This window comes from Trichosurus vulpecula, chromosome 1 (assembly GCF_011100635.1).
Source record: "Trichosurus vulpecula isolate mTriVul1 chromosome 1, mTriVul1.pri, whole genome shotgun sequence".
Classification (NCBI taxonomy): Eukaryota; Metazoa; Chordata; class Mammalia; order Diprotodontia; family Phalangeridae; genus Trichosurus; species Trichosurus vulpecula.
Window position 1 is genome coordinate 83,840,940 of NC_050573.1, and position 72,089 is coordinate 83,913,028.

Below are 72,089 nucleotides of genomic sequence, written 5' to 3' on the forward strand. Positions count from 1 at the left end.
AGTGATGATGAAATCTTTTTCTTTTCAGATAGCTCATTCCATTTTTGGATGACTGTAATTGATAAAAGGGTTTTTCCTTATGTTAAACCAAAATCTACCTCTCTATAGTTTTATTCATCTTTCCTGGTTCTGCTTTCTGGGGCCAGATGAATCGAAACCCTCTTCTATATAATAGCCCTTCAGATACTTAGAGATAAATAGCATTGTCCTTCCTAAGTCTTCTGTTCTCCAGGCAAAGCATACCCCATTCCTAAGGTTGACGGTGCTCTTTTGTCCTCTCACCACCCTCTCTTTCCATGGACCTACTTGGGATTTTGTACTCTGACACAGTAACTCTTTAAAATTATATAGTTTACATTTTGGCCAAGACAACTTAGTAAGACATGCCACAAAGCTCTGGAAATTTCTCTGTATTTATTTTGTCATCTTGACTGAGAATGTTTTAAGTTTTGAACACCATTTGACTTAGTGCATCCTACCCACCTGATTTTGGGGACAGTTTAGGAATGGAAAATCATCCTACTGTCCCCTTTGCCTCTAAGTCATCCAAAGATCCTTCTGATTCCCTAGCTTGCTTCCTCTGTTAGACTTTGTAGTCTGGGGTCACTGTGAGTCAAAGATCATCTTTCTGCCACCAAGTCTTCTACATGCCAGCTACACAAAGACTCTTACCTACTGCCAAGTGTACTGTTTCACCTGGTGTATCATGGCAGTTCCTAGAATTAGTATAGACTGCTACTGTATGTTTCTGTTTTCTGGCTTGGCCCTATGGATTTGACATCCAGTTTGATGGACTACCTCTCTTATCCTTTCCATTTAGCTTAAGAATGCAATGGACTTTCTTGTAGACCTTTCCAATACTGAGCCTCAAGTTCAGCACTAAACAATAGGGTTTTTCCCATTGTTTATTAATCTCCACACTTATCAACTACCTTTTTCATATTTTGTGTAAGAAAGCAGGCTGGTAACTTTTTGATCCAGGTGGAGACCATATTTCCTGGATATGTTCTGCCTTTCTCCAAAGGTGGTACAGCCTCTGACTAAACAAAAACACTGTCTCCTTATAACACTTATTTCATCTATGTAGTGAGACTGAATGTATATAATGCACCTCCTCACCCTGAGAATCTTCACTAAGTGGAAAATTCCATTTTTCCTTCTCTGGTCTTGCTACTGACTTAACTGCTCGGTGACTTTAAGCCAATAACCATCCCTGGACTTTCACCTATAAAATGAAGGAATTGGACTAAGGAGCCTTAAATGACCAGACTATTAGATTACAGAATCTAGAGATACAAAGGACCCTTAGTTCAACTCTTTCACTTTATAAATGAGGACGCCTAGAACAGTGAGATGACTCACCTAAGGTCATGCCTGGTAGTTAGGAGCAGAAGTGAGATTTGAACACAGACCTCCTGGTTCCATATTCAACAATCCAATCCACTAAGTATTCATTAAGTAAGTATTGTGTACAAGACACTGTGCCAAGTGTTGTGATACAAAGACCAAATGAAAATTCATCCCTGAAAGGAGCTTATTTCCAAAGCACCACTCAGACTTCATACTATACTACACTTCCTGTGATTCTGTATTTCTCTTATATTTTCCTTGTAGTTGCCTATAAAGTCCCTAGACAATTCTCACCCTCTCCCTAACCCTCTTGTGCAATCACTTCCCCTCATTTACCTCCTCCTTGCCTCCTCTCCCCGTCACGTATGCACAGATGGAATTTATTTATCCAGGTCAGAATTGTGGGCTTTTCCCTTGGGCAGCAAGTATATGTTGTTTCAGGAGTTGATGACCTTTGAAGATGTAGCTGTGTATTTTACAAAGAAGGAATGGAAGCAGCTGACCCCTGATCAAAGACACCTCTATAGAGATGTGATGCTGGAGAATTATGGGAATATGGTCTCTCTGGGTAAGACTTGTTGTCCCCATCATGATAAATAGTAATCCTCTAGAGCAGGAACTTTTAACCTGGGATTTGTGAACTTTTTAAAAAATATTCTGACAACTATTAAATATAATTAGTTACCTTTACTAGCATTTTATGCTTTTAAAACATTCTGAGAATGGGTTCGTAGGCTCCACTGGACTGCCAGAGGGGTTCATGGCACAAAAAAGATTAAGAGCACATGCCCAGAAGCCTCTTGGCTTTGAATTCTATGACCTCTGGAAAGTTTGGCTTGGTTGTGACTTGAGAATAGAACCTTCCTCATCCATTTTGGGCCCAGAGATAGCCTGTTTTTGTTTTCTGTCTTTAAAAGACAAAGGAAGAAATAGCTTTCTTGGGCTTTTCCCAATACAACCACTTTTCCCGTTGTTAAACTCCTTGTTAGACATTATGCCTTAGACCTTATAGATTCTTCCTGTATTAGTATAACCGTGGCCCTTCTTTGACTCATAGCTTTCCAACCTCAAGCAGGAGGAAAACAAATAAACTCACTGTTCTTCTATGCCTAGATTGCTCCTTTCCTAATAGCATATTCTTATCCCAATCTCTGGGAACATGTTTACTTAAGAGACTCCTCCCACCTTCTCCCTTATTTCCCATAAATAAAGAGGCTGGAGACCTTGTTCCTTCTAAGCTAGAGGCCTGAAACTTACCACTTTGTGCTGCAAAACTGCAGAGTATGGCGCAACCAAATTCAGATGTAATTGGGAAATGTTTAACATAATAAATAAAAATATAATACAACATAGATTATGTGAATTTGTGGTTTTCTATGTCAATATTTGGCCAAGAGATCTGGTTCTATTTGCCTTTGACGCCACTAATGTGCCCCATGCAACCTCTGAGCATATCTTTTTTTTGTCCTCAGTGAATTATAATAATAACAGCTGATGTTTATATAGTACTTTGGTTTACAAACGGAATTTTACCTGAATTACCTTATTTAATCCTTCTAGCAACCTAGTGAGGTACAGATATTTCAGGTATCATTTTGTCCATTTTATAGATGAAAAAAATAGCCTCCAGAGGTTAAGTGATTTGCCCAAAGTCACACAGCTACTAATAGCAGAGCCAGGAGTCAGCTCCTAAATCTTGAACTCTTACTACTATACCGTATTGCCAGTTATTGACAATAGAGTATGAATATGTTGGGTTGGTTCTCTGGAGCATACTTGAATATAGTTAAACCTTTTTCATTATTGAATGAAAGGCTCCATCTCCTGAAATAGGAATTTCAGACTTAAGAGGTTGATATTTGGGGGAAGGTCTTGCTGTTTTACCCCTAAATCTCTATACCACTGGTAGTCATGCTTCAGTTTTTTGGCAGGTTTGGGTTGGGGGAAGAAGGGGAGGTTGGCGTTTTTTTGCCAGGGGATAGTAATAAATCACAGTCTGCTGTAACATATTTTAGTTATAAATAGATAAGTATTATAGCATGATACATAGTATATACATGAAGAATAAGAATGAAGAGTTTGACTCACATAGCTGCTGGGAGTCTAGCTCAGCTTCCTATCTCAGCTTCCAAAATGTTCCAGCCTAGGTGGGGCCCTTCTGGATTTGTGGCCAGATAAGAGTTTGCCAGGATTGGATCCTGGGGCCAGACCCTAACCCTAAATGCACCCTTGGAAAAGAAGAGATCTAGGACTACAGCTCCTAGATGAGTCAAAGTTCTATCCTAAGAAAACAAAGAAACAGGATGGGATCTAGGCCTCGGGAGAAATTAGAGGTTTCAGATAATTATTCTTTATCTTTTTGTGTCTATGTCCCATTTTCCTAATTAGGCTATAATTTTCTTGAGGGCAAGGACCATATCTTTCATATATTTGCATTAACTTATCACAATTTCTAAGAGTTGGAAGGAACCTCAGATTGTCTAATCCAGCCAGCCCTGAACAAGAGAGATAAAGACTGGACCTGTGATTTCATTGGTATGAGGAACTCCAAGGTGAGAAAACTCTTTTTAACAGAGCAAGTCAGTGCCTTCTCTGCAGCTTATAGTCTTGGAGAGTTGCCTAGATCACCAAGAAATTAAGTGACTTGCCCAGGGTCCCACAACCAGAGGTGACACTTGAACACAGATCTGGCTTCCAGTTCTCTATCTATGTCATGTACCACTCGACCAAATAAGAGTCTTCTCTCATACATTCTTCATCATGGTCATCGAGCTTCTGCTTCAAGACCTTTGGTGACATGAGACTCACTAACTCCTAAGATAGCTCTCATTCATTGTCATTTGAGTTGGATGATTACCCATGGTTTTTGTATCTTCAAAATCTTGGAGAGAACCTGGTTTAGTCTGAGCCCCAGGACTGCTTTGAATTCTTCAGCACAAAGCTACACATGCTATTTCTTTTTCCTACAAGTAGGAGTTCCAGTCCACAAACCTGATGTGATCTCTCAGCTGGAACACGGGGAAGAGCCATGGGTCCTGAATCTGCAGGAAGCCAGTGAAAGAGAGGAGACCATGAGATACCTCAGCATAGGTGAGGGAAGACAGTACTAAATAAGCAGTGGGAGAGGTCATTGGTTTTTTTTAATGTAAACTTTCTTCTGCATAGGATACACCATTTGAAGAAGGCTCCATAAGGAGAAGGGGACTGTGAATGGAAGTTTATTGAGAAGCAGGAAAGGCAGCAGAGAATATAAGTTATTCTGTGGGAAGGAACAATTGAAAAGATCCAGAATATCCTGGGGGAAGAATTTTTACCACACAATGATTTATAGAAACATAGGGTCTTAAATTTGAAAGGAATTTTAAAGGTCACATCATAAACCCTGTCCCTCTCTAGTTCAGCTAGATTCCTAGGTATTGAAGTCCTGCACCTATCATGAATCCTCTCTCTAACATGCCCAAATGATGATCTTAGTCTCTGCTTGAACAAACATCTCCAGATAACTCACTATTTATCTTCATGAGAAGAAGAACCAGCTTCAAGTATTTAAATGGTTGACATGTAGAAAAGAGGTTAGTTTGTTCAGCTTAGTCCTAGAGGGCAGAAGGAGGAATGAATAGAAGACACAGGGAAGTAGCTGTAAGCTAAATGTAAGGAAAAACTTCCTGACACAGCTACCTTAAACTGATATAAACTAGCTATGGAGTTGCCCTTTATTAGAGGTCTTCAAGTAAAGTCTAGGTGACTTTTTGAGGAATGTTGTAAAAAGCATTTCTGTTCAGGTAGTAGTAGTAAGGAAGGAAATAAACACTTATTAAGTACTTACTATTTACCAAGCACCGTGAATATAAATAAAAGCTAAAAGGAAAACAGTCCCTGTCCTCCAGGAGCTTACATTCTAATGGGAGAAGACCACACACAAAAGGGAACTAAAAAGCAAGATGAGAAGGGGAGGTACCCATAGAGGGATGATTTTGAAGTCTAGAGGAAGTTAAGAACAGGGCAAGAAGGGGAATGAAGGCTCACTGGCCACAGTCCCTCCACAAAATGGAGGTTCTTGGAGAAATTCACCAATGGAAGAAGGGGGATGGACCTCATAAAGGGATATAGCAGATTGAGTAGGCCTCAGGGGTGGTAGGCTATTACTGGGTGAAAAGGCCACAAACACGCAGGGAAGTTCCAGGTTGTTCCACCAGTAGAGGGAACATGGTATTGAAGTAAAGAAGAAGAAAGGCAGGAGCATGGTTAGGGAGGAATGACCTCTGCAATCCCTTCCGTTTCTCACATTGGTTCATTCTGTAATTTTCCAAGGCCATTTCTGACGTTTTTTGGACTACTTTAATCGTCAGGACATTCTTACTCATGTTAAGATAATATGTATGTGTGGGATGAAAGACCCTCACCAATTAAAAGTTAATAAGGAACAATCTCAGGGTGGGAATAGAAATACATTTTATTCACTTCTCAAGAATTGGGCGACCTCTGCTAGCACAGAGCAGAACCAGCAAAGGAAGCGCTTTACAAGGGGCAAAGCACCCATAATTATACCTAACACAAGAGAATTCCCACCCACCTCTGACCCTTCTCACCGTTGGCTGGGAGGCGGGCTTACAATCTGAGCACAAAAACTAGACAAAGAACCGGGAAATCGAGGCACAGAAACTCTAATTCCCATTCCCTTGGTTAATGATTACAACTGAAGTGACATCTATAAATCTAAAGAAGGAGAATAGGATAAGGGGAGAGGGAGACCCTCTCCATTCTCTTACAGTACTTTTACAGTAAAGGAAAGCGGGTCATAGTGACCCTATTCTTACTGAGCAAATCTTTAAACCAGAACCAGAAGAAAGAACAAAAAGATTTACGGTAAACTTTCCCAGAGGCTGAGCCATCAGACTCTCACAGCCTCAGAATTTTTTTCTTCATTTCCCTATTTCTTGATTTTTAAACATTTCTTAGTAAAGATATATATTTATACATATCTTCCCTGTGAAGTCTTCACATTTTATTTACCTCACACATCTGCATCTAAGACTCGATCATCTAGGACTTTCAAGATTGGCAGGGAGAGAGGAAGAGAGAGCATGTTGGCAGTGGTTGAACAGATCACTAGAGACAGGCAGTGTGCAAGATGTAAGACTTGCATTGAGCAGGAAGTAATATAATCTTTTATAGCTGAGTAAACCAGGGCAGAGGTTAAATTATCAATTACACTAATCACACAACTAGTGTGTGGGGTGAGACCACCCACCAGCAATTAATTAAAAGAGTCTGAGGTGTCAAGGTAGAAACAGAAAACTTCTTTATTACCATCTTGAGAAAGGGCAGTAGGGAGAGGTGGCACCCAGAGGGCAGAACTTAGCTTTGTACCCTAACACAAACCACTCCCCCACCCCACCACTGACCTTTTACTCTCATTGATGGAGTCCAGGCTTACAATTTTGGGAGAAATCTAACCCAGGTACAAGGGACAAGGAAACACTCATTGAGCCAATAACAATTCTTAAGAACGCTTTTATCCTTATTTGGCGAGGACACAGTTCAGGTGATTTTAGTAACTGGAAACTTAGGCCTAGCTGTCAGAAGCCCTGAACCATGCTGGAAGGTCCCCACCCCCATTCATTCCACTCAACTCACAGAAAGGCTGAGATCTAGATTCCATGAGGGCTTCACCATCCCACTCAATAGTAAGTCCCCTTGGCAGGATCTGAATCCAAGTGTTCTAACATCGAGTCCAGTGTTCCTTCCAGTTCACCATTATATCTTTTAGGTGATGAGTGCCACAGAGCCAGGCAGAGGAACCATCTCTTTTTCTCATCTCTTTAGGTTCATTTTCCTGTTTACCACACAGCCCACCTCAACAGTCAACTTTTCAGCCCCTTCTGACCCCACTTCTCACACTTCATACTAGCTCATCTCTTGTTAACCCAATTTGGTCTTCCACTATTGCTAGCTCATCCTCTCAGTTCCTAGTTCATCTCCACTTCCTCTGCTCAGCCTGTTCTCCTGGTCAAACTCCACCCTCCCTGTAGTTGGCTGCTGAAAAGCACAGTGTAGCAACACTGTTGTTGGCAGATGGAATCACTGGCTGGTACATGAGCTCCACTTTCTAGAAAGTTAGAAAACTGGCAGAACCAGTGAGCAAGTGAATCCCTCTCCTTTCCAATGCTGAACAGCTTGACAGGCCTTTTTATTTGAGACCAGCTTTTTAAATCAATCTCTCCACAGTTAGCTTTCTTACAGGGAGAGAAAAGAAACTTAGTTTTGCTGTAGCTAGAGAATAGCTAATTATAAAGTAGCACCTAAAGTGGCTTTCCTAGCTTGTGCCCATGTTAGCCTCTGGGTGGGCCACTTCATACTGTCTCTTCTCCTCCTTCCTTATCTAACCTGAGGTCCTGTGCCTTTCATCTGTTCTCTCAAGATTGAGAACTATCAAAACTATGTATTTCAATCAAATTGCTATGGGGGGATAGGGGGAAGGCTCATCACTAAAATGATTTTCCTTTTTCCTCAGCTTATAGGACAAGTGATCTTTGAATTTGCCTTTTATTTTTTCAGATTGTGAGAACCAGAGTGAGAACAAGCAGTCATATGAAGAAGGCATTTCAAAAGAAATAAAATCACATGGAGCAGCACTGGCAATACCCTCAGATAATGTAACTCAAGGATCTAGTTTTGGACAGGCTTATGAATCTGAGGGAATTCTAAAGAGAAATCAAGAAAACTCCACAGTGGTGATTTTAAAGAAGTACTGTTACCAAGAGAGAGGTTTCAATAAATTGACTGTGATCTCAAAGAAAAATGTGATAGGAGGGAATGCCCAAGAGCTGAATAAACATAGGAGAAATTTAAGTTTGAATTCAAACTCTGTTTCTCACCCAAGACATACTGTAAGAGAGCGGACCCATAAATGTGACACATGTGGCAAAAGTTTCCAATATAATTCAGATCTTAATCTACATCAGAGAATTCATACTGGAGAAAAACCCCACAGATGCTGTGAATGTGGGAAAAATTTTAGTCGGAGCTCACACCTTAGGGAACATCAAAGAATTCATACTGGAGAGAAACCCTATAAGTGTAACAAATGTTTGAAAGCTTTTAGTTGTAGCTCCCACCTTATTCGACATCAGTTAATTCACAATAGAGAAAAACCCTATAAGTGTGATGAATGTGGTAAAGCTTTCAGTCTGAATTCACGACTTAGTCTGCATCAGAGAACTCACACTGGAGAGAAACCATTTAAATGTAATGAATGTGGGAAAGGCTTCATTCAGAGCTCACAGCTTATTCAACATCAGAGAATTCATACTGGAGAGAAACCTTATGGATGTGATGAATGTGGAAGAGCTTTTAGTCAAAGCTCACACCTTATTCAGCATCAGAGAATTCATACAGGAGAGAAACCTTATGCATGTGAAGAATGTGGGAAGACCTTTAGTCAGAGCTCACAACTTAAACTGCATCAGAGAATTCATACTGGAGAAAAACCTCACAAATGTAATGAGTGTGGGAAATCTTTTAGTCAGACTTCATTACTTATTCGACATAAGAGAATTCACACTGGAGAAAAACCTTATGAATGCCATGAATGTGGGAAAGCCTTTCGCCAGAGTTCAACCCTTGTTCAACATCAGGTAATTCATACTGGAGTAAAACCCTATAAATGTAACACGTGTGGCAAAGCTTTTGGTCGAAGTGCATACCTTATTGAACATCAAAAAACTCATCCTGCAGAAAAATCTCATCAAGATGATGACTATAGGAATACCTTAGATAGTTCAAACCTTATTGATCAGAGATTTCAAACTGAAAAGTCCCCCAAAATTAGTGAATGTGGGAAAGCCCGTAGTGAGGGCTCATTACCTGTTCAACACCAGAGAGTTCATACTGGAGAGAAACCTTATAAATGTAATGAATGTGGAAAAACCTTCAGTTGGTATACATATTTTATGAAACACCAAAGAAATCATATTGGGGGAAAATCTCAATATAGCAAGCATGAGAATGCTTCAAATATTTCAAGCCTTACTGAACACCAAAGAATTAACACTATGGATAAACCCCATAGATGTAATGAATGTGGGAAAAGTTTTAGTCAAAGCTCATTACTTATTCGGCATCAGAGAATTCACACTGGAGAAAAGCCCTATGAATGTCATGAATGTGGGAAAGCCTTCAGTCAGAGATCAACTCTTGTGCAGCATCAGATAATTCATACTGGAATAAAACCCTACAAGTGTCTTGAGTGTGAGAAAGCCTTCAGTAGGAGGGCATACCTTATCGAACATCAAAAATCTCATATTGGGGGAAATTCACGTCAATATACTGATTATACTAATACCTTAACTAGTTCAAATCATAGTGAAGATCAAATAATTTACACTGAAGAGATACATAAATGCAGTGAATGTGGTAAAGGTTTCAGTGAGAACTCATTACTTAATCAGCATCAAAGTGTTCATACTGGAGTGAAACCGTACAAATGTGATGAATGCGGAAAAGCCTTTACTTGGAGTTCACATCTTATTTTACACCAGAGAATTCATACTGGAGAGAAGCCCTATGAATGTCATGAATGTGGAAAAGCCTTCAGTCAGAGCTCTTTTCTTATTAGACACCAAAGAATTCACACTGGAGTGAGACCATACAAATGTAATGAGTGTGGCAAAGCTTTCAGTCAGAGTTCAACGCTTTTTCAACATCAGATTATTCATACTGGAGTGAAACCCTACAAATGTAATGAATGTGGTAAAGCTTTCAGTAGAAGTGCATACCTTATTGAACATCAAAGATCTCATATTGAGCAGAAATCCCATCAATATAATAGTGGGAATGCCTTAGATAAGTTAAGATTTGCTGAAAACCATAAAATTCATACTGGAGAGAAATCTCATGAATGTCATGAATGTGGAAAAGCCTTTACTCACAACTCAAGCCTTATTCAACATCAGAGAGTTCATAGTGGACAGAGACCATATGAATGTAATGAATGTGGAAAAGCCTTCAGTCGGAGTTCAACCCTCATTCACCATCAGCTAATTCATACTGGGGAGAAATTCTATGAATGTAATGAGTGTGGTAAAGGTTTCAGTAATAGTTCAAATTTGAGAAGACATCAGAGAATTCACTCTAGGATAGGAAAAACACTTCAGCACTTTACAGCCAAATAGCATCTCAGTGATCAGTTTGAAGTATACAGAACCTAGTATTTGTGGCAATCTAGGTATTTTTAATAAATCTCCTAAGAGGTAACTGCATATATTTTCCATTTAACCAAGGTTCTAAAGTTTTGCATCAATTTCCCAGCATCCTGTCTCTATTCTAACCAAACTGTCCTGTTTCCTCTGGACAAGCAGGGTTTGATTATTCGCACATTCAAACCTTTTTTTAATCTCTCTTCTTGGAATATCCATTCACATGCATCACCTTCAAAATATGAGCTCTTTCAGAAAGCTGCTTTATATTAAATTCAAGTCATATTTTTTATAATGTACTGTGTCTCCTCAGTGTGTTTTCAAATTGTAGCTGTGTTTCATTTATATTTTTTAATTTTTTCAAGGCATGTAATGATCAGTTTTGTTTTCTCAACTGAACTTTCAGCTACTTAAATATAAGGACTGTGTTTTCCAATTCTTTGATATGCAACCAAAGTTAGGATTGTGCTCTGCATATAATGGGAAGAATTATAAAATTTTAGTGCCAGAAGGGACCTTGAAGATCTAGTCAAAATTTCAAATTACACAGGAGGAAACAAGCCCAGAGAGGTTAAGTGATTTACCACAGCTAGCAAGTGACAAAGCAAAGCAAGCTCTCAGATCTAGGGTTTTCTGACTCCCAATCAATAGAACTATAGACTCAGAACAGGAAGAAACATTAGAGATGACCTAATCCAATTTACAAATAAGGAAATTGAGGTCTGAAAAGTTAAAGTTACAGTTAAAGAACTGTCCCTGGTTATACAGTTTGAACATAGTAGAACTGAAATTAGAAACCATACCTCTCAAATACTAGTTCAGTGCTATGGAGACAGTATGGTGCAATGTAAAGAAAATTGGTTTGGGCATCAAGAGAGAACACTCATTTGAATCCTGCCTCTGCCACTCAATTGACTGTGTCCTTGAATAAGTAATTTAAAATTCTCTGAGCCTCAGTTCCTCATCTGTAAAAATGAGAAGATTGGTCTCCAGGGGTGGGGAACCAGCAGCCTTGAGGCCACATGTAGACTCAAGGCTGCAGGTTTCCCACCCGTGCTCTAGATGATCCCAAGAGTCAAGAATCAGTCTGATCTGGTACAATCTATAGTAAAATTGTCTGCCATGATCAGCAAATAAGAAATCTTGAATAAATGAAGGTTCCAAATAATTGCTAACATTTTAACCATTTTTAGTGGAAGTGTTTTCAAAGTACACTATTAAATCTATTTTACTGCCTTGGCAAACTATGTAAAACATAATTTAACCTTTTCTAAAATGAGTGTATTTTTATGAGCATAATTTTGAATGGTGTCAGTGTAGATTTTCCTGAATATGGTGTGAGACATAGGGCTAGGAGATACCCTGTAACTTGCTTTCTTGGAAAAGTCTCTTGTCAGCTTACATTTTTATCAATTTCCTCTCAGAGAAGTAAAATGTGTCACCTCTAAGTGCATGTCTTTTTCCCTAAAAATTACTAATAATTCTTGAGTCCAAGTCAGTCTTTTCAGCTTCCAGAAAAACCTATTGTTAGTTCCCTTTGACTTTTTAACTGCTTTTTAACTGATTTTCATATCACTAACATAATTTACTTCACTCTACCTCCCTGTCAATTTCAATTTTCTCTTGCATTAAATATTTTGATGGAGTGCCCAGGAAGAGAATACATTACTATTTTAAGAACACAATTTCCTCTGGAGATAGAGCCTTACTTCAAAGCTGACAAATTCCTCATTGTCTCTTAAGGCCCTTCTGCAAATATAATACTAGACCATAATTTTCTACAACATTCAAACATTTACTTTCTGTGTGAGGAGCAATTTTGTTTCTGTTTTACATCAACACAAGCAACTTCAACAAATTTCCTAGGACCTAGAACATACCTGCAGAGTACTAGGAAGATAAATATAGTCCTTTCCATCACTTAATTCAACAGTAAGTGCCTACTGCTATATGCAGAGAAGTCTGTTCTTGGGGACATAAAAAGTTTATGTAAGACAAGTTCTCATGAAGATCATGGTCTGGTAGACAGGTGATAAAGATAAGAAAAAGGTAATTATAAGAGTGCAAAGTACTATATAAGAGGAGAGACAATAGGAACCTAGGAAGGCTTTCTGGATGAGTGGCTATTTGAATTTAGCAAAGGATCATAGGAATCAAAAGGTGACAATAGTGAAGTAAGGGTTTTTTCCTTTTTCCCCCTCAGAAGTAGGGAGGGGAGGTAAAGAAAAATGTCAATTAAAAAAAAGTAAAATGAAAATTACATTTTTTAAAAATGATGAAGGATATTACAGGCATAGGAAACAGTGAGAACAGGAACCAAGGCAAGAAAATATAAGATGAAGTAGGAGGTAGAGAGTAGTTCAAGCTGGACAAAATACAAAGTACAGAAAGAGGCTTTAATAAGAGTGAAGGCTGAAAAATGTGGCCCAAGATTATGGAGGTCCTTGAATGCCAGGAAAAGGAGATTAAACTTTACTCAGTAGGCCTCTAAAGATTTTTAAGAATGGAAATTCATGCATAAGATTATTCTTAGTTGGTTGGTTGTTGTCCTTTATTCTCGAAGAGGACCAAAATGACATCACTATGTTGGGGTCAATGTACAATGTATCCAACTGTTACTGATCAGACCAATACAAGCTAGACTCTACCAGGGGGCAGGCACAAAAAGTCCATATGAACATTTGGAATGGAGAGATCTCTAAATTTACATATCTCATGGTTCTTTTGAGCTACTGCAATTCTGTTTTGTTCATAGAGAATAGCACTTTCTTTGATGCAGGCATGCCATGCTGGGCAGTACTGTGCCAGTGTCTCCCATGTCTCACAATCAATTCCAGAGTTCTTCAGAGAGACCTTGAGAGTGTCCTTGTATTGCTTCTTCTGACCACCATGTGAATACTGGCCTTATGTGAGTTCTCTGTAAAATAGTCTTTTAGGCAAACACACATTTGGCATTTAAATAACATGGCCAGCCCACTGGAGTTGCACTCTCCGCAGTAGAACTGGAAAGCTTGGCAGGTCAGCTCCACAAAGCACCTCAGTGTCTATTACCTTATTCTGCTAGGTGATCTTCAGAGTATTCCTAAAACAATTCAAATGCAAACAATTCCGTTTCCTGGCAAGGCACTGGTATACTGTCCAGGTTTCACAGATGTGCAACCATGAGGTCAGCACAAGACCTCTGTAGACCTTCAGTTTGGTAGGCAATCTAATATCTCTTCTCTCTCACACTGTCCTTCAGAGCTTCCCAAATGCTGAGTTAGCCCAGGTAGTGCATGTGTCAACCTCATCATCTATGTGGACATCCTTGGAAAGTATACTGCCATGATAAGTGAACTTATCCGCAGCATTCAAAATTTCTCCATTTATTGTAACCAATGGTTCCATATGGATAGTATGGTGTATCAGGAGGGCAGAGTTTATAATCTCAAAGAGGATCATAAACATGTCTGAAAGGTTCGGAACCGCCGGATATAAGAAACTCTCAAAGTAGAAGGCAGAAGAATCAAAACATTTATTTAGGCTCCACAGTAACCAACCCATGAACCAGAAGCCCCATTTTGATATGTTGATCAAAATCTTCCAGGCCCAATAAGTACGCCTTGCAAGAGTAACCAGGAGGCTACAGAGAAGCATGATTGCGTAAAGCAAAATCATGCTTCCCCCTCGATGGTAATAAGATTACCCACTGGCCTGAAGTCTTTGTTCAGCTTCCTCCCGTAGATCAGCTCTGCTACTGGCAGCTCCTGCCTCAGCTGTGCCTGTGGCTGAAACTGACGTAACTGTCGTAACTGCCTCTGTAACTGCCTCTGGCTCCAACTGTCGCTGTAACTGTCGCTGTAATGGCCTGAAGTCTTTGTTCAGCTTTCTCCCGTAGGTTAGCTCTGCTACTGGCAGCTCCTGCTTCAGCTGTGGCTGTAACTGTGGCTGTAACTGACGTAACTGTCGTAACTGCCTCTGTAACTGTCGTTGTAACTGTCGCTGGCTCCAACCGGAAAAGGAAGAGAGAATCTTCAAGCTGTCCTCTCCCCTCTTATAGGGTTTTTGACATCATCAAGCTCCGCCCAAATGACCAGGGCCGATTGGTTCCTGAGTTGGCCCCTCCCCCTAGCATAGCCGTTAACACCTCCCCTCAGCCAGCCCCATGACTCCTCACACAGGAAGTTGTCTGCTTCCCGGCATGCTCCCCGGGCCTCCTGCCCCAGAAGAGCAAGCCACAGTGTCCAGAGGCTCAATGAGGCAAGCTGAGTCATTCAAAGAAAACAAAGGCCATTCTGGTTACACTCCACCCCTTGTTATAGGATACATAATCTAATCAGCCATGTATCCTAGAACATACATTGTGATCCAATTACAAAGGAAACTAAAACATATCATTCATTATAAAGCAAAACATATCATTTGGTGACATTCCTAAATATTGGTTTACGATTCAAATGTGATCCACCCCTAGGTCCCAGCAAGATAATCTCTTCAATCAATCATCCCCAAAATAATTATTAATAATTCAAATGTCCACCCCTAAATCCTTGTATCCATTACATAGGATCAATAATATCATAACAATAAAACAACACAGCAAGGATAACACAAAATAAGTAAACAGAACACTATCATCATTTCCACCCCCCTTGAACGATTGGGGCTCAAAATCTTGGGGTGAGGGGTGAAGGTCTCATTTTCCATAGCTTCTTCATGCTGAAATTGGATGTAGAGATGGCCCTGCCCCCAAAAAGTCCCATTCCAGAGGTCATTTCTTTAACAAGCTGGCAGGAATTCCAAGAATGCTACATGCTTAGGCAGTCACCGGAAAGTGCAGGGTGCTTAAGCCTGAAGGAAACAAAACTAGCAACAAGGTTAGCCAAAACAAAGGACAAAAAGAATAGACAAGTATGGACTATAATTCTTCAAATAAAATCATCTCAAGTTTGGTTGAGATTTCAGTTATGCAAAGATCCAACATCAGAGCCAAACTCAGGTGGGAAATGTTTCTTTTCAAAAGGAACATAATGAGGAAGCCAAGAGGATCCCACCCTAGATATAGACTAAGATTGTCCTCCCAGCCTTTCCCCAAATGTACAAGTTTTCATCCGTTAATCACACAAGGTCACCTTCAGTCTGAGTGGCTTGTAGGCTTGCAGGAGCAGTTCTTATTTCCCTATCTCTCCTGTTATCAAGGCCTTTATCTCTGTACATTCTATATAATTCATTGGTTGGAATTCCATCTATCATTTCAAAACCTACCCCTGCTCTCAATAAAGCAGTAAACATTTCTTTCCTTGTTACTCTCCTTTGGCGCCAAGTTTGCTGGTTATTCACTCTTCTCTCTTGAGGAGATCTATCCCTTCCCCAGTCACCTAAGTCATATAACTGTAAAATCTTATTTATCACTGTTGTAAGACGGCTCCCTACTTCTCCAAGTAATAAATTCAAAATTAGTTGTTTATAAGCAGGGGGAGCTGTCCTAATTATTAAATTCCTATGAGGCAGTTCCATTGAATCATTGTAATATTTGTCTGCAGTTCCTGTCATAATGGCAGTCTTCATTACCTCCTCCTTTAGTCTCATGATACAATCTCTAAGTGAATACCAGGGTCTGTGCTCAGTGGGCCACATAGAATCAGTAGCATATCTCTTATTGCATCCCACAGCGGCTAATGCCAACAGAGTAGTCCTGCTATCACCATCTCCTTGCTGATGATGTTCCCTAAAAGCTTGTTGAACTAGAGGATCATGGCTGATACCTATGAATCTCATGCAGTCTGTCCCATCTACTGATATTCCACCGGCCCCTTGATCACTGAGTCTTACCATCCAAGATATCAATGGTTCTCCTATTCTTTGGCTGAATCTACTCAAAATATCTGTGACCTCTTGCGGTGAGAAATCTTCCTGAATTTCCCTTGTAACTGAATCTTCACCTCGGGTTTCTGTCTTCCTCCTTTGTATGGGTCGAGCACTTGTCTGATCATTTAACCATCTTCTATTCTCTGTGTAAGGCACATCCTGAACCCCAGTAGTGTTTTGTGCCTCAGCCCCTAACATTGTCTCATTCTCTCCCCACTCACTTCCTCTGCCACCATGGCTAGGACGAAGCAGGCAGTCAGGCTCTTTCTGGGCTGGGTTGAAATGCACTCTGGGCTTTTTTGGTCTCCTGTTGCTCTTAGCCACATTAATAGAAAAGTTCTCATTTGAGTCAGTTTGGTCTCCTGCTATCTGAGATTCCTCTTCTTCCTGTGGGGTAGGAGTGCCCCCATGTCTTTCACTTAATCTCAATCTTTCGTATACTAGCCGGTAGGCTGATAACACTATCCAGCTTTGCCTAGATAGTGATGCCCCTGACTGAATCCCAACTTCTCGTAAACACTTTTCCAAATCCCTAGGATCTCCTCTCCGTAGCCTTGGTTCCCAGTTTTCACAGGGTCCAGCTTTTTTAGCCAATTCTTTTGCTAGGGAGGAATAAAATGGATCCTCCCATCCTGGGATATTCATCTCTTCCTCTGAAATTGTTCTGCTTCTAAATAGAGATCTTATACCTAGCGATCCTGTTCGTGACGCCAAATGTATCAGGAGGGCAGAGTTTATAATCTCAAAGAGGATCATAAACATGTCTGAAAGGTTCGGAACCGCCGGATATAAGAAACTCTCAAAGTAGAAGGCAGAAGAATCAAAACATTTATTTAGGCTCCACAGTAACCAACCCATGAACCAGAAGCCCCATTTTGATATGTTGATCAAAATCTTCCAGGCCCAATAAGTACGCCTTGCAAGAGTAACCAGGAGGCTACAGAGAAGCATGATTGCGTAAAGCAAAATCATGCTTCCCCCTCGATGGTAATAAGATTACCCACTGGCCTGAAGTCTTTGTTCAGCTTCCTCCCGTAGATCAGCTCTGCTACTGGCAGCTCCTGCCTCAGCTGTGTCTGTGGCTGAAACTGACGTAACTGTCGTAACTGCCTCTGTAACTGCCTCTGGCTCCAACTGTCGCTGTAACTGTCGCTGTAATGGCCTGAAGTCTTTGTTCAGCTTTCTCCCGTAGGTTAGCTCTGCTACTGGCAGCTCCTGCTTCAGCTGTGGCTGTAACTGTGGCTGTAACTGACGTAACTGTCGTAACTGCCTCTGTAACTGTCGTTGTAACTGTCGCTGGCTCCAACCGGAAAAGGAAGAGAGAATCTTCAAGCTGTCCTCTCCCCTCTTATAGGGTTTTTGACATCATCAAGCTCCGCCCAAATGACCAGGGCCGATTGGTTCCTGAGTTGGCCCCTCCCCCTAGCATAGCCGTTAACACCTCCCCTCAGCCAGCCCCATGACTCCTCACACAGGAAGTTGTCTGCTTCCCGGCATGCTCCCCGGGCCTCCTGCCCCAGAAGAGCAAGCCACAGTGTCCAGAGGCTCAATGAGGCAAGCTGAGTCATTCAAAGAAAACAAAGGCCATTCTGGTTACATATGGTACCGGACAGCGAAGAACCTTTGTTTTCTTGGTGTTCTTTGTTAGACCAAAATTAGCACAAGCTGCAGAGGATTGATCCATAGTCTACTGCATCTCAACCTGAGAAGCTGCATTGACTGTATAATCATCTGTGCACACAAAGTCACACACACACACACAATATTCTAGCAGCACTACAAATGATAAATTGGAAGAACGAGAGAGAAACCTATTTGTTGAAGGAAACCTCATCTAGTCTACCTCTCCTCACTCACCTTACAGATGAAGAAATAGGCCTAAAAAGTTTAAGTATTTTACCTAACATCAAACAGATTATTTCAGAGGTAGATTTTGAAGCCAGGACCTATAGTTCCACAGCCAGTGTTCTTTCCACTTTGCCATAAGGCTACTGCAATAGTCCAAGTGGATGTTAACGAGTAGCCGTACTAAGGTATTAGTAGGGATAGAAGCGGCATTAAGTAAACTAAAACCAGAGAGTAGGCAGGTACAACACATAGATGGATATTTGAGGAGAAAGAGCTCACTTTCAGCTGGGGGAATAAAGGAAGTCTTAAAGGGAAGAATGGCATTTGAGCTGGGCCTTGAAGGAAGAGAATTTCAAAAGGCAGAGATGAGAGAAAAAAAATGTCCTGGGTGGTGCATAAAGAAAGGCAGAAGAGTGCAAGATGAAATCAGGGAACAAATATCTAGTAGTCCAGTTTTGCTAGAAAATAGAGCTGTGAAAGATAATTCTCTCTACTCTTTTTTCAGCACAAGCCTATCAGAAACAATTTGATTTATTAAATTAATTCTGATCTAAGCATTTTCTGATTAGAGGTTCTAAAACTGACAGTTTCTTCATATCATTAAAAAATGTAACATAAGCCATTTTGGAATGCATGCTAAGGATATAACAAGGTTTCAATACTTGGGCAACAAGGACTGAGGCTACTCTATGTGAATAGCCCATAGACTTCATACCATGACAAGATTAAGTCCATTAGATTTAGTCACTAAGCACATTTCTGAGTACCTACTATGTGCTCAATTTGGGGGGAAGAGAGGGTGTTGGGGAGGAATAGGGAATTAACAGAGAAAGTGAATTACAGGGCATAGAGGGAGGGAGAAAAAAATGAAAGTACATAGCAGACAAAAGAAAATTTAGAAGGAAATGTTGAGAATCAGGTTATGTTGCGGCAGGGTCATCTTGAAAGAATTCACATACTCAAACTGTCTCCAAGCCAAGTAAAGGCATTTGTTGTGGTTTTAAGGTTTTACACTGATAAGCAGGCTAAGTTCCTTAGAGGAGCTAGCAATTTCAGGAAGGTAAGATGGGCAATTGTACAGAGTATATGATGCTGATTACACAACAGAAAATATGAATAATATATGACTATTAAAAAGGCAGGAAAAGGTTTGTCAAGGGATTAGGCATTAGGGGAGGAGTCCTAGCCTCAGTGGAACCGTGCATGTGATTTCCCATAATGCATACAGAAAAACCCATGAGGGGCAGCATTTATGTATGATAACAATATTATAATAAGCCTTTCTACATCATAAGTTTACTTTAGGTTAGTTCTTGACTATTACTTTGCAGGTGCCATCTTAGGGAAAGCCCCTTCTATGATCTGGTGGTCAAGCCTCCTGGTGAACATCCTGATTGTGCTGCTTTCTGGTTGGCTAGCTATTATGGTCCTGTCCGAGGCTAAATGGCTGATGTGGTCAAGCAATGTCTGCTTTTCAGTGGGGCATGTGAGGAAGTTAGGGAATTGAGTCTGGAAGCTGGGGCTAGCTAGGAGTAGTGGTTATATTGAGTCAGTGGGCAGTGGCTGAAGCAGCATCTAGGATTCCATCAGAAGCACAGAAAAGCAGGGTAGCTTTGGAAACCATGTGTCTTATCATATAGTTTTTCAAAGTAAAATTGTAAAAGTAAACAGTGTGAAATGGAAATTCATGGTTTTTATTGAATCCTCTTATACTATTCTGTGTACATGGAAATGTTCTCTATCTTTGTCTTTTTCTATTGAAGTTCAAAATGAATTTAAAAAAACTTAATAATATAAAAAAGAGAGTAAATTGCAAAGAACAATAGACTTGAATTCAGAAGCCCAGGGTTTGAATGATGTCTCTATCATTTACTAGCTGTGTAATTTTGTTCAGATCACCATTTCTCAGTTCAGATCAAAAACTCCAGTTTGTTCAGTGGGAGCAATACCAGAGTTAGAGAATCAGATGAAATAGTGTATGTAAAGCATTTGTAAACCAAAAAGTGCTGTATAAATATCAGTGTAGGGTACTGCAAAAAAAAAAGTATTTTCTTTGCCCCATTTCTACTATGGAAGGAGCAGCTAAGTGGTGTAGTAAGGATAGAGCCCTAGATTTGAAGACCTTAATTCACTTATTAGCTATCTGACCCTAAGCAAGTCACTTAATATCTGTCAGGCTCAGTTTCCTTTTGTATAAAATGAAGCTAATAGCACCTACCTCATAATGAAGATCAAATAAGATAATATATGTAAAGCAGTTTGCAAACCTTAAAACATCTTATTAGTTAATATTAGAAAGTGGCAGCCAGGTGGCACAATGGATAGAGCACTGGGTCTGGAGTCAGGAAAACCTGAGTTTAAATCCTGCCTCAGACATTAACTGTGTGACCCTGGACAAGTCACTTAACCCTGCTTGCCTCAGTTCCTCATCTGTAAAATGACCCAGAGAAGAAAATGGCAAACCATTCTAATATCTTTGCCAAGAAAACCCTAAATGAGGTCACAGAATCAGAAATGACTAAATAATAACAAATTATTATAAAACAACCCTGTGAGGCAGGGACTATACATAACCCTGATTTTACAAATGACAGAATTGTGGCTTAGAACAGTTAAATCACTTGTCCATTATCATGTACAAGGTATTAGAGACAGGAGACTTCTGCATCGCATGAGAAAATAGATGGACAACTAGTCATTTTCTCTGATCTCCATGACTTCTCAAACCTCTCCAAAAGAGGAATTATGCACCAAAGATAAAGTAACTTCAGCAGTCTCCATGATTTGGGACACTCCGGATCCAAAAGAAGGTAAAACAACAACAAACTCATAAAGTGACTACTACACTGAGCTCCCTCAGCACCCCTCCCTCATATCCCCTTCTACAGTTATTAGCCAATCTACATGGGTTCACAACAAAACTATGCCCCATATACTCCAATTTCCCCTCCTTCTGTCCAGTGCAGTTGGTGATCCTGGCTCCAGACTGAGGAAGTTTCCTTGTTCCAGGACATATAGCCAGCCTGCCTTGGCAGGTCTTCAGACCACTGAAGCTTGCTGGGACCACACAGCCAGCAGTACAGCAAGCAGCATTCTATGCCTCAAAAAGGTCTCTGCAGGAGAGCCAGGAACATAGGGAATGAGACAGAACACATGTCTGGGCTGGAAATAGAACTCAACACCACATGTCACTCTACCTCCTCCTCCCAGAACCTTGGAGACCTAAACTACAAAAATCAACCCATAGCACCAGCATGACACCTCACTAAATTGCCACATGAGAACATAGAACCGAGGAACAGAGGTAGTGGGACAGGACATTGACATAAGACACAGTGTGTATGGGAAGGGCAGTGCCACACTCCACTAAGCCTGAGAGAACATTTTCAGCAGCCAGCTGGGGACAGCTCTATCTACCCAAAAGTCACTTGCAGGCTTGATGTAATGTAAATTACCCAGCATGGAAGAAGACTGAAATGCTTTGAGATTCCAGCCCCCAAGGAAATCACTATCAAAGAGGAATCAGAGTCAGAAAGTGAACAACGTGGAAAAGGGGGAACATGAAATTACAGAGATCTCAGGAAGAAGAAAACTCTAACATTAATAGCAGAAAGAAATACAGTTTCCAGATCTAGGAAAAAAGTTCAAACATAAATAAAAATAATGAGTAAAGAGCAAAAGAGAGAAAAATAGCTTGGGAAGCAAATGCACAGAAGTGAAGGACAATTTAGAAGAAGATAACCCCCCAAAATGTTCTAAATAGTTATCAATTAGAGAAATGTAAATTAAAACGACTTTGAGTTATTTTACATCTATCAGATTGGCTAAAATGATAGAACAGAGAAATGACAAATGTTGGAGGCGATGTGGAAAAAAGTTGGGATTTAAATACGTGGTGGAATTGTGAACTGATCCAACCACTTTGGAGAGTAGTGTGGAATTTTGCCCAATGAGTTACAAAACTGTGCATATCCTTTGACCCAGCAATACCAAGTCCCAAAGTGGTCAGGGAAAAAGGAAAAAGAACCTATATGTTCTAAAATATTTATAGCTGCTCTCTTTGTGGTGATAAAGAACTGGAAATTGAGGGGATGCCTGTCAGTCGGGGAATAGCTAAACAAGCTGTGGCACATGATTATGATGATATACTACTGTGCTGTAAGAAATGATTGAGCTGGTTGATTTTAGGAAAACATGGAAGGATTTAGACGAAGTGATGAAATGTGAAGTGAGCAGAACCAAGAGAACATTGTAACAGCAATATTATTCTGAGAATAACTGTGAACAACCAAATTATTCTGAGAACTACAAATACTCAAATTAACTATAAAGGACCTATGAAGGTACTAGCCACTTCCATAAAAAGAACTGATAAATAGAAGCATAGAATGGTTTTACATATATTTATAAACCTGTGTCAAATGGTGCCCTTCTCTAGTGTGAAGTAAGAAGGGAGGGAAGAAGGGAAGTAGGGAAGGAGGGAGACAGTTCAGAACTTAAAATGTAACAAAAAAAATTTTTTTAAAAGAGAGAAAAGGTTATGATCAGATAGGGGGATGTTTTATTTTCAGAGATAATAGGCCAGTAAATCTGAGGATAATGAGGGTACAAAATGAGCATCAGAGAAGGTTGAGAAAAATCTGACCAGTGATCAGTCTGAGATATGAAGCTTCAGGGGTAATGAGAAAGATTACATATAAAGCAGAAGATGTACATTAATTATATGTAAGGTATACTTTGTATGTAACCTTAATATTTGTTATGTATTACATGTAACCTATGTATTTGGCCTAACATTTTTAACTTTGCTATGTATTCTGTTTCTGATTGTGACTTACGTGTCTGGTCTACCTTATGCAATTTTGATGTATATACTATGTATCATATGTTTATGTATTCACTATGTAGTCTGGGGTAATTGCCTGTGACACTCAATATACCAATTAATTAATACTTATGATATATACTTATAGAGGTATTCATACACTTGGTAAGATTTGCAGGGACTGAATTTTTTTTAAACTGGGAAATAGAAGGAGAATACCTAAGGACTTCACTTCCCATAGTGCTTAGAGGCAAGGGTATTATGCAGAGGACTTTGTGTGATGTCACCAGAAAAGGACTTTGGTGGAGAGGCTCTACAAGGTGAAATGTTTGAAATGCAGTATTGCAAAAGCTTGAGGGAGTGGCAATATGCAGAGCTAAGATCAGGACAGAGTAATCATGTGGGGCAACAAACATGGGAATACCATGTTTGAACTTGCCATACAGTCTGTACCATGGTTATGACTACAGATTTGAGGCAAGAGATTTCAAATATCCTCCATCCTACTCCAAGGGACTCCTAAGAAAGAATCCAAGAATCAGGGAACATCACATCCCTTACTTGGACAGTTAATTGCAAAATGGTGGTGTCATCCAACGAAGTCGGAAAATTAGAGGGATTAAAACAGAATTAGACTGTAATTCCTCTTTGTGAATGGGTACAGACAGTATTTTTCCATTTTACCCCTTGTTATTTGTTGCTTTATGCTTTGTTTTGTTCTTGTACTTCTGTCTCTGGTATAGCTAGCAAGAGTAATATACTGGATGGGGGCTTGGACTGGGGAATTAAATAATTATCATCCCCCAAAACCAGCCACATTGAATCTAGAAGTAGTTAAGGAGAGAACTATGTTTCTGGAAACATACCTGGCATGTTTATGGATTAAAATTGTTTTGTTTTGTTTTTTAGAACTAGATCAAACTATTTCTACCTACCTTAGCATTAAGAGCTATTTTTTTTTTTTGGAGAGGGATGTGTGGGAATCAGTGTTACAAAGTCTAAGTTGTATAAACCAATAGTCTCATCCGTAAAGTCATTTATATTGGCATTATACATGCTGGTGGGATTCACTGAGGATTTCTCCTTTTTAAAATCTAAGATATAATTTCACAAGTTCCCCACTGTAAACTCCAGAAACATCGATTCAAATAAGCATAATAGGTATCAGAGCCATTACTTTTTTTTAAATTTGAGTTATTGCTGAAGGTATTTGGGGGAAGCAAACCATGACTTGGATGACTATGCATCATCCATTTGAGTATGCTCAATAGAGCTATTTAATTACTGAAAAATTAGTGAACATTAGCAAGACTTAAACCTCAAATATTACTGATCTTGGGGCTTCTCTGATGACTATGATCATGATGGTATTGTAAGGACTCCAGACCATGTTGTAGACTTGTTTGAGGTAATGTCAGATACTATCATATAGGAAAGAAAACAGTGGTTTTCTATATGTACTATAATAGGGCTGTCCAAAATACAGCCCACAGGCCGCATGCAATACACAAGTGTGATTTTATGCAGCCTGCCTATGGATTTTGATTTTCACAAGCGAAAAAATAAAATAATAATTTGCATGGAATGCGTATTAGATTTTTTAATTCTATCACTAATAAATAATCTCATGATGTTAATTTTCTTTTGTGTTTTTAAGCAGTATTATGGACGGAACATATTGCATGGAATTTTCAATTGATCTATGGGATGCGTTCCGTCTGTATGATGCAGACTAGTCAGTATGCACCTACCTGTATGCTGTTGTGTTTTGTTTTTTGTGTTTGCTTTGATGCTTTGTGCCATTGCCTGTTGTATTGATGACGAGCATTCCCCCACTTTCTATTAGTGTACTGTATTTTTCATCCTGGGTGCAGCCCTCGAATAATTATTTTATTTTAAAGCAGCCCTAAGATAACCTAAGGTTGGACAGCCCTGTACTATATGAACTATCTGAAACTATAAGCTATTAAAATATTCCCAAAAAATAACTGTTGAAGGGGTCACTTGGAAAGTAGTTATAATAAACCCCCACCAGGAGCTCATGAGCAAATGTAAATCCTTTCTGGTGAGAAAAAAATAAACAATGTAAAAGGCCCACCAAAGGGGAAAACACCATCTTCAACAGCCGGTGCCCCCAGGCCCACACCTTCCTCAGGACCCAGTAACATTAGTAGTGGCCATCAATGAGGTACCAACCTTCTTCAGAAGACAGTGACTCAGTAGCAGTGAGATCTGTAGTCATAAGGGGAAGGCTGTAAGCTACAAGTAGTATTACTAAGTTCCACCTGAGAAAATCCTAGTATTTTCAGGATATTTCTCCCAGTCCCCTACCCCTTCACACACATGTGCATGCGCGCACACACACACACACACACACGAATTTTCTGAGTCATGGGACTTGCCACAGAAATAATGCAATGGTGTTTCTAAGTGTAGGGGCTAGCGAAGGATCTGCTTTTGACCTTATATACTTTCTGAAAACAAGTGTCCAGAGGTCACAGTGCTTAAACTTATGCCAAGAGATTCCTTGGGGCCCTGCCACTTTTCAGTGCCTGGTAGAAAATGGTTGGTGACAGGAAGCACTTGGAGGTGTTGATGTAGATGATCTCATTATAGTTGAAAAGACATTGAAAGAGCAAAGATTACTAGTAATCTGGTCTAATGCTATCATGTGACAATTACCAGTTTGGCAGAGCAACTCATAAGTGTCTCAACAGGACATAAGTACTGATCTTGGGAAGACAGAAATGCTACTAGCCACATTTAAAGAATTTTCAAGCACTACTTACTACTTTTCTAGGATTTGGTGACTACTATCAGAAGTTGATAGAGAACTATGACATACATCATCAGCTTCTCAATAAGGTTACTTGATGGACATGTTTCAGAAGAACCAGAAAAGCAAAAATAGGTATTTGGCCTGAAATTTAAGTACCATTTAATGCTTATTGGGATAAGAAATGTGGGCAGGACTTCAAGGACTTGGTTGACCACTTCATACATATACTAGTGTTGATTTTTACAGATCCAACCCTTACCTCAACAGTAATCTCTTCTACAACAACCCTGCCAAGTGATCAGGACAATGATACCATGACTGTCATCCCATGCAGTCATCTTCTCTACCTTAACTGCAGCTCCACATACTCTTGCATTCATCTGCAGACCCTCTTCACCAGGTCTCAAAGCATTAGTTTTAAGTACTTCCTCTGACTTGTGACAATGCATTCCTTCCATCTACTGCTATACTCACTTATCTTCAGCCTTAGGTTTGAAGAAGAACCACACTTTCTTCTGACCAAGAACTCTCCTGCTTCCCATGTCCTAAGAGAAGGTGGCAAAGTGGGCTGGGCTAACTTCCATTTGCCCCAAATAAAAGTCCCCCAGTAGGCAAAACTGCTGTACCTTCCTGAACTCAAGCCTCAGGTGAGAAGAGGAGACATACCTTCCTCTGACACTCCTTTCCATCATCTACTACTCATATCTCCTTAGAGTAGGCTGGTGACTACTTACACTGCCAGTGCAAGACAGCTTCCACCTTCTGCTGCCATCCTCTTCTCCCACCTGGAATGTAGAGAGCATCTAGGTGGGAGGAGCAGCCTTCCCTTTGACCTCAGGCCTTCCATCTCCTGCTGTGCCTGTCCCTTGAGGGAATGGAAAGAGGAAAGTTGGTGGAAGGCATAATGTCCATTTCCTGCTGCACCGTCTCCTACCTAATCTCCAGTCTTCAAAGGGAAAAGGAGTAATGAAATAGGGCCTCCCATAGGACTGTATGCATTCCATTGCATGCTGTGCTGTTTTCCTGCCTGACCTCTAGCCTCCTCCATCAAGAGGAAAGGCACTTTTCACTCTAAGATGAACATTCTCACAACTGGTCATAACTGACACATCTCAGTGATTATGAACCCCTATAAGTTATCCAAACCCAAATCTTCATCCCCTACCTGATTCCTTATTCCATCCCCCTCAATTCTCTCACCCCAAAATCCTAACCAAACACCACCCACCCTTCCTCTGTGCCTTCTGGAATGCCTGTTCCATAAGTAACAAACTTACCTTCGTGTTAAATCTTTTCCTGTCCCTTTCCATCTCTTAGCAATCACTGAAACCCAGCTCCCCACAAATGTCACACAGCCTCCTTGACCACCCTTCCCAGTACTGGTTGCAGTCTCTTTCTCCTCAGCTGATTGGTCAATTTCCCCTTGATCCTCATCACCACTTCCCGGTTTTCTCCCTGCCACCTTCACTCAGTAACCTCTCCTCCTTTGAGGTCCACGTTATTCACATCTACCACTCAATAAAAATCCCAGTAGCTATTGTCGAGACTCCCCTTACTTCCTCAACAATTCCAGTACCTGCCTCACAATTTCTCCTCTCCAACTCCTACATTCCTGCTAGAGGACTTCCAACATACATATTGATTCTCCTTTAAATGCCTTAACTGCTCAGTTCCTCAACCTATTCGTTTACCATTATGTACTCCTCGACCCTACTTCAGCCACACATGTTCTTACCCTTGATCTTGCCATTACCCACAAATGTACCATACCACCTCCATGTTCAAGAATTCCAAAATCCCCTTATCTGATTCTAATCTATTGGCTTTCCACTTTGCCCTCCACTTTCTCTTATAACACCCTGCTCTTTACCCCCACCATGACCTCCAATATCTAGATTCCTCAGTTCTCTCCCAGGCAATCACCCCTGCATAGCAACTCTCTGTTCTTTTTCCCATGTTGACCCTTTGGTGAACCAGTTCAACTCTACACTGTCCTCTTCTCTCGAGCCCCTGATTCCCTTACATCACCTTGCCAAGCCTCAGCCTTGGATGACTCTCACCCATCCACTGCCTTCACTCCCACACACATGCTGCTGAAAGTAAGTGGAGAAAATCACACAGCCATTCTACAAATTTATGTTACACAATTTCAATTGAACTCTCACTACTGAATTTAATTACAACTGCTAAGCAACCCTGCACCTCTCTTATCAACTCTCTATCCTACTCTCCTCAGTGTTGTTCTAAACTTTTTCATCCCTCCTAAAACCTTCCATGGCTCCATCTCTCTCCACCCTCTCAGTTGCAAAGTTTGCCTCATATTTTGCAGAAAAAAAGCTGAAGCCACTCATGGTGAGCTCCCTCTGCCTCATCTCATTTTACTCAGATTCCTTCTGCTACTATGTTCTCCTTCACACCTGTCTCACACAGAGGTAGCCTTACTCATTATCAAGACTCACCCCTCTACCAAAAATTGCAAAAGCAATTCCATTCCATCCCCTCCAACACACTGTCTCCTCTGTCATCCCCATTCACTTATCTTCAGTCTCTCCCCATCTACTAGTTCCTTCTCTACTGCCTATAAATAGGCTCATGTCAGCCCTATCCTCAAAAAATATTCACTTGATCCTCCATCCCCACCAACTATTGTCCTATATCTTTTCTATCCTGTGAAGGGAATGTTAAGATGGAGAAAAGATGAGGAGCATTCTTGGGCTCCCTTGTGGACTTCAAACAGCTGAAGGTTATTTTAGACACACATTCTTACAGATGCAGAAGCTTGGCTATAGGCAACTATGCATGTCACATGAATAATCAACTGAAAACTACTTTTAAATCCTAATTCATTAATTTAAATCTATTGATTTTTAAATTGCTTAAAATTGTTTATAATTAAAATCAATTAATTCAAAAATCCATAGACATCCTAAGAAAAATATATAGGATGATCCATACCCACGGAATTCAAATGAACAAGATAAAAACAAGGCAACAGAAGGAAAAGTGAACTTTGATCTAGTTATTTCCAGATAATAAATGTATGCAATGTAACAAGTCAAGAAATGACACCAGGTATTACAAACTTAAACTATTTAAAATCAAGAGTTTTTTCCCTGCCAAAACTACAGGCAAAAGAAATGGATAATCCGATTCATTTCAGATCCCATGCTACTAGAAATTATACAGATAGTATATAGAACACGTGCTGACTTGGGAGTCAAGAGATCTGTGTTCAAATTCAGTCTCTATGATAAGCAATCATTTTAATCTCTGTGCCTTACTTTTCACATCAGTCAAAAAGGGATGATACTTATATTATCTACTTAGGTAGCTAGGTGGATAGAGTTCAGGAGTTAGGAAGATAAGTACACATCTGGCCTCAGCTACTTACTAGCTATGTGACAAGGCTCAGTATCCTCATTTGTAAAATAAGGATAACAATAGCATCTACTTCCCAGGGTTGTTGTGAAAACAAAATAAGATCTCTGTAAAGCAATTTGCAAACTTAAAACACTATATAAATGCTAGCTATAACTAACTAGGGTTCACAGTTGCTAAGAGTAAGGGGCTTTGTAAGTCTGAATGAACTATACACACTTATTTGTCTGGACCTGTAATATTACCAATGTGGGAAATTCTCAGGATGGACTCTCCTTCCTCCAACACAGATGAGCTACTCAACATTCCAGCCAAACTAGCCTACTTGCTTTTAGATGTGCACTTCTCATCTCTTTACACAGAGGCTGTCTCTCATAGCGACTACACTCCCTGGTCAACTCCACCTCCTGGACCTCCTAGCTCCATTCAATGCTTAAATTCCACCTCCTCAAAGAAATCTTTCGTAACTTCCCCAATTAATGCTTTCATTCCAAAATTAGCTTGTATATATTTTGTATTCATTTACATGTGTATGTTGTTTTGCCCAAATAGAATGTAAGCTCCTTGGGGCATCAAAAAAAAAAAATACAAAAGAGGAAGACCCACGTACTGCTCTTAGAAGAAAAGCTCCTCTCTATACCTGGATTGAAGTTCCTGGTTGACAAGTGAAGCCAGCATAACAAGTGCTCTCCCAGTGTTTCAGTCAACTTTTGCAACAATAGTCAGAGATGCTGCAAACATGGCCACCTTTGTTTCACTATTGAGAATGTGAGAAACAGCAGAAACAGACCCAAAGAATAAAAGTAACAAAACTTTATTTTTTGCTATCTTTCCAGGTGGCTCTTCAGGAATCAGCATTAAGAATGACATGAGTGTATTTTTTGTGGGGCACTAGGCCTTCCAATGGTGCAGCAAACTGTAGTTTTCCTTGCAATCAGCATACAGCAGACTCAAAAATTCTGTTGCCTGAGAAATACAGGATCTAACAAATGGTATAAAAAAAGAAATCTAATTCAGCAGAGCTCATAAAATCTGAAAATCCAGATTTTATCCACTTCCCTCCTCCTGCCAAGAGGAGAATCAGAAGACATGGGGCCACCCCAAGTTCTCTCCCACCTGCCCCTGGGGGATTAAAAAAAAAAGGCCCTGATTCAATCCAACATTTATTACATATAAATATCGCATACAGAAAACCCTGTGCTGAGCACCACGTAACAAGAGATACAAACACACCAAAGCAGTCCCCTAGAATAAGCCTCCCCATGACTTGGATTTAATATCAGGTGGTGTGAATTTGAACTCCTGATATTTGGAAGTGTGTGTGTCTATGAGTGTGTGTGTTTGTGTTCCTCCAGCATCTTGTCCAAAGTCCTTCATAGAAGGCTGTTATGTCCCTGCAGCCTGAGATTGGCCCTGGGTACAACAGTTTCCCTGGAATACAATGGCTTCCTTGACCCTGCAGCAGATTTTCTCGTCCTAATCCTCTACACTGACCTCACCAAGATTTTTCTCCTTAGTTTCTGCTTTTTGCTCCTTCATTCTTAAGTGGGGAACATAAAAGCAAGGATATCTCAATATGTGTTTGTTTATAGTGGATAGAGAAGCTTTAGAGAGTTATCACTGGGTAACCGAGTTGGTCCATCCTCACCCCATGCACTCTTCTCCCCATCTTCTAGTTACTAATACAGCTTGCCTTCCTGGGGATGCTGGTGAACTGTCTCTGTTCTTCTTTTCCCCCAGATTGGGAATTCCAAGCCATACCTGGTCAGCATGGTAGGGAAAAGAGCACTGACCCCAAAGTCAGAGGACCCAGACTCAAATTCCACCTCTGATGAAAATTACTACCTGTGTGATCTTGGGCAAGTTACTTGTTTCTCTGAGCCTCAGTTTCATCCCCTATAAGAGGGTTGAATGAAACTTAAGTCCTTTCTAGTTCTAACTCTATGATCCTATCAAGTTATTTTTCCCTTCCATCTCCAGTAATCTGGCAAGTGGGCTTTCCCCAGGAATGCTAGAAGGGGCTGAAGTCACTAACAAAACACATAACAAACCAATTACGAGGCAGCATGGTATAATGAATAGAATGCTGGAGTTGGAATCAGAAAAATCTGGGTTGATGTCATGACTATGACAGTTACTAACTCTGATCCTAGGCAAGTCATTTAGGTTGTAAATTCCTTGAAAGCAGACATTATCTTTTGCCTCTTTTTATATCCCTAGCACTTAACACAGTGCCTGGCATATAGTAAGTAAGCACTTAAAAAATGTTTATCAAATGAATGAAAACCTCTGTAAGCTCCAGCTTCTTCATCTACAAGATGAGGGTTGCATTAGATGGCCTTACAGGTCCCTTCCATCTCTACATCTATGATCCCATAAAAATATGAGCTCAACAACTCTTCCTTGTATCAATGGGCACCCTATGCATACTAAATAGCATTAAAAACAACAGGAATTATGCCAGAGCTAAGAAGAGAATACTGAAAGTAAATCTCCAATGAACATTAAGTATCTAATGAATACAAAACACACTATTAATATAAGTTTAAAGACCAATTGGGATTTTAAAAAATTTAGCATGCCTTAGAAGGCAAATAAAAAACAACAAACAGAATCATGGAATATCAAAACTGGAAAAAATTGAGGCCAATCCCCTCAATTTACCCAAAAAAATGAGGCCCCAGAGAAAAAATTATTTGCTTTATGTCAGTTAGTAGAATCAAGCCTCAGGCTAGAGTCCAGGTTTCCTGATTTTTAGCCCATATTCTTTCCATCATACCAGTGCATAAACTAAGTAGAAAATAACATACCACAACATTAATACAGAAATACAAAAGGGCACATTATGGTATTTATGATTATATTTGGAAGTGGGAAGCTTCCTGGAGAAGGGGATTTTTAACAACATCTTAAAAGTGGTGAAGGGCAATGACAAGAAAACATGAAGATAAGTAAAAAAGGCACAGAGGTAGGAATTAGCAGATCTTGTGCTAAGAAGCTGAAGTAGATTAGCTTGAATCAAGTGGACAAGGGGGGATGTTGATCTAGCTGGACCTGTACTTTGCATTCAAAGATTAACCCCCTTTTATCTTACTGCCCAAAAAGAAAAACCAAACCCTATGACTAAGTTGACTAGCCTTTACTATGGTAAATACCTATGTTGTGTCCTTTCTTTTCATTATATCCACTACTTTATGCTCTGGTATGAATTCTCTGGTGTTTTCTCAAGTTTGAGCTCCATCTGAAGGTTTTCCCACATTCATTACATCCATATATTTTCTCCCCAGTATGAATTATTTGATGTTGAATTAGAGTTGAGCTCCGACTAAAAGCTTTTCCACATTCATTGCATTCATATGGTCTCTGTCCTGTATGAACTCTCTGATGTTGAATAAGGCTTGAGCTATGAATGAAAGCCTTCCCGCAGACATCACACTCATGGGGTTTTTCTCCAGTATGAATTCTCTGATGTAAAATAAGATGAGAACTCTGACTAAAGACTTTTCCACATTCAAGACACCCATAGGGTTTCTCTCCAGTATGAATTCTCTGATGTAGAATAAGATGTGAGCTCCAACTGAAGGTTTTCCCACATTCATTACATTCATGAAGCTTCTCTCCACCATGAACTTGATGACGTTTTAAAAAGCCTGAACTGTCTAAGACATTATCATATTCATTATATTGACGAGCTGTCTTCCCAGTGTGAATTCTCAGGTGTTCATTTAAATGTGAACTACGGTTAAATGCTTTCCCACATTTATTGCATCGATAGGGTTTCACTCCAGTATGAATTAATTGATGTTGAAAAAAGTTTGAACTCTGACTGAAGGATTTCTCACATATGTTACATTTATAGGGTTTCTCTCCAGTATGAATTCTTTGATGTTCCCTAAGGTGTGAGCTTCTACTGAAGGCTTTCCCACATACATGACATTTATGAGGTTTCTCACCAGTATGAGTTCTCTGGTGTAGAATAAGGTGTGAACTCTGACTGAAAGCTTTCCCACATTCATTACATTTGTAGGGCTTCTCCCCTGTGTGAACTCTTTGATGTTTAATAAGGGTTGAGCTCCTACTGAAGGCTTTGCCACATTCTCTACATTTATGGGGTTTCTCTCCAGTATGGATTCGTTGATGTAATGTAAGCTGTGAGCTCTGAGTAAAAGCTTTGCCACACTCTTTACATTCATAGGGTTTTTCTCCAGTGTGAATTCTTTGATGTAACATAAGTTGTGAACGCCGACGGAAATCTTTCCCACATTCATTACATTTGTAAGGTTTCTCTCCTGTATGAATTTTTTGATGTTCAATAAGGTGAGAGTTGAGCCCAAAAGCTTTTCCACATTCACTGCATTCAAAAGGCTTCTCTCCAGTATGAATTCTCTGATGGAGAATAAGGTCTGAATTGTATTTGAAGATTTTGCTGCAAGTATCACATTTATGGGACCTTTCTTCTGTAAGCTCTCTCTGCTGTGCAAAAACACTGGAGTTCAGCCTGAAGTTTGTCCTAAATTCATTATATTCTTGTGCCCTCTTTCTTGTGAGTTTTTTTTGGTGAGGGGTGGTCACTTTCCTGAAATCTTTCTCCTGGAAAGGACATTTTCTTAAGCTATCCCCTGAAGAACTTTCCTTCTGTCTCTCCAAACTATCTTCAGAGTCACAGGTTTCTCCAAATGAAAGACCTTGGGAACTTTCCAATGCCTTCCCCTCTGATTCTATTTCTTTGGAAATTTCCTGATTATGAGTGGGTAGCCTTTTCTCAGTCCTGATCTTAGAACCTGAAAAAAAAATAAACAGAAAATGTAAATTTCTCCTATTGTCTGTATAGATATGAAGAAGTACTTGGCACATAGTAGGTTCTTAAGAATCTGTTCCTAAAATAATGAAGAAATAAGATCATAAAATTGAAACTAAAATCTAAGATAACTTTTGAAAACATAAGTTTCTGATAGCTTATAAACAAGGGAGCAAAATGGGAAATTGATATAACGCAGGGAATCTTAACCTGTGGTCCAGATTCCCATACTCCACCCCCTGGAATCCACGGGTAAAATTCAGGAAATCCATAAACTTGCATAGGAAAAAAATTTACATCTTTATTTAAACAAAATTAGCTTCTTTTGATAATCCAATGTACTTTATTATATGCATTTTAAATATTATTCTGAGACAAGTCCATAGCCTTCATTTGACCACTGAAGTTCTCCGTAACACATAAAAGCTTAAGAACCCTAAATACAGTGTAAAGAATACTGAATTTAGAGGCAGAAAGCATTGGTTCAAATTCTGGTGATGCTATTTATTGGCTACATAAACTTTAGTAAGTCACATACTACTCTGTATCTCAGGTTCCTCACCTGAAGTCATTTGTAAGACAAGGGAATCTAACTAGATGATCTCAAAGGTCTCTTCCAGCTTGAGAATTTATACTCTGACCATTTTGATTTCATATGATAGAAGTTCCTTATTTAATGTAACTGTTTAAAAAGTTTTCTTTTTCTAAATACCATTAAGGTCTAGGTCTATATGCAGTAGCTGCCATTTTCCATTTTAAAGCATGTCTTTTAGTAGAAAATAGACTGAATTTGAAAATGGACTTTATGTTCAAGTCTTGGTCCTTCTGCTCACTATGTGACCCTGAGTAAGCGCACTTCTATGGCCCATAGTTTGCTTGCTTATAAAATGAAGGGCTTTGAACTAGATGACCTTTAAGGTTCCTTCCAGTTTTCAATCATACATAAGATATTATAAAAGTGGCCAACAGAGAAGGCAGTTACTAGGAGAGCTAGAAGAGAAAGGAAGTTGTTTTAATTACTAGCATAGGTTGGGTGGGAATGAACAGAAGCTCAAAGGATGTGGAGTTTAGAAGAAAAGAGCTTTCAGAATATATGGAAATGGAGGCAATATTCTACTGTCACTTAAGAGCTTTAGGCTTGTAAGCCTAAGTTTCTCTGGATCAGGTGACTGGCATCAGGTGATCAATGATATATGGCCTTAATACATATGCCAAATTGCTGAGTTTTTTCTCAACAGTGGATGACTGAGACTAAGAACATTTAGTACAGGATTCTGTCAACTGCTTTTTCTATAAAAATATATTTTAAGATATACAAAAGTTTTTGTTGTTGCTCAGTCATTTTTCAGTTGTGTCTTACTCTTTGTGACCCCATTTGGGATTTTCTTGGCAAAGATACTGGAGCAGTTTGCCATTTCCTTCTCCAGCTCTTTTTACAGATGAGGAAACTGAGGCAAACAGGGTTAAGTGACTTGTCCAGGGTTACATAGCTAGTATGTGTCTGAGGTCAGATTTGAACTCAAGAAATGGAGTCTTTCTGATTCTAGGCCTGCCACTCTATCCACTGCACCACCTAGCTGCCCTTACAAAAGCAGCATTAACTATAACTGCAAAGCATAAATAAACATGTAATACAAATCAAACTTAAAAGGATTATCAATACCTCAATACAACTTGAGGACACTTCTTAAATTTAAGTTTAATTTTTAATAATCACTAGCATCTAAATTTGACCTTCCTTCTGTGTCAGCAGATTCTTAATTGTCTCTGGCTTTGAGGTTAAACTCCTCTAAGGTGTTTTTTTCTTGCTGCTAGGCTTAACTGCTATGCATAACTCTATCCTGGCTTGCCCTAGGACTTAACAATCCCAGGACCCTGAAGCTTGAGGAAAACACTCTTTACTTTAAGCTGTATCCAGCTCATAAATGTTATCTATTAAAGAGAAAATAGAGAGAATGTTACCATTTCCCCCCCATCTGCACACTATATCAGGAAAAGGATTTTTTAAAGTTATCTTCCCTGCTCTAGCTAACTTACTGTTAGCTTTAAAAAAAAAAGGCATTTTACATAGAAAACAGATTTATTGACACCTGAATTCTCTGTCAGCAATGTCACTTCCCTTCTCAAAAACCTTCAGTATCGTTCTAGTGCCTATGGGATAAAATACAAACTTCTCAACCTAGCATTTAAGGCTCTCCACAATCTGGCTACATTCCTAGACTTATTTCAATCTACTCCCCCTAAGAGACTCTAGATTCCAACTAACTGGAGGGGCAACCAAGTGATACCATTCCATCCCATCTTATCCAGCAGACTACTCCCTTTATCACCCCATTCAGCTGTCTTCAACCTTTTCTTGTCTACTGGCTACTTCCGTAATGCCTGTAAACATGCCCATATCTCCTCTATCCTTGAAAAACTCTTAGGGGGTCAGAGCCACAATGGTGGAGGAAAGGCAGTGACTCCTCTGAATTCTCCCAAATTCCCCTCCAAGCAACTTTAAATAATGCCTCAAAACAAATTCCAGAGCAGCAGAACCCAGGAAAGGATGGAGTGAAACAGTTTTCCAGCCCAAGACAAAGTACAAGGTTAGCAGAAAAGGTCTGGCAGAAAAGGTCTATCACACCAGGGTGAGAGTGTAGCACAGGCAGTGCAGGCCATACCCTAGCAAACCAGCAGCAGGTCTTGGGGGGGCAGGGAGGGGGTGTGACCAAACCAACAGTGGCAGCTTATGGAGCACTCATTCTAAAAAATGTTAATGGGGTCAGACAACTGGTCAGAAGAAGATTACAAGGGTTCCTCTGCTGGCATTGCGGGCAGGACTCTGCTGCATTGCCCCCATACATGGATCTGGGTCACAGTCCCAGGATGAGAAGGAGCACTAGCATATCACAGCTTGTGGCTGCTGGGGAGTGGAGACCCTGGACACAGCTCCAGTAGTAAACACACCTCTCTTTGGATTATACCATCTTAGAAGAAGCAAAAACTTACAGACATTCAGAACTAGCTCTGCACAAAAAATCTGAAGCTTGGAACAGGTCCCTCTCCATCCCAAGAGCAGAGCCCAACTTTAATATAAAGTTAAAAGTCAAGAAGCAGGCTGGAAAAATGAGCAAACAACAAAAAAAATTCCAGACCACAGAAAGTTACTATAGTAACCAGGAAGACTGAAACTCAGAACAAGGCAACAAAGTCAGAACTGCTGCATCTAAAGCCTCAAAAAAAAAAAAAAGTGAATTGGTCTGAGGCCCAAAAAGAATTCTTGGAAAAAATTCAAAAAGGATTTTAAAACTGAAATAAGAGAAGTAGAGGGAAAATTGGGAAAAGAAATGACAGTGACAGGGAAAAAAAATCAAGAAAAAAAAGAGTCAACAGCTTGGTAAATGAGGCGCGCACTTGTGCCCGCACACATACACATACATACACACACATACACACACACAACCAAATAAGTAATGAAGAAAATAACACCTTAAAAAATAGAACAGGCCAAATCAGGGGTGGGGAACCTGCAGCCTCCAGGCCACATGTGGCCCTCTAGGTCCTTAAGTGTGGCCCTCTGACTGAATCCAAACTTCACAGAACAAATTCCCTTAATAAAAGGATTTGTTCTTGGACAGTCAAAAGGTCACACCCGAGGACCTAGAAGGCCACATGTGGCCTCGAGGCCACAGGTTCCCCACCCCTGGGCCAAATGGTAAAAGAAACACAAAAACCCACTGAAGAGAAGAACTCTTTAAAAAGAAGAATTGGCAAAATGGAAAAAAAGATGTACAAAAATTCACTGAAAAGAACTCCTTAAAAGGCCGAATTGGCCAAATGGAAAGAGAGATAAACAAAAATTCACGGGAGAAAAGAACTCCTTAAAAAGTAGAATTGTCCAAATGAGAAAGAAGGTACAAAAGCTCACTGAAAAAAAATAATTTTTAAAAAAAAGAAAGAAAAGAATTCCTTAAAAATTAGAATTAAACAAGTAGAAACTAGTGATTCCATAAGACATCAAGAAACAATCAAATAAAACCAAAAGAATGAAAAAACAGAAGAAAACATGAAATATTTCATTGTAAAAATAACTGACCTAGAATGGAGATCAAGGAGAGATAAATTAAGAATAATTGGACTACCTGAAAGTCATGATAAAAAAAAAAAGGAGCCTAGACATCATCCAAAAAATTATCAAGGAAAATCACCCTGATATTCTAGAACCAGAGGGTAATATAGAAATCAAAAGAATGCACTCATCACCTCCTGAAAAAGATTCTAAAATGAAAACTCCCAGGAATATTACAGTCAAATTACAGAGTTCCCAGGTCAAGAAGAAAATATTACAAGCAGCCAGAAAGAAACAATTCAAATATCATTCACGAAGGCACAGTCAGAATAACACAAGATTTAGCAGTTTCTACATTAAAGGATAAAAGGACTAGAATATGATGTTCCAGAGGGCAAAAGAGCTAGGATTTCAACTAAGAATCACTTGCCCAGCAAAACTGAGTATAATACTTCAGAGGAAAAAATGTATATTCAATGAAATAGAGGACTTTCAAGCATCCCTGATGAAAAGGCCACAGCTGAATAGAAAATCTGGCCTTCCAAGATTTGAGAGAAGCATAAAAAGGTAAACAGAAAAGATAAATTGTAAAGTATTTAATAAGGTTAAACTGTTTACATTCCTTGAGGGAAGATGATACTTGTAACTCCTAAGACCTTTCTCATTATTAGCACAGGGACCAGGAGTACACATAGACAGAGGACATGGGTGTGAGTAGATTATGATGGAATGATATATAAAAAAATAAAATTAAAGGGTGAGAAAGAGGAATGTACTAGGAGAAGGGGAAAGGAAGAGATAGAACAGGTGCTAAGTTATCTCACATAAAAGAAGAGCAGAAAAAGCTTTTGCAGTGGAGGGGATGGTGGACATGAGGGTGGGAGCAGATGAACCTTACTCTCATCAGAAGTCTCAAAGAAGGAGTAATATACACATATAGCTTGGCCTAGAAATCTATCTTACTCTACAGGAAAGTAGGAGGGGAAGAGGATTAGAGAAGTGTGGGGCTGACAGAAAGGAGGGGGAATCAGGTGAGGCAGTAGTCAGAAGCGAAACACTTTTGAGGATGGACAGGGTGAAAGGAGAGGCAGTATGATAAGGAGGCAGAAACAACATTGCGGAGGAAAATAGTAATCATAACTATGAAAAAATTTTTATAGGAAGTTCTCTGATAAAGGCCTCATTTCTCAAATATATAGAGAACTGAGTCAAATTTATAAAAATAAATGCCATTCCCCAACTGAAAAATGGTCAAAGGATATGAGCAATGTGGTACTATGCCCAAAGAACGATAAAACCATGCATACCCATTGACCAAGCAATACCACTACTAGGCCTGTATCCCAAAAAGATAAAAAACGAAAATGAAAAAGACCTATATGTCCAAAACTTTTATAAATGCTCACGCATTCCATTCTCTATTCCTGGAATACCTGCATTCTGTAGCTCCACCTCTCAGAATTCTTATCTTCCCTTTTAAGACTGTTGCTGGGGGGCGAACCAAGATGGCAGCTGGAAAGCAGGGACTTGCTTAAGCTCCCCCCCAAATCCCTCCAAACACCTCACAAAATAGCAGAGGGAAACAGATCTCCAGCCCAGCAGAGCCTGGATGGTCGCTGGGAAGGGTCTATCATATGGTGCTGAGAGCAGAGGGTAGCCCAGAGTGGGCCCCGCCGGGACAGACCAGACCCTGAGTCAGCCAGCCAGAACAGGCCTTGGAGCCAAGAAATAGTGAGCTGTGGCAGTTACCAGACCTGTCAACCCACAAACGCCAAAGAGCAGGTTAGGGGGAAACTGCAGGATCCAGTCCAGAGTGATCTGGCCACCAGCTCTGGGGGTGGAGGAGGTCGTGCAGCGGTGGCGGTAGCAGGAAGATCCTGAGGCTGCCTCCAGAGCGCCAGTGTAAGCGGCTTCCCAAGTCCCTGGTTCACATGGTAGAAGGAATCTAGCAGCAGATCAGAGTGGGAATGCAAGGAGCACTCTGTTGGCACAAAAGCAGATTCTCTTGCTGTGCCCTGCTTGGATCTGAATCGTGGTCCAGGTTGGCAGTTCTTGGGGGAGGAGCAGTGCTGCTGTGACAGAGCCTGGGGTGACAGTGGAGTAGAAGTGGAGCAGTACTTGGACCCTAAAGCTTGGGACAAAGTACTCTCTACTCTACAAGCAGTCATATCCTGACAAAAAGCTCAAGGGTCAAGTAGTTGGCTGGGAACATGAACAGGCAGCAGAAACGAACTCAGGCTCAAACTCAAACTCTAGATTCCTTTCTGGTGACAAAAAAGATCAAATCATACAGCCAGAAGAAGTCAACAAAGTCAAAGAGCCTACAACAAAAGCCTCTAAGAAAGATCAGAATTAGGCTCAGGCCATGGAAGAGCTCAAAAAGCATTTGGAAAAGCAAGTCAGAGAAGTAGAGGAAAAATTGGGAAGAGAAATGAGAGTGATGCAACAAAACCATTAAAAACAAGTCAAAAACTTGCTAAAGGAGACACCCAAAAAAATACTGAAGAAAATAACACTTTAAAAAATAGACTAACCCAAATGGCAAAAGAGCTCCAAAAAGCCAATGAGAAGAATGCTTTGAAAGGCAGAATTAGCCAAATGGAAAAGGAGGTCCAAAAGACCACTAAAGAAAATACTACCTTAAAAATTAGATTGGAGCAAGTGGAAGCTAGTGACTTTATGAGAAACCAAGATATTATAAAACAGAACCAAAGGAATGAAAAAGTGGAAGACAATGTGAAATATCTCACTGGAAAAAACACTGACCTGGAGAACAGATCCAGGGAGATGATTTAAAAATTACTGGACAACCTGAAAGTCACGATCAAAAAAAGAGCCTAGATATCATCTTTCAAGAAATTATCAAGGAAAACTGCCCTGATATTCTAGAACCAGAGAGTTAAATAGAAATTGAAAGAATCCACCAATCTCCTCTTGAAAAAGATCCCCAAAATAAAACTCCTAGGAATATTGTCGCCAAATTCCAGAGCTCCCAGATCAAGGAGAAAATATCACAAGCAGTCAGAAAGAAACAATTTGAGTATTGTGGAAACACAATCAGAATAACACAAGATCTGGCAGCTTCTACACTAAGGGATTGAAGGGCTTGGAATATGATATTCCAGAGGTCAAAGGAGCTAGGATTAAAACCAAAAATCACCTACCCAGCAAAACTGAGTATAATGCTCCAGGGCAAAATGTGGATATGCAATAAAATAGAGGACTTTCAAGCTTTCTCAGTGAAAAGACCAGAGCTGAATAGAAAATTTGACTTTTAAACACAAGAATCAAGAGAAGCATGATAAACTAGAAAGGGAATTCATAAGGGACTTACTAAAGTTGAACTGTTTTGTTTACATTCTTACATGGAAAGATGATGTGTGTAATCCAGGAGACCTTTCTCAGTATTAGGGGAGTTGAAGGGAATATAGACAGAGGGCACAGGATGAGTTCAATATGAAGGGATGATATCTAAAAAATGAAATAAATTCAAGGGGTGAGAGAGGAATATATTGAGAGCGGGAGAAAGGGAGAGATGGAATGGGGTAATTTATCTCACATAAAAGTGGCAAGAAAAAGCAGTTCTGCTGGGAGGGAAGAGGGGGAAGGTGAGGGGGAATGAGCAAATCCTACTCTTATCTGATTCAACTTGAGGAGGGAATAACATACACACTCAACTGGGTATCTTACCCCACAGGAAAGGGGAAGGGGATAAAAAAGGGGGGATGATAGAAGGCAGGGCAGATAGGAGGAGGTGGTAATCAAAAGCAAACACATTTGAAAAGGGACAGAGTCAAGGGAGAAAACTGAATAAAGGGGGACAGGATAGGATGGAAGGAAATATAGTTTGCCTTTCACAACAAGAGCATTATGGAAGTGTTTTGCATAATGATACATGTGTGATCTATGTTGAATTGCTTGCCTTCCTAGGGAGGGTGGGTGGGAATGGAAGTGGGGAGAGAATTTGGAACTCAAAGTTTTAAAACCAGATGCTTAAAAAATTTTTTTTTTAATTTTTTTTTGTGCATGCAGCTGGGAAAAAAGATATATAGGGAATGGGGCATAAAAATCTATCCTGCCCTACAAGAAAGTAAAGGGAAAGGGGATGGGGAGGGGGGAATGGGGCAAAAGAGGGGAGGGCTGGCAGGGGAACGAGGCAATCAGAATATATGCCATCTTGGAATGGGAGGTAGAGTAGAAATGGGGAGAAAATTTCTAACTCAAAATCTTGTGGAAATCAATGTTGAAAACTAAAATATTAGTCTCTCCCACTTCAGTCTTCCTTATACTATACATATTTATATACATTTTGTATCTGTCCCTCAGCAGAATGTAAGCATGTTGAAGGCAGTGACCAATTCATCAGGCACAATGCCTGACATGTAAAAAATGCTTAATGAATTTGTCAAGATACTGTTAGGATACTGTTCTCCAGAGCTAAGGCCCAGCAAGCAAGTTATGCTCTGAGCTTGGCATAACAACCCTTTGAGTTCACCTTCTGGATGAATTTTGGGACAATTAAATCACAGAACTGATTATCCCTGAGCTTGGGCAAGCACCAACAGGCCCAGATACGAAGCCCTGCTATGAGCAACTTTTCGTCACTAGACAACCCTGCCTCACTATTGCTAGTATGCCCCACTACTGTTGCTACACTATACCGTCAAGGTGCAGCCCCACTGCCTCGGGTCCTCCACTGAGGGGTGGCGCACCCTGGCACATGTGTCTAGTTTCCCTCCTTGCTTGCAAGCCATTTCCCTCACTATAGAAAATAAACTTCTGTCTTAGTCTCTGCACAGTTGTTCTTGCCTGCTGTCTGTCTGGCTCCAGCCTTTGAAGGTAAAAGGCTCAGTCCAGTTGACAAATCTCTGTTGAACTAAACTGAACCTAATTCTGCTTCTGTTATAGCCTGTCTCTTTTTTTAAAGGGACTAACACTTTTTTCTCTTTTCTGAACATTTTAAGCAGATACTTATAACAGCTGTTCAGTCCGACTCTTCATAACCACATTTGGGGTTTTCCTGGCAGAGACACTGGCATGATTTGCCATTTCCTTATCCAGCTCATTTCACAGATGAGGAAACTGAGGCAGTGTTAAGAGACTTGCCCAGGGTCACACAGCTAATAAGCGTCTGAGGCCACATTTGAACTCAAGTCTTCCTGACTCTAGGCCTGGCTCTTTATCCACTGCACCACCTAGCTACCCCTAGTTAGAACAGCATACTTCTATAAACAAAATCCTATATGGTTTTCTTCAGAAGTAGCATGGAGAAGGAGGGGAGTCCTCTTGATTCTTCCTCTGTAACATCTCTGAAATCCACCCAATACCATCTGCTTCACTTCCAATACCATCACACTCATCAGGAATACTGCAAAAGCTTCCTAAAATACATCCCCATTTCTAGGCTCTTCTCCTCCAATCCATCCTATCCACAGCTGCTGGACCAGGCTTCCTAAAGCACAGTTCCGTTAAAGTACTTTGATACCTGAGTACAAAAAGACTTTCCCAGCAGAGGTCGAGCTTAAGCTGGTCTTGCCAAACTATAAAAGATTCAAGCTAAAGCCTGTCAATGACCTTAGACGAACACTATTAAATATAAGGGGGCTCAGCTCCAGATGTTGAGCTGATGTGGTTAGCCAGAGCTACTAATCAATATTACCTACTAAACTGTGGAGGAGTTGTGATCTGCATTGGTGGAAGCATTCAGAGCAATGAAGTCACTGATTTTTTTTTAAATGTTTTCTTTTTATTTAATATAGTTACTTTTCAGCATTGATTTTCACAAGAGTTTGAATTACAAATTTTCTCCCCATTTCTACCCTCCCCCCCACTCCAAGATGGCATATATTCTGGTTGCCCTGTTCCCCTGTCAGCCCTCCCTTCTGTCACCCCACTCCCCTCCCATCCCCTTTTCCCTTCCTTTCTTGTAGGGCAAGATAAATTTCTATGTCCCATTGCCTGTGTATCTTATTTTCTAGTTGCATGCAAAAACTTTTTTTTTGTTTTTGAACATCTGTTTTTAAAACTTTGACTTCCAAATTCTCTCCCCTCTTCCCTTCCCACCCACCCTCCCTAAGAAGTCAAGCAATTCAACATAGGCCACATGCGTATCATTATGTATAACTCTTCCACAACACTCATGTTGTAAAAGACTAACTATACTTTGCTCCTTCCTAACCCATCCCCCTTTATTGAATTTTCTCCCTTGACCCTGTCCCTTTTCAAAAGTATTTTTTGATTACCTCCACTCCTATCTGCCCTCCCTTCTATCATCCCCCCCATTTTTTATCTTCTTCCTCCTTCTTTCCTGTGGGATAAGATACCCAATTGAGTATGTATGGTATTCCCTCCCCAGGTCAAATCTGATGAGAGCAAGATTCACTCATTCCCCCTCACCTGCCTTCTCTTCTCTTCCTACAGAACTGCTTTTTCTTGCCACTTTTATGCAAGATAATTTACCCCATTCTATCTCTTCTTATATCCCTCTCTCAATATATTCCTCTCTCATCCCTTAATTTGATTTTCTTTTAGATATCTTCCCTTCATCTTCAACTCACCCTGTGCCCTCCCTCTCTCTCTCTCTCTATATATATACATATATACATACATACACACATATAAACATATACATACACACACACACACACATATATATATATGCATATTTCCTTCAGCTACTCTAATACTGAGGTCTCATGAATCACACATCATCTTTCCATGTAGGGATGTGAACAAAACAGTTCAACTTTAGTAAGTCCCTTGCAATTTCTTTTTCTTGTTCTTTTTCTTGATTACCTTTTCATGGTTCTCTCGATTCTTGTGTTTGAAAGTCAAATTTTCTATTCAGCTCTGGTCTTTTCACTGAGTGTTTTAACAATCTGGCTAGAAGCTTCTGTGGGGGTATAAGATCCACCCACAGCCAGCACCCAGAAAGCTGCCAACAGCACAGGTTCTTCTGATCTGCTTAATTAAGGAAAGCAAGGTGAAGGGGTTGCCAAGCTTACTTTTAATTCAGCATTCAAATATCATTCAGTTAGTTCAGGGGAAAAAGGCAGCACCCTAAACTTCAAAACAAAATGCAAACAAATTACAAACATCAACAGACTCTGTCTGATTCAAATCCCAACACAGTTACCAGAGTTCAACAAAGTTTTAGCATCCGGGTTTACAAGCTGGAGGGCTCCTTAGCTAGAGCTGCCCAGAGTCTCCTCAACAAACACCATCTCCAGAGCCCCGCACAAATGGCTCTGTCCTCCCTTCTTATATGGCTTCAGACATCATCAAACATCATCTGAATCACCAGAGCTCAGGCTCTGGTGACTGGTTCTTGAGTTGGCCCCTCCCCTTAGAACCCTGGGAGGTTCACATCCACACGGATTATGTTAACACCTAATGGGGTTTGGGCCTGGGGCTTAGCACTTAGTAAAGCTCACTTAGATAAACTGAGTCACTCAAAGGAAACAAAGGCCATTCTAGTTACACTGAGAAAACTTGAAAATCCTCTATTTTATTGAAAATCCATAGTTTGCCTTGGAGCATGATACTCAGTTTTGCTGGGTAGGCGATTCTAGCTCCATTGACCTCCGGAATATTGTATTCCAAGCCCTTCGATCTCTTAATGTAGAAGCTGCTAGATCTTGGATTATTCTGATTGGGTTTCCACAATACTCAAATTGTTTCTTTCTGGCTGCTTGCAGTATTTTCTCCTTGACCTGGGAGTTCTGGAATTTGGCAACAATATTCCTAGGAGATTTCTTTTTGGGATCTATTTGAGGAGGCAATCGGTGGATTCTTTCAATTTCTATTTTGCCCTGTGGCTCTAGAATATCAGGGCAGTTCTCCTTGATAATTTCTTGAAAGATGATATCTAGGCTTTTTTTTTGTCATGGCTTTCAGGTAGTCCAGTAATTTTTAAATTATCTCTCCTGGGTCTATTTTCCAGGTCAGTGGTTTTTCCAATGAGATATTTCACACTGTCTTCCACTTTTTCATTCCTTTGGCTCTGTTTTATAAAATCTTGATTTCTCATAAAGTCACTAGCTTCCACTTGCTCCAATCTCATTTTTAAGGTAGTATTTTCTTCAGTGGTCTTTTGGACCTCCTTTTCCATCTGGCTAATATTGCCTTTCAAAGCATTCTTCTCCTCATTGGCTTTTTGGAGCTCTTTTGCCATTTGAGTTAGTCTGTTTTTTAAAAAAGTGTTGTTTTCTTCAGTATATTTTTCAGTATTTTTTTGGGTCTCCTTTAGCACATCATTGACTTGTTTTTCATGGTTTTCTTGCATCCTTCTCATTTCTCTTCCCAATTTTTCCTCTACTTCTCTAACTTGCTTTTCCAAATCCTTTTTGAGTTCTTCCACAGCCTGAAACCAGTTCATGTATTTTCTTGGAGGCTTTTGGTGTAGGCTCTTTGACTTTGTTGACTTCTTCTGGCTGTAAGTTTTGGTCTTCTTTGTCACCAAAGAAAGATTCCAAAGTCTGAGACTGAATCTGGGTGCGTTTTCGCTGCCTGGACATTTTCCCAACCAACTTACTTGACCCTTGAGTTTTTCAGCAGGGTACGACTGCTTGTAGAATGAAGAGACCTATGTTCCAAGCTTGGGGGGATGCACCAGCTCTGCCACACCAGCACTCCTCCTTCCCCAAGAACCCCCAACCCGGACTGGACTTAGATCTTCAGCAGGCTCTGCACTCCTGCTCTGATCAGCCACTTAATTCCTCCCACCAGGTGGGCCTGGGGCCAGAAGCAACTGCAGCTGTAGTTCTGTAGCTGCCCCACCTCCGCTGCCGTGGGGCAATGGCCAAACCACCAACGCCTTTTTTCACTCTGTCCCCAACAGCTTTTCCCACTATCCTTCTCTGCGGTTTTTGGTGTCTGTGGGTTGAAAAGTCTGGTAACTGCTGCAGCTCACTGATTCAGGGCGCTAGGGCACGCTCCGCCCGGCTCCTGGTCTGGGTGGTCTGTGCCGCCCACGCTGGCCTCTGCTCCACTCCCCTCCGCTCCCAGCTCCATGCGCGAAAGACCTCACCCAGCAATCATCCAGGCTGTCCTGGGCTGGAGCCCTGCTTCCCTCCGCTATTTTGTGGGTTCTGCAGTTCTAGAATTGGTTCAGAGCCATTTTTTATAGGTCTTTCGAGGGACGTGGCGGGGAGCTCATGCTAGTCCCTGCTTTCCAGCTGCCATCTTGGCTCCACTCCCCCAGGAAGTCACTGATCTTTTGAAGTACTGTTGCTTGGTGATTTCATCAGTTTACATGGAATCAACCTTCATCTCTGTGCAGATGATTCTCAAATCCACGTAGCCAGCCCTAACCTCTTTGCTGATCTCCAAGTCTCAAATCTCTCACAACCTACATCTTGGTGAATTCAACATGTCCAAAACTGAACTCATTTGCTGTCCTGCCCAAATCTCCCTACTTTTAAACTTCCCTAATACCGTTAAGGACACTACCATCCTCTCAGTCTCCCAGGATAGCAAATCAACTCCCCACTCTCACCACCCCTCGTCACCCAATCTGTTTCTACCTTCATTATACTTCTAGTACACACTCCTATCACTTTTCTGATACTGCAACCACCCAGGTGCCTGCCCTCATTACCTCACACTTAAACTTTTACAATTGCCAGCAGGGTGTTGTAGTGAATAGAGAACACTGAACCTGAAGTGAGGAAGATGTGTGTTCAAATCCAGCTTCAGACACTTACTAGCTGTGTGACCCTGGGCAAGTCACTTAACCTTTATCTTCCTTAGCCCCTTATTTCTAAAATAGAGTTAATAACCAACCTTGAAGGGATGTTTTGTGAGGCTCAAACGAGATAATACTTTTAAAGGATTTTGAAACTCTTAAAGCACTATATAAATGCTAACTATTCGAGCCTTCCGGTTGTTCTCCCTGCCTCAAATCTCTTCCCACTCAGCTGCTAAAATGCTCTTCCTAAAGTAAAGGTCTAACTGTGGCAATTCCCTATTCGATAAACTCTAATGGCTCCCTATCACCTCCAGGATCAAATATAAGCTCTTTTGCTTTGAACCCAAAGGTCCTGAAGTATTAATAGTAAGAATACATCTTGCTTCCTACTTCTACTTCCAGGCTCTCCCTTTACCTTGATTATTTTGAAATCCTATCAATCAAACTTTTGCACCCACTCTAAATCATAGTAAGCTGCAGTATATTGCATATACTTCATTTCTCAAGGAGTTCAACACCTGACCCCATCTTCCTCTCCTCTCCATCTCCTGCCCTAATATGAGGGAACTTCAATTTCACTCTGAAGCTGCTTCGAGCTCCCTAGCCTCTTAGTTCTTCAGCCTCCTCGGATTCTATGGCCTGCTGTTTCACTCCATCTCAACTACATGTTGGGGTAGTCACACACTGAATCATACCAATTCCACTTCCTCAATTAGAAACTCCGACATTACTCTCTTTGACCATAACTTCTTTTACTTCATCTCTCCCTATGCTTCACCCCTCCTGAACCTATTCCCCCATTCATACTTTCCCCAGGCAGATACTCCTGCTCTAACTTTATTTTCCTCCCTTTCCAACTTCAACCCTATTGTTAGACATTTCAGCACTACACTGTCCTGTTTTCAAATCCCTCAACCTCTTGTCCTATCACCTATCTTCTCTTGCCAGATTTCAGTCCTACATTACTCCCTCCACCTGCCTTTTCCAATCCACTCATGGACTGCTGAACAGAGCTAAAGGAAGCTCACTGATGGTACTGGAGGTATATGCCAACTGGAGGTACATTATCAATTCATACTATCCAAGCTCAACTGGGCCCCTGTCATAGCAAGGCAGTCCTTTTATTCCTCCCTAATTTTATTCCCTACTGCCCACAGAAGCTGTTCCAAGCTTTCTTCACTCCTCATGCTTCCCACATCTCTGCCTCTCCCCGCTTCTCTCAGCTGAGTACACTAGCTCTTTCCTTACTAAAAAAATTGAGGGTGTTCTACATAAGCTTCCTCTTCTCCCATTCTCATCTCAAAAGCCCCCTGACTTCATCCCCTACTCTCTCCTTTCCACCAGGTTCTGACAAAGATAAGGGTCTTCGCCTTGGCAAGGTCAACCCCTCTACAAGTGCCTTTATCCCAGTACCTTCTGTCTTCTTGAGGAGACTGCAACCTCAATCACTCCCTCTCTCTGGAATCTTCAACCCCTCTCCATTGACTGGTTCCTTCCCTATTTCCTTTAAGGAGCCTAAGTGCCCCCTTATTATTAAAAAAATTGTCACTTAACACTACCATTCCCTCAAGCTATCATCTTTTTCTCAATCCAATTCCTTGAAAAAGATATACAGATATATCTATACTTGCTCCATTTCCTTTCTGGCTTCTGACCTCATCACTTAACCAAAACTGCTCCAAAGTTGCAAAAATCTCTTTAATTGACAAATCTGATGTTTTTTTCTTAATCCTAAACCTTCTCAACCTTTCTGCAGCATTTAACACAGTTGATCAACCTCTCCTCCAGGACCTCTCTCCTTTCTGGATCTTAGTAACATGACTCTTGACTGATTCTCCTATTGATCTGACCAGTCCTTCTCCATCTCCTTTGCTGGCTCATCATTCAGATCTGTGGAAATTCCCCAAAGATCTGTCCCTAGACCCTCATCTTTTCTCTCTAGGATAAACTACGAACTCCTGTCTGCCTTTTAAAGTACTTCACATCCTGGCCCCAACCTATCTTTCCAGCCTTACTGGACATCACTCCCCCTCACAAGTTATGATACTGCCAAACTAGTCTTCTCTCTGTTCCTTATAGGGCACACTCCACATCCTTTCTCCAAGTCTTTGCATTAGCTGCCCAAAAGCCTGGAAAGCATTCCCACCTCACCTAATCCCTCCCTTCCTTCAAGATGCAGACCAAACACCGACCTCTAGAGGAAGTCTTTCCTTATCCCTTCAAATACCAGCACCTTCTTTCCCAAACGTCCTTAGACTTAACCACTCCGTATTTAATCACACTTATTCTCTTCCTATTTGTTGTGTGTGTGCTTCTCTTCTTACTCAATAAAATATCAGCCCCCTGTAGGAAGTGATGGTTTGATTCTTTGCACTTGTGCCCCAGCACCCAGCATAATGCCTCAAACAGAGCAGGCACTTAAAGGATATTTGTGATTTGTTGACTGATTGTGGGCAAGTCATTTCCCTACTCTGAGTTTCGGCTTTCTCATCTATAACATGGGGAAAGTAATACTTGTACAACCCAATCTCACAGGGCTATTATAAGGAAAGCCCTTTGTAAACCTGCCCACACTATATAAATATGACTCTCCTCTCCCCATCTGTGCCTGACAACAACTTACTTATCCTCCGAGGCCCAGGTAAAATGTCGCCTCCTCCATGAAGCTGTCCAGATAGCCCCAGTAAGAAGCCATCTTTCCCTTATTTAATTTCATAGCACTCTCTGATGCACCTGGACAATTCTAATTTCTGTTGTAATGATTGGTCCCTTTGCCTTGTCTCCCTCGCTACGTTGCAAACTCTTTAAAGGAAGGAACCATCTTACTTACCTTTTTGTTTGCTTCCAGGGCCCAGCATAAAAATCTTCAGTAGCTTCCCGCTGCCTACAAAAAAGTTCAAATGTCTTTGTCCAGTATTCAAGGTCCCCCACAAGCCAAAGCCACCCTCTCTCCCTAGTTTCTTCAACAAACCCTCATATGACATGAGCACAGGTAATGTGTAAAATGGAATTGGAATAAAAAAAACCTGGGCTTAGATCTGGTTCTGCTACTTATTAGCTTTATGGCCTTGGAAACTGGCCTCAGTTTCCTTGAGCTTGAAATAAATAATCACTAAGGTCTAAATCCTACAATCTATTTCAGCTAAGATCCAAGGACTCATTCAGAGCTCAAAATTTTGGTCTATTGTTCATAAGATCAGATATTACATAGTCCTTTCCCCTTCTTCCTCCCTCTCCCTACTTCCCCAACATGAATCTTTAGCCTAGATTTTGTACAGCTACTCCTCTGGACCCAAGTGAAGGACTGCATAATGGAATGGGAAGACTATAATGTAAACACTAGCTCTGTAGTGAGAGGACCTTGGTTCCAATACTGGTTCTTCTACTTCCCAGCTGCATGAGCTTACTGCAAGTTACTTCATCCATATACCCCAATTTTCTCATCATAAAATAAGGATTCAGACTAGATGACCCCCAAGGTCTTTTCAGCTCAGCCAAGTCCTTCAGAAGCCTCACAGCTATTAATAAAGTACGTGAAGCCAAGAGCCCCAGGAGAGCAGATTCCAGAGAGTTCTTACCCAGGGAGACCATGTTCCCATAATTCTCCAGCATCATGTCCCTGTAGAACAGGACGTCAGGTTACTCCAACCTGAACCATACAGCCACAGCGTTGGACATCGATGACTCCTAACACATGTTCGAGGGGGATACAGAAGGAAGAGAAGAAGAGAAAACAAAGGGAAGGGGATGGAAATATAAAGGACTCTGAACATTTATGTCCTTGCAGAGACAAGGGAACTGGCTAAGGTCAGTATTCTGTACCTTGGATCTGATTCCCAGTTATCCTGCCATAGAGATGAGAGCCATTGGGACCCCAGCAAAACCTATCAAAGAATCAATAATGGAAGCACAATTAGAAGCCAGGTCCTAACTCCTAGTCCCAGGATTTTTCCCTAATTCCTTACTAATTTTATTTATTTAATTTTATTTGAAATAGAACCAAATTCTAACAAACCTAGGAAACTGAGGTCAGAGGTGATCCAAAAGACCTAAATTCTAGGGGTTTAGAGTGGTACAACAGAAAACACCCAGAATCAGGACACCTACATTCTATTCTCAGCTCGGCCAATGACTTGAGGTGTGACCCTGGGCATGCCACTTCCCTTTGATGTCTTTCCGTTTCCAAAAAGTAGGCTGAAATCCCTACCTACTTTTCAGCATTGTGAAGAAAGCATTAAAGAAAGATGTTATATTATCATTATTATATATCTGACATTCATTCAACAAACATTTGAGTACCTGGTATGTGTAAGGGGTGGTAGAAAGAATACCAGACAAGGACTACATATATACTGGAGAACCTTGGTGACTGTGGACAAGTCACTCATCTCTATGGGCTGCCACTTCTAAAAGGAGAGGGGAGAATGATCTCTAAGATCCCTTTCAGTTCTAAATCCAGCAATGAATTTTTGCTTTGTCTACAACTAGGATATCAGTGATACAAACCATGTGTAACTTATGGTTTTAGTGATTTGCTTGGGCACTGAGGCACCAGGTTCATTAAATTCCTTACCGGAATCATTTTATTTGACCTTCACAACCCTGGAGGTAAGCATCATCTTCATTTTACAGATGAGGAAAATGAGCTCTTTAAGACTGCCTCCAACCTCCCTTGCCAGACTCCTTTCATATTCCTCCTCTACCTGTATTCCAACCACACTGGTGTCTATGTACTATTCCCTAACTCAACAGTCTATCTCCTACTTCTGCACAAGCTGTCCCCAGCCCCATTGCTGGAATGTTTCTCTCACCTGTGTCTCTTAAAATCCCTAATTAGGTTCCCTCAGGCTCAAATTAGATGTCACCTCCAAGTGGAATCTTTTCCTGATTCTGGTCGTTGTTAGTATTCTATCTCTTCTCAAATTATCTATTATTTATCTGTTTACATATTTCCTCTTCCCCAATACAGGGTGTTCCTAAAATCTGGACACATTAGGCAAAAATGCCTATTTTTCAAGAAATGAAATAAATGAAATTTTCAACATTTTATTTAATTGGAATATTAACAAATGGCATCTTCAATATGATTTCCATCATTTGTGATGCAAAGGTTGATGCACTTTGCAAGATTCACGTGAACTGGATGCAATAACTCCACATTTCCTATGCGCCCAGACTTAAGGGACACCCTGTAGAATGCAAGCTCCTTAAGGTTTGTGATTTTTAAAATTCTGTTTCTGTAAAATCTCGTACATAATCTTGTACAAATAAACTCTAAATGCTTGTTAAGTTGAATTTAAATGACTGCCCATGGTCATACAGCAAATTAAATGTTGGGAGGCAAAATTACAATTCAAATCCCTCCCCACTCCAAGTCCTAAAAACTTTCCCCACCTTGGGACTGCAAACTTCCAGACGGCAGGATTTATCTTGCATACCAAGCAAATCACCGGGCCTAGTTAGTGGGAATAAATGAATGAAACTTGCGGCCTCTTTCACATGAGTATCACCCCCAGGCGGCCCGCTTGGGTGCCTAAAGGCCCTCAGACCTCAAAAGCCCCCCTAAAGTAACAAGCGCACGAGGCTGGTCTGCCACAGAAAGGTAATCTAAACTACGGATCCTCCCGCGTCCCCTCGACAACACTGTCAGTGCCGTCTTCAACGGGAGACCTCCAGGGATGCAAACTCAGTACAGCGCCGTAAAGGATTATCTCCCTGGACTTGGGAAGGACCTGAGTTTGAATGGTGCCTCAGAGGTGCGGTAGATGCGTGACCCCGGGAAAATCACTGAAACCTCTCTGAAGTTGGGTCTCCTCATGCTCAGTAACAGCGCCGACGTCACGGGCACGTGGGAAGCATTCCGCAAACCGTAAAGCGCTAAACCAGCGCTAATTGCAATTATCATCATTACTACACCGCCACCGCCGGAGCCCATCCCCCTCTGGGCCAGCTCTCACCGCGGGGATGATCTCGAGGACTGGCTCGTGCTGCGCGGTTCTAGCCCTTCTCTGTATCCCCGGGGCCCAGTGAGGGCGTGGCACACAGTAGGCTCTCCATAAATGCTTGGAACCTGAGGTCGGGCCGCACCTACCTAACCTGCCCACATCTCCGGCCCCCCGCCCAGGATGTGGCCGCACGCAGAGCTCGGGATTCCCGCTGTGGACTCCGGGGGCGGGGAGGGGCGGGGCTCGAGAGCTAGGCCTCCACGGTCCCGGGCGGGGCCCGCAGGAGATGGGGGGGCGGAGGGGCGGAGGCCGCGGACACACCCTCCAATCCCGACCGCACTCACCTGCCACCGACGGGTCTTCCAGAGACGCCGCCGGCAGCGGCCAAAACCAACGACGACCGGAAGCGACCCGGGAAGCCACGGGCCGGCCGAGCACGAGTCGGGCACTACCGGGCTTCCTGGGAAGCTCTAGGCTTCTGGGAGGACTGCCCATCTCGGTGGTTAAGCGCGTCCGGGGAGATAGCCCCGCCCCCCAAGGGGCGAGTGGGTGGGGAAAGAGGAGTCGAGGGCGCGCCCCTCCCGCCACCCACGGAAACTCTAACCTTGGATTTATTTCGACAGACGTTAAGTGATTATTAGTATCACGATGTTGTTCAGTCGTGTCCCACTCTTCGTGACCCCATTGGGGGTTTTCTTGGCAGAGATACTGGAGCGATTTGCCATTTCCTTATCCAGCTCATTTTACAGATGGAGAAACCATGGCAAACATGGTTATGTGACTTGCCCAGGGTCACACAGCTAGTAAGTGTCTGAGGACGAATTTGAACTCAGGTCTTCCTGACTGATCTTCCTGAGTTCAAGTCTGGCCTCAGACACTTACTAGTTGTGTGACCCTGGGCAAGTCACTTTATCCTGTTTACCTCGGTTTCCTCATCTGTAAAATGAGCTAGAGAAGGAAAGGGCAAATCGCTCCAGTATCTCTGCCAAGAAAACCCCAACCGGGTCATGAAGAGTTCCTACAGGATGGAAATGACTAACCAACATTAACAACCTTGGACTTAAAATCCTATGTTCTCTCCACTATACCGTACTGCCTTACAAAGTGCAAGGCATTCTACTTTGTAGTTTCCCTAGCTTCCTTAAAGTTGAAGTGAAAAGTACCCCCAGCCACAGGAAGCCTTGTCCAATGCCTTTCTGATACTACTGCCTTCTCTCTCTCGATTATTTCCAATTTATCCCAAACGTAACTTGCATGAGCATAGGTATTCGCATGTTGTCTCCCTTGTTAGACAAACTATGAGCTCCTTAAGGGTGGGGGATTGTCTTTTACCTTTCTTCGTATCCCTTAGCACTTAGCCCAGTGCCTGGCATACTGTGCCAGGTACTGAGGTGACAGGCCTTGAGTCTATGTCAGAGGAGGATCAGTTGAAAGAACTAGAGATGTTTAGTCTGGAGAAGAATAGACTGGGGGAGTGTGGGTTGCCATCTTCAACTATTTGAAGGGCTGTCTCATGGAGGAGGAATTAGAATTGTTCTCTTAGACCCCAGAGGGCAGAACCAGGAGCAGTGAGTGGCAGAAGATTCAAGGAAGGAAATATCAATTTGTCAGGAAAACCTTCCAAACTCATAGAACTGCCCCAAAGTCAATGGGCTGCCCCAGAAAGCAGTGGACTCCCCCTCACTGTGGGTATCTGAGTAAAGACTGGATGACTACTTGGGGAATTTGTTTTCCTGCATGTGTTGAACTAGACAGTCACTAAGATCCCTTCCAACCCTGTGATTCTGATAGAATAACAAAAACAAAATAGCCCAGCATAAAAGGGATACATGGACAAGGAAATAAAAGATGATTTCAGGAGGGGGAGAATACCAACAACTAGAGTGAATCAAGGCCAGCTGTCCTGCTGTACAGGATAGTTCAGTCTAAAAGTACTGTGGTAAGGAGTACACTTCAGGGAAAAGGGGTAGCTAGCCTTTTCAAGGGCATGGAGAAAGCAGATGTCATGTCCACGGAAGAGGGTTGATAGGAGGGAGCCTTTGATCAATTTGATGAACCCTGCAATTAACTTGATGGAATTACAGAGCATTGACTTTTGTCTGAAAGGCATATCCCATACAGTAGACACTGACTCTTGCACTTCGCTAAAAGACAAAGAGAACTCCTCTCATTGTTTTCACTGCAGCTGCCTCCAAGATGGTTGGCAATATCTCAGGAGGTAACAGGCTCTTGTTGAAACAGCCATCTTTTCCTCCTGCTGCTAAATGGCTCAGCCTTTAAATTTCTCATGTTTTCTATTTGTTGGACTTTCAGAGTAGAGTACAGCAGGCAGGGGAAAGATTTTCTCTGTTTTCTCCCTACATCCAGAAGAAACTGGTGACAGACAAGGGAAGCACAGGGCAAGCGGTCTATTGGATGGAAAGGCCAGAAGGTAGCCAAGAACCTGAGGTCACCTGCTCTTAAGCAAAGGTCAGAGACTAAAGTTCCCGAGAGTGGTCTAGAGCAGGGGTGGGGAAGCTTCGGCCTTGAGGCCACATGCGACCTTCTAGGTCCTTGGGTGCAGCCCTTTGAGTCTAAGTTTCACAGAACAAATCCTTTTATTAAGGAGATTTGTTCTGTGAAGTTTGGATTCAGTCAAAGGGCCGCACTTGAGGACCTAGAGGGCTACATGTAGGCTGGAGGTCTCAGGTCTCCCCGACCCGCCCCCCAGCCTCCCCCCCCTAGAGTTTCCAAGAGGTAGGAGAGCTCCTAAGTGTGAATCAGACACTGGTCTCCTGGAGGGAGATGATTTCCTCAAGCTTTTACCTATTGGGAAAAAAAAAAAAGATCTTTCTCAGAGGAGGTCCTGTAGCTGAAGGACTACAGTCATGCCATGGCTAGGGAGGGGAAGGGCAAGGTCTCAAGTCTGCAATTGCTGTGAGCTGCTTGAATAGTGAATGCCAGAGGTAAATGGGAAGTGTTTGTTTGACAATCTCCCAGTGTCTTGACCCTTTCAGTAGTGAAGGAAGTCTAATGAGTTCATGTTACTGTATTTGTTTATGAGCTCCTTCAAGTCTTCTGTGTCTTATATACATCCTGTAGTAGGTAAAATGAAGACTACCCTATATTACACACTGAGTGCCTGTGCAGGAGTTGGGGAACCTGTTACCCACTTTTGGAAAAATTTAGACATGAGCCGTGCCTAAGCTTTAGTTTAGAGATTTCACAGAGTAAAACTCTGGGGTCAGGGCATGAACCAAAAAGAAACTGCTCCTTGGTGCAAGGGGGCAGAGGGCCACAGGCTTGGAGCTGAAATGATGTTGAGAGTCAGAGTTTCATTCTCTGTAAAAATGATGGAGTTTGGGCAGCTAGGTGGCTCAGTGGATAGAGTACCAGCCCTGGAGTCAGGAGGACCTGAGTTCAAAACTGGCCTCATAGACACTATCTGTGTGACCCCAGGCAAGTCACTTAACCCCATTGCCTCAAAAAAAAATTATGGGGTTGAATGAGGCTGGAACCCTTGGGAGATGAGGTCAGGGGCCTTCCAGAAGAAGAAAAGAAGCTACCAGGCTAGGCAGGAGTGGAGGTTGATGAGACCAAAGGTCAGCTCTTTTCAGGAGTTTCTCCCTCTCCACTCACCCTGCTATGATAGCTTAGAACACTTTTTCAACAAACCCCCTTGCAATGCCCACCAGAGATTTCCCGCTGAGGATGAGCGCTGCACTATCCAGGGATCAATCCTGAAAAAGAAGCTTCCAGGTATAATGGAGAAAGTCCTGGAGTAAGAGTCAGGACACCTGGGTTCCAGTCCTAGCTCTGCCATCAACTCACTCTTTGACCTTAAAAAAGGTAACTGCTCCTGTGGACTTCATTTTCCTTTGAAAAAGGGAAGAGAACAAAATGATCTCAGGGAGAGAGAGACTGACAGACAGAGAATGAGGGGGGAGGGAGGGAGGAGAGAGAGAGAGAGAGAGAGAGAGAGAGAGAGAGAGAGAGAGGAAAGACAGAGACAGAGAGACACAGAGAAGAGAGGGGGAGAAAGAGGGAGGAGAGAGATAGAGAGGGAGAGGGAGAGAGAGGAGTAAGAGGAATAAAGGAGACACCATGTTCAACTGAGTATATGTGAAAAAGGATACATTGCTGTGTGTGAATCTGAGAGTAAATGAGACTCTGACACAGTGTCTGTGACAAACTATGTATGTGATTGTGAATAAAAGAGGGGAAGGCATTGTGTATCTGCGTATACATGGTGGGGCAGGGGGAGCCTTCACATCAGCTTCTCACCTGCTTCCCTCTCACCCCTCCATGCCCTCTACTGATTTCTCCACCAGTCTGGGTTTAAATCCCAGGCCAACCAAGAACCTGGCAGGCAGATGTTACTCTTGGCTCCAGGGATACCAAGGAATGCAGGCGCTCTGGACCTTACTGGGAGTGGGCTATGGTCAGGACCCCAGGCGTCCAGACCTCTTCCACCATGGACCCCCACCCAAGTCTCCATCCTGCCTTTGGAAACCAGAACTCCAGACCCCTCTCCTTCCCTTCCCCCTCAGGGACCTGGGTGCGGGGGTGGAGAATGGGTAAGAATGTGAGGCTTCTTCCAGGCCAAACTCTGACTTCAACTCACCCTGCAGCACCCCCCTCACCAGCACCACCAACATTACTTGCGTCCAGACCCAGAATTGCCCCAACTCCCTCCCATCCAGCTCAGCTTTAGACACAGAAGATCAGAAATAAAGACCCTGTACTACCCGTGAGACTAAGACCCTAGAGCGAAAGGCCTCAGCAGAAAGAGCCAGGACCTATTGGTCTGGGTGACCCTACAAGCAGGAAAACAAGACCATGAGAGAACCAGAGAGCAGGGAAGATACACAGAAGGAGAAAGACAGCAAAGGTAAGCTAGGGGGTAGGGGACAGAGAGAGAGAGTCAGAGAGTGACAGAGAAGGGCAGCTTAGAGTGGTAGAGAGAGAGGGGGAGGGACTAACAGAGAAACTGGGAATGATGGTCAGATGTAGCAAGAGATGAAAGTCAGAAACACAGTAAAAGAGAAGACAGAAAAGAGACATTGAAAAGAGAGACACAATGTAAGAAACAGGGGAAATAGTAAGAGACAGAGCAGACCAAAGGAGAATGAGAGTTTAAGACTTGGGAACAGGACAGAAGGTAGGCAGAGACAGAACCGGTGGTTATCAGGAGGATCTCAGTTCTAATAGAAGCTGCTCAGTAGCTAGCCATGTCCCCAGCACTACCCCCAACTCCAGTCTCTGAGGGCCTCTCCCCAGCCATTGTGGGAGGCTCCCTGGCTCTTTTGGGCCTGTGGGGTGCTGCTGGAAATTTTTATGCCCTGTGTATGGCACAAGCAGGCCTGGGTGGGCAGGCCTTGGCCCCACACCTGGCCCAGCTAGCTGGGGCTGACCTCCTCTACTTGGCCTCTGTCCCCTTTGTGGTTCACAATGCCCTGACAGGTGGATGGGCTTTTGGAGACACTGGCTGCCGTCTTGTCCTGGCATTGGACCTCTTTGCCATGCACGCTGCCATTTTCCTGCTGACTGGCCTTGGTGCCTGCTGCTACTGAGCTGTGGCCTACCCATTATCTCCAACTCCCACCTGGCATGGCCCTGCTGCAGCTGCTGCTGCCTGGGCAGCCTCAGGCCTCCTAGCCCTGCCCATGGCACTAATGGCCCAACAAGAGGAGTGGAGTGGAGGACAACGGCTCTGTGGGCCAGGCTGGAGTGAGGCCCAGGCCCGGGCCTACCTTACAGGACTAGCAGGGGCTGGCCTTCTGGGGCCAGGCCTGGCCCTGGCCATCATGTATGGGTGCCTGGTCCAGCTGGTGGGCCGTAGTGGGAGGAACCTGAGAAGGCATGGCAGGGCGCTCCGGAGGGGCAGCCTTCGCCTCTTTGCCTTGACTGGAGCGGCTGTGCTGGTCTTCTGGGCCTGCTACCTCCCCTTCTGGGCCTGGCAGGTGGTACCCCTTTACTGGCCTGAGCCTTTTGACCACCTGACCCCAGCTACGCAGGCCCAGGTCACACATGCCATCACAGCCCTCACCTATGTCAACAGCTGCCTGGATCCGATCATCAACAGTGTGCTTGGGCACCGCTGCTCAGAAGCCCTTGGCCAAAGGAAGAAGAGGGCAGAGAGAAGAAGAGATGGGACCTCAGAGGAACCTGGATGGAGAGTAGTGGTGAGGGCCAGGGACCGTGGATGGAGAGTGGGGAGGAAGACCCACGGAGTCTGGAATGCCTGGAACTGGGAAGGGGTGGGGGGAGATTGAGCAGCAACAGCTTCTCCTTTTCCTGCTCTCTCAACTTCTTCCTCTCCCAATGCCTCTTCTCTCCCTCTGTTCTGCTCCCGTTCTCTGTCCCTATTCCCATGCTTCTCTCTTTCTCGCTTCTCCCAGATGTTAAAGGCCACTGGAACAAAAGTAACAGTAGCTGGAACACGTGGATGGAGGGAACCCAGAGGAGCAGAAAGCCCAGAAGCCCCTGCTGTTTCCACCCTAGTGTGTGATTTAAGCAGAGACCCTGGCTCAGCCTCTTGGAGGAGCCTTCAGAAACACTGTCCAACAGGGCCAGAAATTGCCCGGCCCGGCTCCAGCTTGGCGTATGGAGATGTAAGCAGAGTCCTTGTGTCAACCTCATTGAAGAGCCATTGTCCAGCGGGGACAGAGCCAACCTTGCCCTGCTCTAATCTGTCCATCTCTCAACAGGATACTGGACCCCATGGGAAACATCTCCCTCTGAAATACATTGACCCTGATCTCTCGAACCCAGGCCCCTTGGGGACCCAGGCATCTAGGTCCTGCTCCCAGCTTACGAAAAGGAGGGGAGACCAAGAGATGCCCTAATAAAAGTTCCTGGGCTTCTGTCCTCTCCTCTTCTCCTCCCCAAATGTAGCCAGGCCACGTCCAAGCTATGCCAGCTCTTGGTAATGCCTGGCCTTCCCTGGCCTTCTCTTCTCTCCCACCAGAACGAACTGACCCTACTCCCCTAGCCCTAGGGGCACCACCCACGTTTACTTTGCAGCTCAGCTATGAAATCCATATCTGCCTTCCAACCCCACCCCTTACTTCTTTGGGCTTTTTCCTGATTTCTCTTGACCCAAATGGGGGATGGGGGTTGGGGGTTGGGGGTTGGCTGAGGGAAAGGGAGTGATCAGATCTCCTTCTCTCTCTCTCTCCCTCTCTCTCTCTCTCTCTCTCCCCCCCTCCACCCTGCCTTTTCTGTGTTTTTTTGCCCCTCACTTGTCTCTCTGTCAGTCTTCTCCCTTCCCCAGACCCCACTCCTTCTTCACTCTTTTACCTTCCCCTTCTGATCTGGTGCCCCACATAAAGGGCTGCATATACCAGCCCCTAGCCTCTGCCCCCTCAGCGATCTGCATTTGTATTTAGGCCCCACTGTATCCCCCACCCCATACATAATGTGGGAAGCCAGATGTCCCCTTTCTTAACTTCTAACCTTGCTTTCCTTAGGGGACCTGTAGCCTATCTTCCCTCAGGCTTTGTCCCATCTGATAAGCAAGCACCTGACTGGTAGCCCCTGCCACATCGGGGACACAGGCATCTGGTCTCCAGCTGCCCTATTATTCCAGTCATCATCTTTGTCACTTCTAATACCCTAATTTTCTTCCCTAGGCACCATTCCCCTGTGTCTTGTCTCTGGCATAAAAATGTAAGATACCTGAAGGCAGAGCAACTCTCATTTTAACATTTGTATCCTCAGCATTTAGTACAGTGGTTGTCTTATAGTAAGCATTTAATAAATGACTTTCATTTATTCAGGCCACAAATGTCTGGTCCCTATCCATCACTACAGGGGCTCCAATGAAGGGTCCTCGGATTGAATCAGAGAAATCAATTCTTCCTGCTCCTACCTCCTCAAGGTTTTCCTAACACCATGTCCCCATAACTGTACTTCCCCTGGCCTTTCTGCATCCTACTGACCCACTTCAAACTCTGGGGTCCTCTCCTGAATCTCAAGATAATCATACGGTGGTAAAGGTGGGGATGCCCCTTCCATCCTCTACCAAGCCAGCACCCACTTCCAATTCCCCCACCCAGAAGACCGGGAGGTAGGGACAAGGCTATAGATACTTGATCCTAAGAAAGTCCTCTCCTCCATCCCCTTCTTTCCCTGCTTTACTCCCTATGTCTTTCCTTATCCCTTCCTCCCTCCCCCATCCCCTTATAAGTATGTAGGTGGTACTTGGTTGCTAGGCAGACTGTTATCAATTATCTACTGAGCCAAAGGATCTATTGAACTATTTATACAACCAGCTCCCCTTCCCTAAATTGTGGTGGAGCGTCTCTGACAGTTCTTTCCCTTTTGGGAGTAGTTTCATTCCTTCTGTCTCCATGGCATGGCTTGCTTTACAAAGCCCATTGGGGCAAATGGCTACAGCCAGTAAAACAGAAATTGAAAACGCCTATGTGCTTTGTTCCCTTCCTATCCTACTGCTCTTAATAGCTCATGGTTTTATTTTTAAGGGTAGATAAATCTTGAATTAATTGCAAGTCTTGTAATAGTTTAGTCCCACTCTCCTATTTTGCCAAGTATTCTAAGTTCTCTTCCCAAACCCCCAGATTCAGACCAAACCAAACATCTCATCTCTCTAAAACAGGGATCCTTAACTTTGGGTCCATAGGCCCCTTGGGCATCCATGAACTTGAACAAACTACATCCTGCCTAAGCCAAGGGGGCCCAATTGAGAGAACATGGAGGAGAGGATGGGGAGGGGAACAGAGAACAGGATGAGGCCACTATGAGAAGGGAAAGGGCACAGCGGTCCTTATCAGAGCTATGAGCTGTCTTGGTCCTACCTGTTTACCACCAAGTCTGTGCCCAATCTTCCCACTGGTATTTTGTGCATTTGTGGGGAAAAGGCCCTCAGGCTCATGGAAGGAATGTTTTGTATGTACTCTTCTTATTATATAATCTTAGGAAGTGCTTTCACTTCAATCTAATTGTGTCTACTGGTTAACTAATAAAGGTAAACACACTGTGGGAGGTCATGAGCTATAGTTTAGGAGTGCAGTCGCACCTATTATTCTTAGGTAACCCATTTTAACACTTGTATCTCAGCATTTAGTGCAGTGGTTGTCATTAATAAATGATTTTCATTTATTCAGACTACAAATGTTACTGCTTGAGTAACCTGAGGTAACTGTGCCCCTGGGGCCTGACCTGCAACCTGTGGATAGAAATGGAGGTGGCTTACTTACACGTGTAATGGCACTTGGGTTGGGGTGGAGGTGGGGATGCATATATTCTACTCCACTACAGGTGAAAAGACTGGCACAGACTTTCATAGACTTCTGGGAATTTGAGGTTTTGCTCACCACCCTGACCAAGTGTGTTAAAATTGTACCTTGTTTTGCCGCCCCCATCCTTGATCTCCCCTCCCCACTTCTTGTCAGTGTGGTAAGGACACATGTAGCCAATATAAAATGGTAATATCCGGAAGTAAGATTGCAAAGGGGAACCTAGAAATCATGTACAATTCATCCCAAAGATCAAACAATCAAAATTTACAACTTGTATCATATGTTAACCAAAAATCATATCCTAATTGGGAAAGCCATCCAGGCTTAGCTGTCAGAGCCTTTTGGTCCTATGAAATATAAATCTCAAATAAACTCCAGACATCCACAGAGCACCATATAGTTTTGAGGTGACATGGATGTGTTAACTTTAAAATTTTACCAACAACTTCGAGATAATTTGAATATGTTAATGAACTAACCCCAAGATAGCACAGAGAAGAATTATTCTGTTTCCCCCCCAAAATTCTATAAAAATGAGATGTCAAACTTCTGCTCCCACCCCTTCCTTCCCCGGCTCTCTTCCATCTCCATCGTGTCCATGCTAACCAGTGTTCTCAACTTTAATCCATAGTTATGAGTGATTTGAAATGCCTCTCTTCCTCCACATCTTCTTCCTCACATCCTTCACAACTTTCATCACCCCGTCCCCCATCACTCACCCAATCTGCCTCTGGATACATCCCCCAACCCCTTTGAGGCTTATCTCTATACTTTCTGTGCTGTTTTCCCCTCTGTGCCTTATTAAAACATGAATGCAACCTCACTTCCGCTGCCGTCATGGTCTTTCCCAGCAAGTATCCAAAGAACTAAGCGTGCCTTCTCCATTTCATAATTTCATAAATTAATTAGCAGTTCACCGAGGAATTATCATACGACATAAACAGCAGGTTGAGACTTGGACTGAGTTCTTGAAAAGAAAAAAAAAAAGAGGAAGAGAGAGAGCCAGGCTACCTATAAGCTGTGGATACCCACATTTCCCCTTTTCAATAAACCGTCCATTATTTCAGGGATTGTCTCCACATTCAACCTAACAAGGCAGGGTGGTTGTCCTGCTCCGGTGGCCTAAGAGAGACTACAAAGAGAAATCGGCACGAGCACTCTTTCTATACAGTTATCTAAAAATAACTTGTGAGTAACAGGGCTATTTCTCAGAACTTAGTTCAATACAACTAGTTTTCAGAACTGTCATCCTGTTATTTCATCAGTGAGTTTATCATGGCCAAGGTACATCACTGTCATTGGCTTAACATCAGCAGAACCATCCATTTAGTTTTGGTTGACATTAAAGTACCTGTTCTTGGCAGAATGTGAGAGATTATAGAAGACTATTCCCTAAGACTGTCCTATGTCACAATTTAACCCTCACTTATCCATTTGGCCTGGAGATTCAGTAGCTCTACTTTATTCTGCTATTTATCGGGTGGCACAGTGGATAGAGTACTGGTCCTAGAATTAGGAAGACCAGAGTTCAAACCTCACAGCTTTACTAGCTATGTGACCCTGGGCAAGTCACTTAACCTCTATGTGCCTCATTTTTCTCAACTGCAAAATGAGGGTAATACTACCATCTATATCCCAGGATTGCTGTGAGATCCAAATGACATGATATGTGTAAAGCATTTAGCACAGTGCCTGGTGCATAGCAGACCCTTGATAAATGATTGCCTTCTTCCTTCCTATGGAACCCCACCCATTAAAAAACTATCAGTCTTGATTCCCAATTAATGACTTTACCTTCAATGGTCAACCAGGGGACACAATTAGTTCAAAGCAAAGGCATTTAATGAAACAACGTAGCAAGGAAAAGAGCAATGAAAAATATCCCTCTCTAAACCTGGGGTATGTGCTCGCACCAACACACGCACCATCAGTGGTAAGAGGGGATTACGTGTGTGGGCACACACGCAGGGAACACGTGAGGCCTGGGCATGTGTGGAGGGGCAAATCATACCCCGTATGTTACACGGTGATGTTCTCACACAGCTCTCTTCTGGCCCGTTCCCTGTTGAATGCTACCCTTAAGGAGCTAAGTAGTCTATTGAAGAGAAAGTAGTATGTGTTTTTATAAATAAATAAATACAAAAATCATACAAAGTAATTTCCATGGGGAGAGCACAGGAGGGTTAGGGAAGAATTAGGTGGTGCCATAGTGCACAGTGCATCAGGCCTGGAGTCAGGAAGACCCATCTTCCTGAGTTCAAATCTGACCTCAGACACGCACATGCTGTGTGACCTTGGACGAGTCACTGCTTGATTTAACCCACTGGAGAGGGAAATGGCAAACCGCTCCAGTATCTCTGCCAAGAAAACCCCAAGTGGGGTCACAGAGAGTCAGGCACAACTGAAATAATGAACAATAAAAAATATGGAGGAGGAGGGCAGGGGACACTGGAGGCACGGGAAAGAGGGAGCAGGGAATGGCAGTCCCAGAAAATGGCTTCGGCCTAGGCAGACTGCGGCTCAGAAATAGAGGGATTCCGTGGGGCAATGCCAATATTAACAACAGTAATAATGATCATAACTAGAATTCATAGAGCCCTTTAAGGTTTGCCAAGCACTTTGCAAACATGATCTCATTTGATCTTCACAACAACCCTGAGAGGCAGGCGCTATTATTATCCCCACTTTACAGTTGAGAAAACTGAGGCAGACAGAGGTTAAGTGACTTGCCCGGGATCACCCAGCTAATATCTGAGGCTGGATTTGAACTCAGGTTTTCTTGACTCCAGGTCTAACTCACTATCACCTGTACCACCCAACAGCCTACCAGTAGAATGTCATGCTCTTCACAGCAGCACAAGTCATGCGGATCTGATTATTAATCCATAAGAAAGAGGTGGAAAGTGGCAAGAAGGGGCTGTTACACACAGGGTGGAAGGACAAATGCCCAGCTGCTAGCTCAAGGCAGAGTCTGGTGGAGTCTAAGGGCCAAGGCCAAGGAATGAGACTTGGGTCGTTCCATTCCTTTTGAATCACCAGGAATTTTGATTATTCAAAGACTATGGTGTAACACAATTCACAGCCATACTGCTTCACCCAGAAGATATATTTGGAAGAAATGGATCTTTTCTTCCAAAATGGCATGGATTTTGCTCTCACTGATGTGAACACTCCCTCCAATAGTAGGCACTGCCACCCATCCCTGCCTTCTAATCCTGTGCAATTCTTCCTGTGTCCTCCCATAAATCTTCCCAGCATATTAGAGACCTCACTCTAGATATGAACATTCTGTGGGCACTAGTAGAGTACTCAGGCTGTCCATCTTTTATCCTCCACAGTCTCTGCAAGACCAACCCAGCTTCTTTTCTCACGGTGCCGCCACCAAAATCCTACTCTGATTCCCTACATATCTTTTGCAGCACTCCTTGTAAACAATTATTATTGGTAACTTTCTGCAGCCTACTTTTCCCCACAATATATCTTCACATCCTCCACAATTCTGGTTCTTCGATAATCACCAAAAAAATCAAAATTTAAAAAAAATGATGGGATTTACATTGGTATCACTGAAAGTGCTTTACAATTTCCCAAATGCAATGTAGCCTAATCCACTGTCCATATGGAATCACTAAAAAGATATATATAGACATATATGTATATACATATATATGTAAATATGCATGTGTATATATACATATACATACATATATACATGCATGCATGCACATACATATACATACACATATACATATACATATTGTTTGATTAACTTACTGGGATGCCTGTCCAACTATATATCCAACAATCATCAACAAGCACTTACGAAGCACTTACCAAGTGCTGGGAATATAAAGAAAAAGTTTCCACCTCCAGTAGCTTACATTCTGTTGGGGGAAGACAAACACATAAATGGGAGCTAAAAGGCAAGGCAGAGAAAGCGAAGGTAGCCAGAAGTTAAGTCCAGAAAATCAGAAGCAGAACTTGGAGAGGGCTGAAGGATGGCTGGCCTGGGGGCCCTTCTTCAAAACAGAGATTCTGGGAAAGATTCATCAATGAAAGAAAGGGACCGCAGAAGAAGAGGGAGTGATTTGCTTCTCTACCTCATTTTACAGATGAGGAAACTGAGGCAAATGGGGTTAAGTGACATGCTCAGGATCACACAGCGAGTATCTGAGGCCACATTTGAAATCAGGTCTTCTTAACTCCAGGCCTGGTACTCTATCCATCGTACCACCTAGCTACCCAGATCAAGTAGAAAGGGACCTAAAATTGTGTAAGATATAGGAACAGGTGCAACTGACAGCTCTGTGGCTGACAGTCCAGTTTCCAATGATAGATCCAGGATAGGGACCTGTACCTAGGGATGGTGTTCTAGGGTGGGGAAGAGCCATGAGCTCTTGGTAAGGAGCAAGGTAAGAAGCAAATGACAGCTGTATGGCTTGGAACCCAGGAGCAGAAGGGTCTCAGTTCTAGCTTCCAGACCAGACTGAGGCCTTCGGAGGAATAACCAGGGTAGGAATTCCAGATCAGAGGAATCTATATTCTGTCACTCTGAACAAACAGAGCTTTCCAGCTGACTGATAGTGGCTGAGTGCAGCAGCAATCCACTGAGACTCCAAATGAGGCAAACTCACAGGTATATTGCTTAGATCCAAATCCTGGTCAAGAATTTGGAGAGCTCAGATTGTAATGACATTAATCAGACTCTGCCAGGGACCATACCACATTGGAAGCTTTGAAAATTACCAGGTCCCCAGAATGATCTGTCCCTGAAAGCCTAGAATAACACAACACTGTACACACCAAGAAAATAGCAGCAGATCAGCTTAGACATTCCCACCAAAAATGCACTGAACCTGGCCCTAACAGCAAGTCTGAAGTCAGGAAAAAGGCTGGATGAATGAGTAAGCCAAAGAAGAATATGTCCATAAAAACCTATTATGGTAACAGTACTCCAAAGGCAGAAACCAGTAGAAGAGAATGACTCCAAAATATCTACAAGTAAAACCTCAAAGAAAAACATAGACTGAGCACAAATTCAACTGGAATTCCTGGAAATGATGAAGAAAAAGTTAAAAAAAAGTTTTGTCAATGGAATGAGAATGCTAGAGGAAAAAATTAGATAAGAAATTAGAGCTGGGAAAGAAAGAACTGGAGAGGGAATTAACAGTTTATTACAAGAGGTACAAAACCTTGCCCAAGCAACAAATTCCCCGAAAATTAGAATGGACTTAACAAAATCAAAAGGCTGAAAAAACCCCAGAAGATAATGTAAAGTATCTTATAGCAAAACAATTGACAGATAATTTAAGAATCATCAGACTACCTGAAAATCATGACCAAAAAAAGAGACAAAATATCATATTTGAAGAAATCATAAAACTGCCTAGATCTCCTTGAACCAGAGGACAAAACAGAAAAAGAATTTACCAGTCACCTTATAAAGGAAACTCCAAAATGAAAATCCTCCAGGAATACCATAGCCAAAATCTAGTTTCCAGTTTAAGTAAAAAATACTGGAGGTAGCTAGGTGGCGCAGTGAGTAGAGCACCAGCCCTGGAGTCAGGAGGACCTGAGTCCAAATATGGCCTCAGACAGTTGACATACGTACTAGCTCTGTGACCTTGGGCAAGTCACTTAACCCCAATTGCCCTGCCTAAAAGCAAAAAAAAAAAAGTAAAAAATACTGCAAGCAACCACAAAGAAAAAACTAAAGTACCAAGGAACCATAACTAGGATCACACATAGTTTAGCAGCCATCACTATAAAGGAGAGGAAAGCTTGGAGTACAGTATTCCAGAAAGCCAATGACATACAGTTATAACTAAGAATAACTTACTCAGAAAAGCTGAATATCCACAGTAGGGGAAAATGGATTTTTAATGAAATAGAAGACTTCTCAGCATTCCTAATGTAAAAGACTGAGCTGCATAGAAACTTTGAAGTTTCTATAGGAGTTAAGGAAAACATAAACAAGTAAAGATGAGTGAACAATCCAAGGGACTAAACAATGTTAAACTTTTTGTATTCTAATATAGAGAAATGATGCATATATCCTCTCTTAACCCATCATCATCAGGCATCATAAAGGGAGGCCTGTGAGTGGTTCTGTTATATCCTGATGATCCTAAAAAGAAAGGAAAGGGAGGGGAAGAAAAATCCAATGAGAAGGGAAAAGGGGGAAGGCTAGGGGGAATTATCTCATATAGCTAAGGTGTGCAGGTAGAAGTCTATACAAAGAAAGAGGATGGGGTGGGGGGAGTGGTGACATTTGAACCTCACCTCATCTGAACTGATCAAAGAAATGAAGAATATACATATACATACACAAACAGTGGGGTATAAAACATTTCACTAAACAGGAAACTGGAGGGAAAAGGCAGAGGGGAGAGGGGAGAATAAGAAGAAGGGTAAATTAAGGAAAAAATTAGTCCTAAGCAAAACAAGCCCTAAGGATATACAAAAATAGGTATAGCATATGTTTTTTTACAGTGGCAAAGAACTGGAAAACAAGGAAGCATCCATCAATCAGAAAATGGCTCAGCAAGCTATGGAAAATATACATATATATATTTTTATATATATATATTTATATATATATATTTATATATGTATGTATACATATATACACACATATAATTATTATATAATTTATCATGTTGTTATAAGAGATAATGAAGGAGATGGTTTTGGAGAAACCTGGGAAGACTTGCATGAAATGATGCAAAGTGAAGTGAGCAGAACCAGAAAAACAATTTATACAATGACAACAATATTGTAAAGACAAATAATTTTGAAAGCCTTGGAAACTCTGATGATGACAATAATCAACTACAAATCCAGAGGACTCCTGATAGAGTACAGAATGAGACATACTGTTTTTTGGAGTGGCCAATTTGGAAATCTGTTTTGTTGGACTATACTTATTTGTGAGAAGGCTTTTGTTTTTCTTTTTCAACTAAGGATAGGGGTAGGAGAGAGAGAAGATGGATCTTTGCTGATTGGAAAAAAAATAACTTAAAAAAGCATATTGTGTAATCTTAACATATGCATGACTGGTGGAGGGGAATGTTTAAGGCTTGATTTTGCTCTGTCAAGTGAAATACTTCTTCATAATCACACACAATATACACAAAAGTACATTGTATGTTCTTTGCCATTCCATCAGTTATATAACTACGAATGTGTTCTGCTGTAGAAAAATGGTTCCTGAAAGTCTTTTGCTCTTCTGATATTTTCACTGAGAGGCTCAGTATGTGCATAGATCATTCTAAAAAAATTTATAGTGATGAACAAGTTGCTACAGAGAATGCAGAGTGGCTAAACAGCTTACCTTGGAGCCAGGAAGACCTGGGTTTAGGTTCTGCTTCTGACATATACCAGCTGTGTAATTCTGGAAAATCAAATAACCTCTCAGAACCCCCAGGAAACCTTTTAAGGCCATAAATGGTGTTACAGAATTTTTTTTCTACAGAGAAGAATGGCACCTCTTGGGAGAGGCATACCCATCATCAGGGATATTGGTCAAAGATAAGAGGCCATACTGAAAGCAAAGAAATATATGAGTATGATAAGGAAACTGCTGATAGCTACTTTAACTTTCTAGGGTCCAAATTCAGTTTTTACAAATTTCAAACCTGTTCACACAGCCAATCAGCAGTATTCTGAGGCAATTTAGGATAAATAAGTAACAACTTTTACAGTAGAAATGATGGGATTTAGACTGTGGGAGCTCCCTTGAACTCTCCTTGAATCTTCCCACTTGGTCAGGCATTTGCTTGAGGCCCTAAGCCTAGACCCAAATCTCTAGGTTACTCTTAATTTAGCCTAGCCCTCCATTGTTCAGCTACTTCCCACTCTTGATCCAATCAAAGTGCCTAAACCCAAATCTGCTACCCTTAAACTAGCCTAGCCCTACATTATCTGTTATCTCCAGGTAGCCTTCAGCTATTTCCCATTCTTAATCCCATTCTCTTGGTTGCTGCAGTCTGACCTCACCCCAGTCCCATCAAGATCATATTTAGACTCCTCCTGAAGACCCTCCCTAAACCCCTCCTCCCATTACCCCAGGACCACCCTAGATCCCTCCCTCAATCTTTCTGTATATAAGCTCCATCTTGCCTCCATGAAGGCACTCAGATTCAATCTAGCCCAGTAGATTGAATCTGGCCCACTTGTGAAAATAAGCGTCATAAATGGTGAGATTTCTTAAGACTTCCCAATACGACGAACCTGTAATAAACTTTGTTTTTCTCTTTGGCTATGAGAAAGCTTGAGTTGAATTCATTCAAGCAAGACCAGACATGTTGGTATTTTGGGGTCTCGAGCACCCCTAAAAACATATGCTTCACTGACCTCATCAGAAAGAGGTGTAGAGAAAGAGAGGCTCATTCAAGGGAGAAAAGGGAGGATTTCTGGGAGAATATTTGTTTGTTATTGGAATAAGAAGACATTCCTGTTCAAGAGCAGGAGACAAAAGGAGGCAACCAACTACTTCTACAATTATAAAAGAGGACTCTTCAGACGAAACTTCTGGGTGAGGTAGCAACAATAATAATAATACCTAATAATAGCTAAAATTTATACACTGCTTGCTTTGTGCCCAGCACTGTACTAAGTGCTTTATAATTATCATCTCACTTGATGTTCACAAAAAGCCTAGGAGGCAGGTGCTATTATAATCACAAAACAAAATTCTGGCCATCCTTCAAGTTTTAGCTCAGATGTTACCTACTTCAAGGTTCCCTCCCTGATGACCTCAGCTGAAAAAAATCCCTCCTTGCTTTGCACTCACATGATGGAATTCAACGCACTTAGGTTTCAATACATTGCTTTGTACTGTAGATATCAATATCCGTTTCTTAGCTCTTCCACTGGATTAGAAATAACTAGAAAGTACGAGCGGTGTCTCATGCAAATGAAAATGATCTCTTTCTCCTCAAACTTCTCACAGTGTTTTGCCTGAACCTTTAAAATGAAATTATAAGTGTATGTTCCTTTATTACTGGCACTCAGCACATTGTCTTGCACATTGCTGATGACTAACAAGCATTTGTAGAATCAAATAAGATGCCTTTGTTCAACTGAATAACTTGGGAGCCCTTGGCTAGTTTACATTCATCACATTTGCAAGTTTCTGTC

General features: G+C 41.9%; 2 protein-coding genes across 2 annotated transcripts; one reads left to right on the forward strand and one right to left on the reverse strand.

The window, feature by feature from the left end:
- Nucleotides 1-1,797: 1,797 nt before the first annotated feature.
- Nucleotides 1,798-10,523, forward strand: LOC118833757 (zinc finger protein 420-like). Its single transcript, XM_036741156.1, has 6 exons — nt 1,798-1,918; nt 4,324-4,440; nt 8,299-8,526; nt 8,617-8,766; nt 9,772-10,142; nt 10,221-10,523. The coding sequence occupies exons 1-6, from the start codon at nt 1,798-1,800 to the stop codon at nt 10,521-10,523; spliced, it is 1,290 nt and encodes a 429-aa protein (XP_036597051.1).
- Nucleotides 10,524-31,875: 21,352 nt separating this feature from the next.
- LOC118831357 (zinc finger protein 2-like) lies at nt 31,876-53,171 on the reverse strand. The gene is made up of 4 exons (XM_036738711.1): nt 53,156-53,171; nt 51,584-51,645; nt 50,592-50,645; nt 31,876-34,005 (listed from the first exon to the last, which is right to left on the reverse strand). The coding sequence occupies exons 3-4, from the start codon at nt 50,617-50,619 to the stop codon at nt 32,417-32,419; spliced, it is 1,617 nt and encodes a 538-aa protein (XP_036594606.1). The 5' UTR covers nt 50,620-50,645; nt 51,584-51,645; nt 53,156-53,171; the 3' UTR covers nt 31,876-32,416.
- Nucleotides 53,172-72,089: the final 18,918 nt, after the last annotated feature.

What these genes read in the sequence shown, in the direction of transcription:
- LOC118833757 (XM_036741156.1), top strand. Translation starts at nt 1,798, where the DNA reads ATGACCTTTGAAGATGTAGCTGTGTATTTTACAAAGAAGGAATGGAAG. An exon ending in CATGAGATACCTCAGCATAG is followed by an intron (nt 4,441 to 8,298) that starts GTGAGGGAAGAC and finishes AATATAATTCAG; the next exon opens with ATCTTAATCTACATCAGAGA. An exon ending in AGGAGAGAAACCTTATGCAT is followed by an intron (nt 8,767 to 9,771) that starts GTGAAGAATGTG and finishes AATGTGGTAAAG; the next exon opens with GTTTCAGTGAGAACTCATTA.
- LOC118831357 (XM_036738711.1), bottom strand. Translation starts at nt 50,619, where the DNA reads ATGCTGGGCCCTGGAAGCAAACAAAAAG. An exon ending in CCCTGGAAGCAAACAAAAAG is followed by an intron (nt 34,006 to 50,591) that starts GTAAGTAAGATG and finishes TTTTTTTTTCAG; the next exon opens with GTTCTAAGATCAGGACTGAG.